The sequence below is a fragment of the Phascolarctos cinereus genome, unplaced genomic scaffold (assembly GCF_003287225.1).
Source record: "Phascolarctos cinereus isolate Bilbo 61053 unplaced genomic scaffold, phaCin_HiC Scaffold_7;HRSCAF=346, whole genome shotgun sequence".
Classification (NCBI taxonomy): domain Eukaryota; kingdom Metazoa; phylum Chordata; class Mammalia; order Diprotodontia; family Phascolarctidae; genus Phascolarctos; species Phascolarctos cinereus.
Window position 1 is genome coordinate 33550969 of NW_027556180.1, and position 58092 is coordinate 33609060.

The 58092-nt window shown below is 42.0% G+C and overlaps 1 protein-coding gene across 1 annotated transcript; it reads right to left on the reverse strand.

Moving 5' to 3' along the window:
- Window positions 1-7176: 7176 nt before the first annotated feature.
- Window positions 7177-57754, reverse strand: NCEH1 (neutral cholesterol ester hydrolase 1). The gene is made up of 5 exons (XM_020980471.2): window positions 57303-57754; window positions 23058-23286; window positions 18632-18701; window positions 10991-11162; window positions 7177-8726 (listed from the first exon to the last, which is right to left on the reverse strand). Exons 1-5 carry the CDS (start codon window positions 57462-57464, stop codon window positions 8109-8111), a joined length of 1251 nt encoding a protein of 416 aa, XP_020836130.1. The 5' UTR covers window positions 57465-57754; the 3' UTR covers window positions 7177-8108.
- Window positions 57755-58092: the final 338 nt, after the last annotated feature.

A 58092-nucleotide genomic window follows, 5' to 3' on the forward strand; every position in this document is an offset into this window, starting at 1 on the left:
TCTACCTCCCACCTCTCTTTCCTACTAGAAAAAGAAAAGAAAAAGAAAAACAAAACTCATAACAAATATTCATAAACAAACAAGTTCCTACATTGGCCATGGTGGAAAATATACATCCCATTCTGCACCCTCAGCTGATCACTAGTCTATGGGGAAACTGGTGACAGGCTTCATTACTAGTCCTCTGGAATTCTGATTGGTCATTGCATTGATGAGAGTTCCTAAGGCTTTTAAAGCTGTTTGTCTTTAAGAATATTGGTATTAAAAAGATGAGCCTCTTATTCAGGGAGAAGCTTGGGACCATTCAAAGAAAAATATGCAATTTCTCAGTCTCTTCTCCTCATCCTGTTCAATTCTGGGTTTGTGTAGGCAGCATTTACTTAGTGCTTTGAGGTTAACAAAGCACTCTAAAAATATTATCTGATTCTCACAACAACCCTGTAATATAGGTGCTATTATTATCTCAATTTACAGATGAGGACAGTAAGGCAGAGGTTAAGTGACTTTCCAGGGTCATACAGTTAGTAAGTATCTGAGGCTAGATTTGAACCTAGGACTTCCTGATTGTAGGTCTAGCACTCCATCCACTGTACCACTCAGCATTATATAAATGCTAGATATTAGTTCTGAGACCATTTCATTGTCCATTTGCAGAGTCTGTCAAAGACACTGATGGATGAGCTCTACAGGATGCTCAATCCAAAGTACATCAAGGTCTGAACAATAGGTATTCTTCATCCACTTGGTTTTTCCTGTGTGGATAGTAAGGCCAAACTCTTTTGAATGAGGTCTCTTTTAGGAGACTGTAATATTACGGGGATTGATTCTATTCAGACAATGTCCTCTACAAACAGGAGTATCTAGAAGGCCTCCAATTATAGGGAAATTTGAATGAAATTATATGGGAGAGGAAATGCAGTTCAGTGGATTGGGTCCAATTTGGGGACAGGAAGGCCTGGGTTCTAATTCTACCTCAGACACTAGGGTATGAGTAAGTTACCTAACCTACCTCAGTCTTTTCATCTGTAAAATTAAACAATCCCTAATGAATTCACCTTCCAGGATTTTCAGGAGACTTAAAGGACGTAATGGGATTAAAGTCTTTGGCAAACCTTGAAGCACTATATAGATGCCAGTTATGATTCAATTTATTGTTAAAAGATAAAAACTCCTGAAAAACCATGAGATACTGCTCCAGAGGGAGGTCATGCATATGTGCTTTTGCTTCTCAGGGAGCAGAGCAGTCAGTCTTTCTCACTGCTTTCCAAGACAGTCTCTCCATTTCTCCAAGGTCCTGATGTTGCATCTGTTTGCTGGGAGGTTAGTTTGAATGAAGCTCCGGCAGACAGATGTAAGCCCTCCATTTCCCATCTAAGTGGGACCTACTTAAATGCACAACATGGTTATTCTGAGTCATTTTCCAAATGGAGGATAAACAGCCATCCAGAATAAAAGCTTTAAACAAACAAGAAAACAAATAAGAGAGCTTGTTAGGCATACAGGTGAATCACAGTTTTGGTTTTTTAACAAAAACTCATTTTGTAAGAACTGGGCCCTTTTCTCTGGTATATTTGTAAGAGCCAAAAATACCTCTCAATTAAAAAAAAATCCAAGTCTTTTCATTTATTTTGGCCTGACATCCTTCAGGACTTAATGGATTTTTTTTTTTAAGAAAAAACCTCTCTCTCTCTCTCTCTCTCTCTCTCTCTCTCTCTCTCTCTCTCTCTCTCTCTCTCTCTCTCTCTCCCTCTCTCCAAATAGGAATCAGTATGAAAAAGTACAATACTCCAAGGACACCCTCTGCTCCATTCAAATTAATTTTTCTTTAAGTGTTGCCTAAACCCTGCCAACTGGTCGTTTGTAGTGTTATATACAGATGAGAGGCAGCAGCTAGGTAGAATGTACTGGCTGAAGTCAAAAATAAACTTCCTGAGTTCCAATCTGGCCTCAGACACTTACTGGCTGTGTGTGTACCCCTGAGAAAGCCATTTAACCATGTTTGCCTCAGTTTCCTCATCTGTAAAATGAGCTGGAGAAGGAAATGGCAAACCATTCCAGCATCTTTGCCAAGAAAACCCCAAGTGGGGTCAGGAAGAGTCAGGCATGACTGAAACTACTGAACAAGAACAAAGAGAAGAGAGACAGCACGAGGATCAGAAGATTGGAGTTCAAAGCCTACCTACGGGATCTAGGGTGAGTCACCTAACATGCCTCAATTTCCCTACAAGTTTGTTGTTTGTCCTTCATTCTAAGAGGACCAGTGACATCAGGAGGGTGATGTCTTGACTTGCAAGTGGATTGGATTTAAGTGAGGCAGGACTGTGCAAAGTCACCAGCTTCATTCTCTCCTCCAGAGTCATCTGAGTCCAGGGGCAAGACATAGGTCAGGATGATTGGTGGTGGGTCTGGATGCAGTGCCAGGCTTTGGCTTTTTTGAGCTAAGATCTTTCCCAGGTCTCAGTTTGTCTGAGGCAATTCTCATTCAGTAGTTGAAGGGTAAATAAGAATTAAAGCGAAGAATGGCCTAGTTTGCCTTCAGAAAAGAATCAGTCTGGGAGGGGAAGATCTCAGAGTTTTTGGCCAGAACAGAAACAATTGCTATTTACACTCACTCTAAGCTATCAAACCCAAACAAAGAGCCAGTGAAGCTTGGGCTGGGGAGAGCTAGACTGATTTGGGTTGAATGGGATGTCCCAGTGAAGACTTCTCAGTGTAATTAAGGTTTGGGATAAGACTATCCTAAATCTGGTAATAAGTTCAGTAGGTAAGATAGGGTTAAGTACAGATTTCTATAAGTTAAAATTTGTTCAGTTGTTAAGCCTTCACCTACCTTTTAATCTTATTCAGATGCACCTTTGCCCCTCACCCTAAAGGTATCTGGGGTTTGTCTACAGGCCCCAGAAAACCCTTACACTTTTAGGTTCTTCATCTACTCCCCTTATCTCCCTTTGAGAGGACCTTACTCAGATGCCTTCCAGTTTCCTCCATTATCTATTCGCATTGTCTGTTCAATCTCTCAGACCTCCCAATACATTTGTAAGCTATCTTTCTGTCATGGTGGCCTGGCTCCACAGTACATCATCTAGCTTCACTGCACATTTTTGATTGCTTCTTTGACATTATCTCCACAAACTAAGATGTATACTATTTCCTTTGTTCTATGGTAGAGTCTCGAGTTTGAGATTGTGAGCCGAGTAACCCAGTAATGGACAGCTGGGGAGAGGGGACTTTACCTGTTAGGGCTATTTAAATCTGGTTCTTTGTCTCTGTGTTAGTTTCCCCTCATCAACGCGTACTAGTGGAGGGACACCCAAATCTCAAGATTTGAAATAATAATGATAAATTAACTTTCTGTTTCTCCTTGGATACCTCTGTGTTTTTTGAGTGGCATCCCACACAGGGTTTATTGGCATAGTCAAGTAGCACCATTTGAATCATAATGGGCTTTATCAAAGCTTGGTTTTCCAGAGCTGTATTCAAGAGACCATAAATGAAAACTATATGAGACAAAAGAATTAATTGTACCAGTTTGGTTTTTTAGGGGTTTTTTTTGCATTTTTTGATGAGCAATCAGGGTTAAGTGACTTGCCCTGGATCACTCGGCTAGTGTCAAGTGTCTGAAGCCAGATTTGAACTCAGGTCCTCCTGACTCTGAGGCCAGAGCTCTATCCACTGCACCACCTAGCTGCGCCTTAGTTTTTTTTTTTAATGCTAGAATAGGGGAGAAAAAAAATCTAGTCCCTAATCTCCAAGATTCCTTGTGAAGAATAAGCAATCTAAATTTATATTCCTTTGGACAGAGCACCCACATGTAAGGGTATGACTCCCACATTGACAGAAGGAGAAGGGGAAGAGAGGGAGGAGGAAGAGCTCATCTGTAAAATGGGACTAATACTATCTCCAGTTCAAATCCTTGGATCAAATCAGTATCACTATGTAAAGTGTTATGTAAATACTATTATTGTATTCCAGATGGATTCATATACCAATGCTTCAGTTACTTGTAAGATGGTAGAGTAGCAACCTGTAGGATGTGGTGCCAAGTTATACAATTTTCTGAGATTTCTATGTATTCAATATATTTATAAGTCCCTGCCCAGGTAAGCCTACTAGCTTAATTACCAGCCCTGGAGACATAGGCTTTGGTTCACATCCAGATTTCGACACATACTAGCTTTGCAAACAAAGGCAAGTCCCTAAGACTTTAACATGGAATCAGGCCTCCAGGCCCATCTTGTGCTTCTCCAAACCTTGACACTGCTGCAAAGCATTATGGGCAAACTAGACATTTTGACCTAAAGGACTAGAAGAAAAGTACTTTCCAATGAGAAACCTTGCTGTCCTCAGTAGAACAATGAGAATGACCTTTCTGCAAATCTTATCTTTTTCTCCGAATGTTCTGCCCCCACAAAAAATCTCCCAGTCACTGTGCTTCTATTTTATACTAATCTTTCAACTTTGTATAGGCTTTATTATTCATCTCCTAATTTGTTCTGCCCTCATTTTGGGGGGGGGTCTTCTCAAGAAACTATAAAAATATTCATTCTTGTGAAATTGAATGAAGACTTTGGCTCAGCTCTTGAAGCTCATGGTCATGACATCCATTAGTGGCTCTTCCCTTACGAAGCTGAAGTAATAAAGAATGCTTTGGTCAAATAAGAAAGATGCTGAGTTCTGAATCTACCCTTCAATGCTAGGTGACTATGGAACTGCTGTTGCACCAGGGGAGGGAATTTTCCATGCCTTCCAGAACAATAAAAGCCATGCTATTATACATAAAATTATATAACAAAGCCATGGCTACTTTAAAAGTTTGCAAAGAACTTTATATACATCTTCTCAGAAATGATACTTCTGTAGCAAAAGGAGATGAACCCACCCATATTTTAAAGGAAACTGAATTACCCTAGTGGCCAAGACATTTGGATATGGCCTTGGTTTCTGTACAAAGCCAGTCTGCCTTTGTCAGAGTCCCGAAGAAGTCATGAGTTATCTTGAGTAACCTTGGGTATCTCAAGCTACCAACAATGCAGCCTTTTTGTTTTCAGATATTGTGCAAATGAAACAGTTGCTTCAGGATTAACTGAATATTCATTTTATAAACCACACACCACTCATTTTTGTTTTGTAATTCTTTTTTCTTTATTCCCTTTTCTAGGTTAGGAACTAAAAAAAAAAACAAACCAAAAAACACACACAAAAGGCCAAAGGTCATGCACAGCCCTCAAGCAAAGTGCATCAGCTGCTTGCTCTTCAATTCTTCACAAGCAAAAGTTAAAACATTAAAGCGAATTTATCGTTAACTTTTTTTTTCCAGTACTTATCTTCCTGAAGGTTTTTTTTCACACTTCACACACACACAACACTGATAACAGGAAAGAACAAATAATTTTTAAAAATAAAACATGTTTTTATGAAACAGGAAAAAAACCCCCACAAATAGAGCCTGTAGCATTGAAGCAATGTGCAAAACTTTAAAAATCTAAATAAAACTTCTTTAAAAAGAAAAAACAAATAGTGTCTAAAAATGACCAGTGGAGAACCCTCCTCATAAAAATTCCTCCAAGTTTTCAAGTTGATCTTACAGCTTTTAGTGTGTACATGATCACTAATTGTCATCATTCCAAGAATTATGTAACTTTAAGCAAATCACTTGAAAAAAAATCTCTGTGCTTCAGTTTCCTCATTCGTGAAACAGACCAGGTGATCTTTATGGTCTTTTCAATTCTAATTTTACAAGCCTATGAATTTCATTCCAGCAAGAGTTGTTGTGTGTATGTTGGGGTGTGTGCGGATTTAGAATAAGCCCAGCTTTCTCAGCCTAGTTAAAGTCCATAGTCTGTAGAAGATTGGCAACGCATACATTTTTAATCATCTAGTCTTAGTAAAATAAGAAAACTTCTGTGGGAGGCCTACTGTCTGAATCTGATCACTCAATCCCCCAGGGGAGTCTTCTTCACAATTCTAAAAGATGTGATTTTCAGAAGCTCTTGAGAAACGTGCTATCTTTTAAAGATATTTCTTACATTAGCAGCAAAAATCATGAAAAATGGGTATAACCCACAGCATGACTCTAACTTCGGTCTTTGAATCACAGTTTAAAAAACAAAGAACAGTTTTTATAAGGGGTGGCTTTTTATACGGGGCCAAAGTTAAAATTCCAAGTTTCTACAAAGCAAATCTTTGGTGGAACAGCAACAGCTTATATTTATGTCCAGTAATGCCCTGGGAAGAGCAGGAATGGGGAGGAACCGTGAAGGAATGGGCAAAGATCAACATCTGTCTGATAGATGTGTATCTGAAAGAGATACATATATGCGTGTATCTTTTATTTATTGTCACTCTTCTTTCCAATGAGAAATGCTTGTGGCCTCTGGCTCATCAAATGCAATAAAAATAAATGGATAATATTGCCTGTATCTATTATCCCAAGCTTCTATCCCACATCACTTTTGCAGTGGTCCTGACCTGTGACAGGGAGCTAGCTGTCACAAGTGAAGAAAGGGAAGGATATCTATTCCTTATCACTAGGGGAATACCATTTCTGCTCCTCAGATGTGTAAGCAGTGCCTTTATGCTTTCTTAGGTAAGTCCCCAGGTGGCTATGGGTATGGCCCACAGATAACAGAGGCTCATGGCTGCCACAGTAACCTGGAAGACAGTTCCACTGGACAGGATGGACTGTTAAAAGAAACTTTTCCAGAATGTTTTCTTTTGTGCTCAGGAGTGCTCCCTGGGACAGAGGAAAATATTGCAGGGAGAGAAGACGAATAAGATAGATTGTGCCCTTTGTGCCCAGAAGGGAATTTACCATCATCTTCTCCCATGCATCTAAGTCAGGATAATCCCAAATCACTAAGTGACAAAAATTTGAAAGTTCTGCAATGAGTGGATGCAGAAACTTTGGTCTGTAACTATTTAAACTCGCATGTATGCATTCATCAAAAACACCATGACAATTTCTCATGAGACTTGGATCTGCTGTGGTCAATTTCCTGACATTGTGCGCATTAATGGCCTGTGAACATGGCCCAGAAGAGGCTAGGGAAAGGGAACAGACTGAAATGACAGTGTATCACCTTGGAGAATGGCAAACTCACAAAAAAATCAACCAAACGCCTAAAGCATCAGAATGTTCCCAATCAAAAAATCTCAGTCACATCATAAATGGATGAGTTAAGAAGTTTTGAAACTAGATTTTAATTGCTCTCAGGGATTTTTGCCATAACTTTAGCCTGGTAGTAAATGTGCCCTGTTACCTGCTCACACATTATACATGTAAACGTCTTCTTGTAGGTCATTTATACTTACATATTAAAAATAATATTTCAGTGGATTGGGCCTTTTCCATTTATTATCTATAGAAAGTTCATTCTCAAATGAAATACATTTACCCCCAAATCCCTCTTCACCCCCCACCCCCAACCCACAGAGATTGCATGTACTCTAATGCCACATGAAAACAAAAATTCTTAACTATGTACAAAATCCAGTGTAAATCATACCAACACATTAGTAATTTTTTCTCTACTAACTGTGGTTAAAAGTCAACTTTAAAGAAAGAGTATAATCCCAAAGGATTAGTGGATTATCCAAGCTTGGCAGGAATGAAGCCTGTGTCCCTACCAGAAAGACCATCTGTGCAAAAGAGGAACAAAGGCATTTAATGAGTAGGGATGGGATGGAAGAGTGTATTTTAGACCTTTAAGTAATCAACTGATTTATAAATAAGTTACTTGCAAAAGGGAACCAGATTTACATAAAATTCATTAGAGGGGACTGTCAAGTTTTCCTTCATAAAAGGTCTTCTGGTATAAAGAGCCACTTCCAGAGGAAGATTATGCTTTCCCAGAATCCTTTGGTAGTTTGGGACCTTGGCAGCCATCTGGGTGGAACAGAAGGCTGGTTAGTCCAGTTTGGGAAACAGATTCATATCTCCTCTACTGATAGAGATTAGTCAAGCTCAACAAAATTCATTACTTGGCCTCTCCCGGGAAAGAAACACCATAGCCTGGTGATCACCTGGGGGAAGTCAGAAAGTGCTTAGCAATCCCTAGTGGTTGCAATTGGTCAAGAGGGGCTCACGTGCCCTCTCTGGGATGCATACTTCATAGGTTTTGCTTCAGCCACTTGATATAGCTGTCCCTAGTCCGAATTCCCACTGAAAAATTGGTGGGCCAGGAAGTGAAAATCATGCAGCCATGGAAGGCATCCTCAAAGTGGTCATGCGTCACCTCCACACCAGCATTCTCCAAGCGCTTGACATACATGATGCCATCATCCCTGAGGACATCATGTTCACAGGTCAAGATATAGGTCTTTGGCAAGTTCTGAAGGACTTCCTGGTCAGCGATCAGCGGGGCTGAACGCGCGTCCAGGAGCTGGGGGAGCTCTTGGACAATCTGAGCATTGCCCACTGTCTGCATGACGGGTTTGTAATCCTTGGTGATGGATGCAGGCAAGAGGGAAAGCCAGTTGAGCCGGGCCCGCAGAGTGGCTGCCTGCTCCACATCCAAGGCAGTGTGGTTGTTGACCACCATAGCCTGGACAAACTCCTGGCTCCCTCTTAAATAGTCGATCCAGTATCTGACCATGACGTGACGTGGCAGGATTGGGGAGTTCACATTCTGCTGGTAGGATGGGGTATTGAAGTCAAGAGCTTGGAGGACTGGGTAGATCAAAGCTTGGAGCTTGATTTTATTCCTGAAGGTGTCGTCTTTGCTAAACTGCGAGGGAAGAACAGAATGGTATTTTGTCTAACATCACTCACGTACATCATACCCTGATGATAATTTAAAATATAATTAAATATAATATAATATAATTTAAATATAATTTTAAAAGAAGTGCCTTGCAGAGGTGGGGGACTATGGGTACAGAATACTAAAGAGACTGACAGGTTCGCTTGATGAATTTGCTGAACTGCCTTTCCCCCCTCTTCCTTTTCCATATTCACCCTCACGAAGCATGAAAAAAGGAAGAGGAGGGGAAAGGTAATAAAGCAGAAAATTGTTCAGTACAATTCAATGTACTTACAGAGTCAGAGGATCCTAGTTCAAATCATGCTTCTTCAAATACTACCTAAGCATCCTTGGCCAAGACACTTAAATTTTGCTCATCTGTAAAATTAAGGGGATGGAACAGATAGCAACTGAAGTCCCTTCCAGCTCTGTAGCTATGATCTTTTTTTTAAATGTTCTAGTAGAAGACTTACAAGTGGCAATGTGCTAGAATTGGCTCATATTGGCTCGTGAGAGCCACTCATTAAATCTTCAGTGCAAGCACTCACACCCCAGAGACTGGCAAAAGCTACAAATGAGGCTTTGACTGATTGTTTTGCTGACTGTCTAGACTTAAGAAAGTGATGGAGAAAATATTAATAATGCAGCCTGACCTGAAAAGTATGGCGGGCATAATAGTTTCTCCCAGAGAGCCAGTTGTTAAAGATTTACAGCACACCCTTGCTTACAGGGTGGAGAAAGAAATAGACAGAAATGGAGACTGTGCGAAAACAAGATAGCCATAAGAATGTACATTTTTGAAAGACAGAAAAGGTAAAGGTGTTAGCCTGAATTGGACACTAAAACCCATTACATTTTAATAATATAAACATTTTACTTTGCTAAAAGCAATTTGCTTCAACAAAGTGGGGTAAGGGAAGGGAATAAGCTCTTACACACGAGGCTAAGCACTTTACAAATTTTATCTCATTTGTTCCTCACAACAACCCTATGAGGTAGTGACTGTAATTATCCCCATTTTACTGTTGAGAAAAGTGAAGCAGCTACAGGTTAAATGACTTGCCCAAGGTCACACAGTAAAAGCCTAAGTACACATTTGAACTCAGATCTTCCTGACTCCAGGCCCAGAACCCTATCTAGTTATTGTGAGGATCCATAAAGCATTGTATAAACCTTAAAGCATTATATAAATGTCTATTACTTGATAGAAATAATAATTTATTGTAATTTATTGCTAACATTTATATGCCACGTTAATGTTTGCAAAGCACTTTACAAATATTATCCCACTTTATCCTTATAACAATTCTTTAAGTGAGGTGAGCGCTATTTTTGTTGTTGTTCAGTCATTTCAGGCATGTCCAACTTTTCATGACCCCATTTGGGTGATCAAAGTGGTTTGCCAATCACTTCTCCACCTCATTTTACAGATGAGCAAACTAAGGCAAGCAGGTTTAAGTGACTTGCCCAGGGTCATACAGCTATTCAGTGTCTGAGCCCAGATTTGAACTCAGGAAGATGAGTTTTCCTAACTCCAGGCCCAGAGCTCTATCCACTGTGCCACCTAGCTGCCCACATATAAAGAAACTGAAGCAGACAGTTAAGTGACTTGGCCAGGATTATACAGCTAGTAAGAGTCTGAGACGGGATTTTAACTCAGCTCTTCCTGGTTCTCAGGTCAGCACTCTATTAGCTGTGCCACATAGCTATCTCTATTTAGAATTTCCTTTTTTAATTTCTTTTATTTTGGAGGCAATGGGGGTTGAGTGACTTGCCCAGGGTCACACAGCTAGCTAGTGAGTATCTGAGTCTTCATTTGAAATCAGGTGCTCCTGACTCCAGGGCTGGTGCTCTGACCACTGCACCACCTAGCTGCCCCAGACTGTTCTTTTTTTTTTTTTTAAACAAAGAAGTCATGGAATCTTAGACTTGGAGCTGGAGGTCATCTAGTTTGACCTCATTTTACAGATGAGGACATTAAGGCCCATAGGATAACTTGCCTAAGGGAATATAGAGAGTAAAAATCTGTGGTGGGATCTGACTACAGAGCTAGTGCTCCTGGGTTTGATCCACAGGGCCTCTTAAAAGAGTCTTTCTTCTAAAACTACTCTCTAGGTCATGGAGACAGCACCTTGGACAGATCCTTCCAACCCCACCAACTCCCAAGGAACCTGCTGTTGCCATGAAAGCCACAAAACAGAAGAGCAGAGCAAAATAAAAAAGCAGACGTTCCCTCTTGGCCACATTACCTGCTGACCCAGAGCTGCGGCCAAATTTCCGCCGGCACTGTCTCCAGAAATGGCTATTCTGGCTGGGTCGACAGAATACTTCTCCAGGACCTGAGGCTGCAGGAAGTACTTGGCAGCCCGTTCTAGATCGTAGAGTTGTTCAGGAAAATGAACCTGTGGGACCAGCCTGTATCTGTGGAGACAAAAGACCTATATATTTAAAGATCCTGGCAGCTCTGCTCCTGAAAGTGACTGACGTGCAGAGAGATGACAGGGAAGGCTCATTCTGAAACCAGTCGACGGCCAACTGGAGATGGGAAAGTTTGTAATCCAAAAAAAACTGCTTTGCTTGGTGAGAGGCTGCCTTCTCTTCTAGATACACTCACACACAACTTCCCCGACCTTTTCTAGAAATGACAATAATCTTTCCACCTAGAAACTTACATGGCCCATGCCCATCCTACTGGGGCTTCACTGACCAATTTCCACCATTTCCCTGCTTTTACTTTCAGCGATGGCAAACCAGACAGCCTCCACAAGACCCCTACTTTTCCCTATAAAACCCATAGCCCTGGCTGAAATTATTCAGAGGCTTTTGCCCAGCCTACATCATTAAGCTCCTCCGCTTGGATTGTCCAGGTATTACCCTTTCCAGGACTGATTTGAAGACACTGCCTGCTGCCCTCACATATATATTAATCTGCTTCTCAAGTCTTCCTTTGCGTAAATTCAAAGCGCCATAAGAAAGACCTAAGCTTTTAAGTTAGGGGTTCTTAAACTGGGATTCATGAACTTGTTTTTTAAATATGTTGATAACTATTTTAATAGAATTGGTCTCCTTTGTAATCTTATATATTTTATTTTATGCATTTAAAAGCATCATTCTGAGAAAGAGGTCCATAGGTTTCACCAGCCTGCAAAAGGAGTACATGATGCAAAAAATAAAGAGGTAAACTCCTGCTTTAACCATTTCCTGGCCAATCTGATTCATTTGGGAAATGTCCTCCAAATCTAGGATGATAATGAGTTATGACAAAAAGCATAAAACCATACAACTCCTTTTTCAGTACATCCAAACTTTGGGATCACAGATTGAAATCTGGAAGGGACAGACTTCGGAGATCATTTAGTCCTCTCCTCATTTTGTAGGCCAAGGAAACTGATACCCACAGATGGGAAGAGAGCTGCCCAATGGTCACACAGACAGGAAGACTTCCATTATTCATTAATGCATTATTCATTAATACATTAAGGCATTAATAAGTTGTTGGAATTAATTTTCAGAAACCAGTATTTATTTAGAGAATTTCTTGATTAAGTAATTTCTTAGCCATACTGACAACTTCATGCATTCTGAAACTATCAGAGAAAATAGTTGAATCACTCTGTTGTGTTTAGCCATTATTAGATCTTTTGGAAGTGATTTTTTTTATTAGAAAGCCTAATGACCTCGAATTACCATTGTTATTTTTCATAATTTCCTCTAACTAAATGTATCATATTTTAGTCTATCTAAATCGATCTCTGTTCTGTCCTGATCCTTAACCCAGAAAATCAGCAATTTCACTCTCAGACCAACTCATCAAGCTCAAGACACAACTGTCATACTGGTAAGTGGGATAAGAGAATCAGGATTCAAATCCATTTAGAGGGAGACTAACATTCCAGTAGCATTTTACCTTGGAGGTACTGATAAAATGTCACAGCTGGGAAGGACCTTACACATCATGAAATTCCGTTCCTTTCACTCTATAGACAAAGATGCTGGCACCATCCCCATAAATTTCACTGACTTGAAAAAACTACAAACTTGGGGGCAATAATGATAGGAAATCTGAGTCTTAGAAGAATTTTTAGATTGGAGAGAAAGCCCCACAAAACTTTTATTTTACCAAAGAAAAATTATAAATGGAAACTCACAGAGGTTGACTGACTCTACCAAGACCACACACACACACACACACACATATCCTCATGCATTACATCAGGGCTAAAATCCCAGAGATCTTCTGGTTACCAAAACAACCCAATCATTTCCACAATGATTATGAAAAATCATTATCCTCCATCCCTAGATCCAACATGCAAATCAGATATTTGCACTATGGATGTGCAACTAGAACACAATATGTGGAACTAGATGTAGATGTGGATGTGGAACTAGAACACAATCAAAGAAAACAAGCAATTGTTTGCTTAAGGGAATGGATAAAGGAAACAACATGGATGTGGCCACCTTTGAACTAGGGTGTTTTGGGAGAGAAAAGTCCAAAAGGAAACCCTTCCAATGACTGTTTTTCAAGTGTCCTGACCTTCTTTTTCTCTAGGTTTTTAGTGGCCACTTAACACTCATTAAAATACAATTAGGCACTCAGGGCTAAAGGAGTACTGATCCAGCCCAACTCATACTTGAATAGGAATGTCTTCTACACCATTCCTGACAACTGGTCATCCAGCCTTAGCTTGGAAACTGCCAATGCGAAGGGGATGAGGGTGGGATGTGGCCACTAGCTTTAGCCATGGCTGTTCCATTTGGGATCACTCTAAAAGCTGGGAAGTTTTCCCAACATCAAGCAACAAACTGCTTCTCAGGGTGTTTTAAACTGAAACATAAAACACTCAACACTAGATCTGGTGTCAGAGGACCTGGGTTCAAATCTCAATAATACCACTCATTTGACCATGGATAATTCTTTTAAATGTCTCTGGGACTCAGTTTCCTCATCTGTAAGATGAGGATAATAATAGCCTGTACTTCACGGAGTTGAAATAATATATGTGAAGCACTTTGTAAACCTCAAAGTCAGTCAACAAGTACTTACTAAGCACCTACTATGTGCCAGGCACTGTGTTAAGTGCTAGGGATACAAAGAAAGACAAAAACCAGTTCCTGTTCTCCAGCAGCTCACAGGGGAAGACAACACGCAAACAACTGTGGAAAGCACTTTATAAATGCTAGCTATTATTATCACATGAGTAGCAGGTGTTTGGGACGCCCTCACCCCCTTTTCACTTTCACTGGTGACCAATGTAACCTTCATCAAAATACACTCAGTTCAAATGGGAGGCAAGCAGTGTGAAATGGTGCATCACAGCCACTAGGTGGCGCCATTGTACACGATGTATTAGATTTGCCCCCAGTCCTTTGAAAGGCACGGAGCACTTCAGTGGTGAGGTCTCAGTCCTCCATCTGATAACCCGAAATAACCACCCAAGTCACCTCTAGGAAATAAATGCTTGTTGGATCATCAGAAATATTTATCAATAACTTTTTGTCTCCTGACTTAAACCCCCATGTTTCTCTCCTCCAGGAATGGCAAACCCAATCATCCTAAGGCTAAATGTTCTGGAAATAGGTCCAGTGGTTTTAAATTGTGGATGACAGAGGAATGAGAAGAAACAAAAGAACCCATTTACTTTCTCCGATTCCCTTCAACTCTTAATTACAGTCCAGGTTTCCTGAGAAAGGCCAACTTTAACTGGGAACAGTTTTGAAATCTAAGAAGCTTCCCGAGCTGTGTAGGGTCCACATCCTTCCCTTCTCATACCTTCTTTCAAACTCTACCCTTAGAGAGTTTACTAAGTGACAGGGCCTGTTCATTATCTTTCTGCTTAGGTGGTAGATGGGGGGAGCCAGTGAAACCAGGCACTTCTCAATTCCCAGGGACTGAAGAGAACCAAGTATCCAAAAGTGTCAGAAATGACTGGAGAGATAAGGCAACCTCATGTTGACAGTTGTAAGGAAGGATCTGAAGGCTGAGATGCCCAACAAGAAAATAACATGGAGACAGTATCAAAACAGAGCAGTCAAAGTGGCTGTTTTGTAATCTGTCCTGAGGGCTGTGCTCCTACAGGCAGCCAGGAGGATTCTGCCAGGCCATCCTCTAGAAATAAAGCTACAATCTGCTACAAGAAGTCACAGTTTGAGAGCTGGAAGGTACCCAACTGGCCATCTACTCCAGTCCCCACATTTTACGGAGTAGGCTAGTGAGGCCAAGAGAAGGGAAATAATTTTCCCAAGGTCACAAGGGCACCATGAATCCAGAAATTAACTGGCTCTCTGGACAGGGGATGAGGAAAAGACTTATTTGGAAATCAAGGTAATGGAAAAAACACAAATTATTGATAAAAACTGAAAATAAAGCTACTGTGAGAAGAGAGAAACAATCCTGCTGTTCTAGTCTGCCTTTAACTATTGGGCATGCTTCCTTCCAAACAAGAAAAATAATGTCTAAAACTAATGCAAAATCCTCAGCCACATCTCCAGCCCACCGGAGTCTGCCTCCTGCTGGCCTTCACACTTCTTCACACATTCTCTGTCCCAGTTAAAGTGGTCTGCTAGCCACTTGCTAGACATGCATTCTATTTTCTGCCTGTGCCTTTGCCTAAAAGCCAGCTATTATAATGATCATAGCTAGCATTTATATAGTACTCTGATTTACAGAAACCCTAGTGGCTTCCTTCAAATATATAAGTAGTGAGGTATGTATATGTGTGTGTATTTCTTTAAGGTTTGTACAACATTTTATAAATATTATTTCATTTTATCTTTACAACAAATGGGAAGGGAGAGGTAGATGCCATTATCCCCATTTTTACAGATGAGAACGCTGAAGTAAACAGGGTTAAGTGACTTGCCCAGGGTGACATAGCTAGTGTAAAGCTGGATTTGAACTCAGCTCTTCCTGACTCCAGGCCCAGAGCTCTAGCCACTGTGCCACCTAGCTGCCCCACTTCCAGGATGCCCCCTTCTCACTTCTGATTTACAGAAACCCTAGTAGCTTTCTTCAATCACACCTCCGATGCCACCTCCCCCATAATACCTATCCTGACTCCCCTAGTTATCAATACCATCTGCCCCTTGAGGTTACTTTGCCTAACTCTGACTACATTTTGCACTTACTTTTTTGTAGTACACTTGGATCTCCTCAGTTGAATGTAAGCCTCTTAAGGGCAGGGCCTATTTTTTTCTTCTGTCTACCTAAAGAACCTAGTATAGCGGGGCTGGCTATATTATTTCATTGGTATAGGCACCTTCTCCACAACTCATTGGCTTATCATTGCCTAAAACAGCGGTTTTCTACATCTAGTCTGAGATCCCTAGAGGGCTCCCAGATCATTTCAGGGAGTCTGCAAGGTCAAAATTATTTTAACAATAATACTAAGATATTTTAATTTCTAATATGGCAAATATCAGTAGATGTCACGTAACCCACATAAACAAAAGCTCTTTGGGGAGCATGGAGTCTTCAATAATTTTTTAGAGAATAAAAGGGCTCTTGAAACCAAAAAGTTTGAGAACCATTGGTCTAGAGCACCAAGATATTAGGTGACTTGTCCAGGGTCACATAGTCAGTTTGCATCATAGGTGGGGTCTTCCTGGCTTGCAGGCTAGGACTCTAACACAATTCCACTCCTCTTGGAAAAAGTAGGTGCTCAGTAAATATTTTCTCAATTGAATTCTGTTAAAACCAAACCTAAGGCTTAGCCAGTGAAGCAGATTTGCATGCTCATAAACAGTAATTCCTGATTCAAATTATTGTCCACTAATTCTCAAAACTCTTAATTCATTGCAGATTGAGGCACACTTTTTATTTTCTTTATTTTTCTTGGGGATTTTTTGTCTGTGTTTTCTTTCACGACATGACTAACATGGAAATATGTTTTGCATGACTGCACATGTATAACCTACATCAAATTACTTGCTCTCTTAATGAGGGGAGAAGGAAGGGAGGGAGAAAATTTGGAACTCAAAAATTTTTAAAAACAAATGTCAAAAATTGTTTATACATATAATTGGGGAAAAAATAAAAATGTTAAAAAAAACCCTATTAAGTCATTTTATTTTTTTCAATATGTGTAATGCAACAGCTGTAGGTGAAGGAACAGGGAAAAGAGATATTGCTTTAAAATATCAGAAGAAAAGAAATGTGCACAAATTACATGCTTAAAAAAAATCCAGCCCAACCCACTGGCGAATAACAGATGTGAAATGTGGCTTGACAGGGAGAGGGTGGACAATTAAAGACACTAGACATTAAATTAGGCTGCAAAGCAGAGAACAAAAAAGCTTGAGAAAGAGATGAAGATGCCTGGGATAATGAAAAGAAAACTACCGCAGCAGAATGAGACAGTTTGCCACATCGTTTCTGCAGAATAAAGAGCTGGGATTTTCTAGACTGAGGCTCATTTTAAGAAAAAGGTCAGCACCACCCCCAAGATGACCAGAGCCTGGCTGCCTCCCTCTTTTCTTTACAAAAAATTTGTTACAAAGAGGCTCAGGAAAAAGAAAAAAGGAACAAACTAATAAGTTTTCTTCAAAGTTATTTTATCTATAACCTTGTGCAAAAATAACCAGAGCCTGAATCGTGAAATGGAACTAGGGAGGTGTAGGGTTTCCTAGCCCTTGTAGGTTCGGCCCTCCCCAGCCATTCTCATGGGAATCTGAAAAGGAATTATCATAGTGTGCAATGAATTTTGCAGTTCAAAATGCCTGCAATTTCAGGATCCTTCCCCAAAATCCCAGGGTCAGTCATTTTCCATTGGACCATTCCAATTTTTGAAAGAGGGGACCTCCAATGGCTCCCCCTTGCCTTTAGACCAGCCATTCTTAAAACTGGGGTCTGTGATCTAGTTTTATTGTTTCATGAACTACATTTCTATATAATTGGTTTCCTTAGTAATCCTATATATTTGTATTTATGCACTTAAAATTATCATTCTAAGAAGGAGTCTAGGGGGGCCCCCAGACTGCCAGCACTTAACACAGGGCCTGGCACATAGCAGACCCTTAATAAATGTTGGTTGATTGATTAAAGGGGCCTAGGACACAAAATAGGTTAAGAATCCTTGGATGAGGTTAAAAATACAGTTTGGCTTTTAAAATCCTTCTGAATATGGCTCTGGATTCTTCTTTGTTTTTTAACTTCGTTTTAAATTTCCTCACATGTGAAATAAGCAAGCTCTGCTTACTAAATTCCTTTGCAGCTCTAACCCTATGATAAGAAGAGAAATGTGAAGGTGTGTAAGAAGCAACATGTTGCTTGTACTGTGGACTTCTCTTTGGGCCCTTTTTTCCTCATGACAAAAATTGTTAATACCAAATGTAATATGGCCTGCCACTCCCTTAAATAATCCTCGTAATGTCAGAATTTCAGTAACGTCTTTACCTTTCTGCTCTTAAGATATTTACTCTTGATTAGGTTGAGATGCAAGTCCCTCCACTCACAGATTTCACCTTGTAAAGGAACCTAGCTGAAGCTGGATCTCAGCTTCTAATAATCCATTAGGATTCATGGCATGAAGAGCAAAACAGCCAGAATGAAGTGAATTTCCTTGCCCAGATTGCCAAGGGCCACTAGGGTCCTGTGACCAGGCCTTGCTACCTCATATAGCTTCCTCCTCCTCTTCTCCTAAAGGTATGAGAAACTTTTGCATGAGTCTTGGAGTTGAGAGATCCATTGTGTTCTGTACTCCTGGAATTCCTTAGAGTGGCAGGTTTGCTACCATGTTATCTCAGTTAAAGACAATTTATTCCTGAATTCATAGCTCTATTTCAGGACTTGACACTCATGTAAGCTGATAGGGGGCAGTTGGACTGAATGATCTTTAAGAATCCTCCCCGCTCTAAAATGCCCCATTTATCCCATGAGAAGTACTTACTCAATTGAGATAATGACAGCATTCAGCTCCTCTGCCATAGTTGAACAGAGTTCATCGTAATAGCTAATTCCTGGAAGAGACAGAATGATTGATGTGAGATCTACCATATTTTAAGTCATCAACTGTTCTTACATCATAATAAGCATAGGTGCTTCTGGGACTGGCCTTGGACTTTTATCACCTCAACACAATCTCACGAAAATGCCAAGATTAAATCTTTTGCATAGTGCTTATTAGAACACAGTAAGTGCTTAATAAATGTTTGTTGGCTGACTAAATGTTGACCTAAATATCTGAAATGAAAGAAATCATCCCAAGCAAGATGTAAAATCCAGTGGTTCAATTCTTCTTTTAGTAGAAATAGAAGTCAGTAGGAGGAAGTCAAGTATTTCTTTTAAGAGGCTGGGAAGGAGGACAGCTTAACCAGCTACAGATCTTCACTCAGCTCCGCCCCAAGCTTTGTCCCTCACACATCTGGCCTTTGTCAGAGCCAAGGAGTCTGTTTTGGGTTTTTTGGTACACGGTTTGCTTTGTGTTCCACCTCCCACATAGTTCGACCTTCTGGCTAGCTGCCTTTGCACTGGCCGTCCACCGTGCCTGGAATGCATCTTCATCTTCATCACTCACATTTATATGGAACTCACCATGTGCTAGGACTAGGCACTATGTTAAGATGCAGACTACAAGAAGCCTTCTCTGATCCATCCCTCCCCTTCCACACTACTTTATGGTGAACTGTTTTCTACATGTTGAAATTGATTCACTTTTTTTTTGAAGGGCAATCAGGGTTAAGTGACTTGTCCAGGGTCACACAGCTAGTAAGTATCTGAAACCAGATTTGAACTCAGGTCCTCCTGACTCCAGGGCTGGCGCTGCATCATCTAGCTTCCCCTTCATTCACTTTTCATTGATTCTGTATTTATTTATGTGGATACTTATTATCTTGCCCAATAGAATGCAAACTCCTTTCAAGTAGGGATCATTTCATTCTTTGTACTTGTATTCCCAGCACCTCGAACAGTGCTTGCACAAAGTTAGAGCTCAACAAATACTTGATTACTTAGCCCCACAAATGCAAGGTCACATCCAGTCCTACTCTAGCCAAATGATCCTCATACTTAAGACCTTTTGCTCTCATTATTTCCTCCCCATTAAAACTTGCTATTTCTGCATTGTTCCCACAAAGCCCTGCTCCCTGCTAGCTAATCAAGTAAAATAACAAGTACAAATTTGATATCTCTACCAGGTAACACATACAAGGTGTATGTGTTTCTGAGACTGCCAGGGTGGTACTATGGGGAGAAGGAGAGACAGCTTTCGTTTAACCAACATGTACTTTGCACCTACTATGTATATGCTTTTGCATGACAATGGCCACGGAATAAGATGTTGTGGAGATGGATGAAGACAGTGTGGTCTTCAAGATCACACTCCTTGGGCAGCCAGCTTGTCATAAGACTTGTCTCAGCTCTGAGCCAGGCAGAAATCCAACCCCATTCAGGACAAAACCCAGCTTCTATTCACCAGAGGAAGGGACTGGAATCTTCCATTGTCTCCACCTTTTCCTTCCTGATCTAGGCAGCTATTTTAACTAAAAAAACATGTGTGTGTGTGTGTGTGTGTGTGTGTGTGTGTGTGTGTGTGTAAACACCTCGTATGTATGTATGTATGTTATAAGGGCAGCTAGATGGTGCAGTAGATAGAACACCAGCCCTAGAGTCAGGAAGATCTGAGTTCAAATCCAACCTCAGACATTTTCTAGCTGTATGACCCTGGGTAAGTCACTTAACCCTGGTTGCTTCCCCCCCACCAAAAAAAAACTAAATAAATTTTTATCACTTATACATTTCCCAATGTATCTCATCCCCATACACCTCCCACCAGAAGGCCATCGTTTATGACAAAGTTTTCTTTTAAGAGGAGAAAAAAGTTCTGCAAAACGAACATATTTTAAAAAAAAGCCTGGTAGTACATACAGTATTCCATACCCATAATCCCTTACCTCTATGAAGGAGAAGGGAAAGGCTAGCAGGCATTTTAAACTATGACAAGGGGGATGGGAAGTAAACAAGTCTCAGTAACCCAACCTCTCACCACTTCTGAATATTATTCTTTTCCTTGACTACTTAAGTAAAGGGAGAAAAGAAAAGGACAGAGGAATGAAAGCTGAGAGTTTTTGTTTGTGTATTCCCAGTACAGTATGTTATACTCTTTTCTTTTGGTGAGGGGATGGGACTGGATATCACCAGTACAGGGATTTCCCAGACCAATTCAGATCTGCAGCTGCTCTACAGCTCATCCTTCCAGGGAGATCTCCTTGTCCAGGGTCACATGTAGCCAACATGTGTCAGAAATGGGACCTGAAACCTGGACGATATGACTCCAAGGGCAGCTCTCTGTAACAATGCTGTATGAACACCAGATGCCTAATAATGAGTGTTGACTTACATAGACCACCCAACAACTTTTAATACCAGAGCAAAACAGCTGCAAATTTTTCAAAGTTCATTTGTGCTTCAAGATCGAGATTCACAAAAATCCTGTTGAGATTTTGGTAGGACAGATATCTATCTCTGTTTTATAGATGAGGAATCTGAGGGATTTGTCCAAGAGAACAGTTACAGTGGCAGAGGAGGATTTAACTAGCACTCTTCAGCTGCCTGTGATTTTCTATTCTCTATATTCTCATCTAGGCAGGGGCTGAACAGCAGAACTGAGAGACAGCCAACCTCCAGACTGAGAAGACCTGGGTTCAGGTCCTGCCTTGGACACATCCTGTAGTGGTGACTGTGAGTAAGTCCTTTAACTAACCTCTCTTGGCAACTCCCTAAGATTCCATGGTGCAACAAAGATGTTAAGTAGCATTGGTAAGGAAATTTTCCCCACCTGAGAGTACCTTATGCCAATGAAATCCCAGGTCCAGACCCCCTCCCTATTGCCTTCTATGAGCAACAGGGAGCCCCTGCAAGATTTTAAGAAAGGGAATGAGGTGGTCAGATCTAAACATTAGGGAGACCATGGCCTTGTGAGTTTCTGTGGTTTTCTGACTTCACTGTCCTCCCCCCCAACCCAGCTGCCCCTCTTCTTTTTTCTTCCAGATATAGGGACAGACATAAAAATCCAGCTGGAGAAGAACAGAGTTGGAAGTAACAGGCAGCCCCATATCTTTTTTCAGAGACTGATGCCTTTGGCCCCGAGAGAGAGAGAGAGAGAGAGAGAGAGAGAGAGAGAGAGAGAGAGAGAGAGAGAGAGAGGAAATTAAGGAGGAGGACACATACCCTGATTTTACAGAAGAAGTTAGGGAGATGAAATCATTCACAGCAGAGTGTGAGACCTGAAATCATAGGACCTCAGTTCAAATCGTACCCCTGAAAGCCCCCTTCCATCTCTGAGGGTTAGACTGCTCCCCCACCAAAGTGCTGTGAGCCCCTTGTGAGCAGGGATCCTCTCTCTGTACCTCTAAAGCCTCTGTCCTGAACAGGCATTTGGACAATGTTTGTGGAGCCATACTGAATGAAAGACAACCAGAAGCCCAGGTTAGATTGGTATGATCCCAGGTTTTTGCTGCTTAATGGACAGGTAAGTTCTTGTATAACCTGAAGTGTAACTGGGAGGTGCTTAAAATCAGTCTGCCAATACCCAATTGCCATTTTAATGTACTTACTGTAATTCGCACCTGATGCTGTGGACCTCAGGGTGCAGTCTATAGCTTAGCTTGGAGCTTAGAGTAGGTGGCGGCTCAGGGACAAGGCAGCTTTCCTAAGATCCATGGAGCAGATGGAGTCCCATGAGGCACTCCAGGAAAGGCTGTCCTAGCAGCCCTCCTCCACCCCCATGGCTACTGGGCTGAGTCTGGGGCTATAGGTCATAGATATAGAGTTGGAAGGGACCTGAGAAGCCATCTGGTCCAAGCTCTTTGCAAAAGGAAGGATAGAAAGGAATGAATCACAGACTGAAAACTAGAAGGGACTTAGAATTCAACCCCCTCATTTTACATATAAGAAAACTGAGACCCAGAGAAGCCAAGTGACTTGTCCAAGGTCACATAGATTAATTAGTGGCAGGGCCAGGATTTAAGTCCCACTGAGTCCAAATCCAGGAGTATTTCTCCTGTACCATGATACCCTCAAGGTTTAGGGCAGTTTTTTGGGGGGGAGAGGGGGTGGTCTTTGGAGGGAGGCATGGGGGTAAATGTGGTTGTTAGATTTTTGTTTATTATAATTGGTTTTATTTGGGGCAAATGGTTTTTAGATACTATCAATAGGTTCACAATTATTATGTTCAATGTATGGAAAAAACTTTGACACAGCCTATAGACTCTAGTTAAAAAACAAAAAACAAAAAACCAAAAACCCCACTCAGACTAACAAAACATCACCCTTGGACAAACTCCATCCAAAGCCATTAGGGGTTTTCCAAAACCTACTTGCACTTGCCAGGGCCCATCCTCCTCCATGGATGTAAATAACTCCACTCTTCAGTGGTTCTTTGGCCTTTGGGAAACCTTCAAAAACTCTAACTTCAACACCACCAAACTGGGTATCAGTGATCTGAACATTCGGAGAGGACCAAGCACTTTTCCTGCCGAAAGAAACGATGATGAAATTCAGGGCGATGAGATGATGGCTGAGGCCCACATACTGGATCAGATGACTCTGAAAAACAAGGCAGAAGATTAAGGAGAAGTGCTCGTGTCTACTTCATCAGAAGCTCACCAACACTGGTGCTCACTGAATCTATACTGAGCTAGTGCCTATGGGAAGAAGCAACTGGGCTTGACATATGGGAATGAATAATGAGGACAACAACTAGCATTTACATAGTGCTTTGAAGTTTGCAAAGAACTTTACATATGTCATTTCATTTGGTCATTACAATAACCTTGTGAAGTGGATGCTATTATTATCCCAATTTTACAGAGAGGGATATGGAGGCTGAGGGTTAAGTGACTTGCCCATGGTCACACAACTAAATAAGTGTATGAGGCAGGATTTGAACTCATAATCTATCCACTAACTTTAGGCAGACAGCATCTACAAAGTGTACCCAAGTCTCTCTCTCTCTCTCTCTCTCTCTCTCTCTCTCTCTCTCTCTCTCTCACACACACACACACACACACACACACACACACACACACAATCTGATGCTCATAGCAAAAGGTATAGATAATAATAGCTTCCATTTATGAGGTGTGTTTCCATGCAGTATCTTATTTGAGGCTCACAACAATCCTGTGGGATGGGAGCTATTATTATCTTCTTTTTATGAGGTTCTGAGAAGGTAATTGACTCATTGAGGGCTAGGCAGGTAGTGAGTGTCTGAGGGAGGATTCAGACTCAGGTCTTCTTGACTCCGAAGTCCAAGGGTCAATCCACAAGAGCATACTGCCCGAGATGACACATACCCACCAACCAAAGAAACGAAGGTAGGCAAAAAAATATATATCTTTACATTGTAATGTCAGTCACTACCTAATTGTATAATATCAAACTTTTGTCTTTCACAAGAATACAATTCTTATAAGCAAAAACTTAGTAAACAAACAGTATTAAATTGCGTGCTATGCTGGCCATGGGCTAAGTGCCTGGAATACAAAGATTTTTTTTAAATGACAAACACATCTTTGCCCTTACAGAGCCTATAGTTGAATGGGGAAGGGGAGTGGTGGGGAGATGGGGAGGGGGAAAACTGGAGAGGAAGGTATGGAAGCATGCACAAATCAGTATGATACAATCAGTCTTTCAGTCAATAAGCATTTACTAAGCACCTACTAAGTGCCAGGCACTGTGCTAAGCACTGGCGATACAAAGAAAGACAAAAGATGGCCCTTGCCCTCAAAGAATTCTCAGTCTAATGGGGGAGACAAGAAGCAAATATGTACAAAGAAGCTATACACAGGATAAATAGGAATTAACTAACAGAAGGAAGGCAGTGGGATTAAGAGGGATTAAGAAAGGCTTCCTGTAGAAAGAGGGATACAAGAAAGAGGTATACAAGGGGTACAAGATCCAGATAAGGGGCTATAGGAATCAGGGCATGGAAAGGTCCCTTCCACTTGGGGAGGTCAGAGAGGACTTCTGGCCAGAAGTGACATCTCAGGTGGAGATGGAAGGAAAGAATTGACTTCAGAAAGAGATGAGGGAGGAGTCTGTCCTCTGGGGGCTAATCTAAGCAAAGTTGTCCAGACAGAAGAGGGTAGGACAAAAAGGAAGGATGGAAAATAATCCAGCTTGGCCAGGATGGAGAAAGCGTAACAAGGCCGAATCCACAGAAGTTTGGAACCGGAAAGAGGACAGAATTTGCTTTTGCAACTTTTGGCCATGATTCTATTGGCAAAACTGTTGTTCAGAAATAGTGCACTACTGCATTAATGGGCATGTCTGTGAAGTGAAGAAGGTCCTGTCAAAGCAAGAGATAGTCTGCTTATACACAAAGGGACTGTGGAGAGGGCTCCAGCAATTTCACGTATGGGTGGTAGAAGATGCTTTGGAAGAGATGGAAAAAATTTTGGCTGTAGTGGAAACTCTGGTGGAAGAGGTGGTTACTGTGGTGCAAGCAGAGGCAGTTATGGAGGTGGAGATGGTGGACTTAATGGTCCAAATGGAGAAGGTGGTAACCATGGAGATGTTGCTGGTTCCAAGAGTAGAGGGAGGTACGGTGTTAGATGAGGATGTGGAAACCAAGGAGGTAGACATGTGTGGTGGTGGTGGAGGATGCAAAGATTACCATACAGGAAGATATTTCATAACTATGGTGACATTGGAAGCTAGTGGCAGCAGCAATGAAATTATGGCCCCATGAAAGGAGCTTGTTGGGGTAGAAGGAGCTCAGACAGTCCCCATCATTGTGGTTACTCATCTGGTGGAGAAAGCATGGCTGTGGGTAGCAGAAGTCTCTAAAAATTCACTCTTCTTTCACTACATGACTAATGAGGAAATCTGTTTAACATGATTATACATGTATAACCTATATCAGATTGCCTGCTGCCTTGGGGAACGGGGCAGGGGAGAAAGGGAGGGAGAAAAACTTGGAACTCAAAATTCTACAAAAATGAATGTTGAAAACTATCTTTATGTGTAATTGGAAAAAAAATAGTATTAAGGGAAAAAACTCATCCCCAAAGGGCCACAGTTCTTTGAAAAAGAGTGGGTAAGGAGTCACAAGGAAGGTTACTGAGTCCTTTGAGCCAGTCATCCCAATGCATTAGAGGAACTATAAAAATCGACCACAAAAGGAGCAAGAATCTCTGGTCACAAAAGTTACTGCTCAACCCCAACAACTCTGCTTAAACAAGCAAGAGCTTAAAGCTTTAAACTGCAGCTTAATTAGGAAATCCTTCTTGTTCACGACTGTCACTGCAACTGTTTGCAAAAAAGGCAACGAAGTCGCCTCACGGAGATGTGCGCTCCCACTGTAGCTTCGTCTGCTCTTCTCTTTCCAACAGACTGTACCTAGAGTCCTGGAAACTGAGGTGGTGGCACCAACAATAAACAGCAGGCAGGAAGTTTTTACTTTTCCATATTTCTGCAGTTCAGTTTTTCTGCACTCTAGTAGAGAAATTTTAACAAAATGTGGTTTTGAAGGACTGTCAACGAATAGTTCATATGCTGGGAGGCAGTGAGATGGAATAGGTACAGAGCTCATCTTGATATCAGGCAGACCAGGACCCCAGACCCGTCCCAGACACACACTGGCTGTGAGACCCTGGCCAAGGGTCCCAGACAGCTCTCTAAGGTGGGAAGCTGCAGAGAAGGAGCTGATCTGTAATGGAAGGAGTTCCCCACCAGGTCTGTTGAAAAAAAATCATCAGTTGAAAATCAGAACTAAGAAAGGAAAGTCTGAGCTACTTTGGATACTCCACCGCAGGCAAGGAGGCCTCACTGCTAGCTGTGTGACCCTGCTGGCTTTTCAGTTTCCCCATTTTTTTAAATAAGAGGATTGAATTTGTTGATCCCTCAGGGCCCTCCCCCACTTTAAACTCTACGGCTTTTCCCCCATATATATCCTCCACCAAAGAGGAAAGGACTGTGTGGTTTGCCTGTTTGGGCACCCCCAGCACTCAGCACCATGTCAGGCATATACACAGATAAAGCATTTATTAAGGCCTTACTATCTATCATCGTGTGTTCAGTCAATTGAGACCACATTTAACACTCCTGAGAATGCTTACTTAATTATCGACTAAAACTGATGATGGGAGGTTGGTGGTTTCCAAGTCTGGTTTTGCAATCAATCCCCTTGGGTGTGGACCAAAATCCATCAAAGCAAAGCCTTTAGTTCCCTTCATGAAGTGACTAGCTTGATTATTTTTTTAAAAATGCAATGTCTGGCACTTTTAGGGGAGGAAGAATTTTTTTTAAAAATCAAAGGATAATGAATTGAAACTTCACAAAGGCTTTGAACTATTCTTACCTTTCCCAGTTAAAAAAAAAAGTTCATGAGAAAAGCTGCAGCAATAGCGGGTGGGAGGGAGAAGGAAAAGAGGAAAGAGAAGGTATAAATAATCAACAGAAGATCTACAAAAAGGAATTGATTCCCTTCTCTTCTCTCTGGGTCCCATGTTAAGATCAGGCAGCTCCTTCCACTTTCTAAAGGCAGAATGTCAAACAGAAAAAAGACTATGGCCAAGTAAACCAGGGGACTAAGATCTTCATTCTAGACTTCCCAGGGGTAGAGGAAATAAAGAGATCAAAGAGACCGACGGTCCTATGTACTCATACAGTCCTCTTCCTCCCCGTCCTGGCTCTATCCCCTGCAAGAATTAGATCTGATGGGGGAAGGGTGTGTGACTGATGGATAAGAGGAGTTTGCAGGGGTGTCCTAGGAGAGAGTTGTAAAAAGAAGCCTACACTAAAGGTTCCCAAGGCTAGGATGAAACTGCCACTTCTCAGGGCAAGATGACCATGAGGCAGTAACCATTTGGATGAGGTCATACTTAAGAAATGCTGAAGATCTACCTTCAAATCCTGCCATTCATCCATTCATCCATTCATCCATTCATTCAGTTACTGGATATTGACGGAATACAAAGAGAGCTCTGCACTGGGGAAGACAAGCTTAGATAGGACACGTCCTCAGTAATTCCCAAATCTGGTTTTGGAATCAATATCCCCAAGGGACCTCCAGTGAACCAAGAGCTTTCCAAAATCCTGGAGAGAAAAACCCCTTTATGAAGTACCCTTTATGAAGCAACTGGCTCAGTGATTTTTTTTTTTAAAATGCAACATTCAATAATTATAAGGGGAAAGTCCTCATTGGGTATAGTATAATAGGGAGATTAGACACAAATACAATTGCAAATAATGTGAATTATCATACGACGAGTGGCCTGACATCTCAATGCTTGTAGATTTGCATGCACATGTGTGTATTTCAAGACTAAGAGTTCCAGGGAAGGTGCAGGCCTGCCTTTGCAAAGGGTGTTTTCTCATCTGGGAGTTCCCGATACCAATGGAATCACAGGACTAGAGGACAGCAAAGCTTCTTTCCATTACTAAAACACTAATTCAACGAAATCTGAAGTTGTCACCAACTGGCAGAATCTCAGGTAGTATAACACAGATCTTTTCAAGAAGAAGGGGAATTCCTAGAACCTCAGTCTGAGCAGAACTATTGAGGGTTCTTTTTTCCCTCAGAAGTGTCTCATGTGACCGCAGTGTCCTATCCAGTTCCTGAAACCAAGGCCATTCCCTATTTGTGCTTCTCCCTGAAACCCCCAGAGGGTGGAGAGTTTTCCTGGCCTGAGTCAAGCTTAGCCCCATGACCTCAAGATCTGCCCTGCTGACCTGTCCCTACCTCCCCAGGCATGGCCCCACCCTAACCTTAGCCCATTATTCTCCCCACTAAAGCTACCAGATCTTGGTCGCAGATCTCTACAGCACCAGACTCCCTATTCCCCAGGAAGAAGCACTCAAGCCTGGGAAAACCACATGTAACCCAAAGGCCTAGGAAGATCCCAACTGAAGGAGGAAGTTTGTCAAGTGGGAATTAGACACCCAGCTGACACCCTCTCCCCATCTCAAGCTTCAAGTCCATCTTTACAATGTTTCTCATGGTCATCTGATATATACACATATACATGGATATACATGCACATACATATATACATTTGTCTATGCTTATAGATATGCATGTGTACATACATAGAGGTTCATATATGTACACACACACACACACACACACACATATATATATATATGAGAAAACACTAGATACCAACACAGCACATTCTCAAATAAAAGTCACATTTACCTTATTAAAAAATAAGGGAGACAAACCTTTTGTTACTGTAAATTACTTTATAAATTATGGTGTATAAAAGGGATTCCTAGTTTCATACATATTCTTCCCTCGTCTCATTCTGTTATACCATGTAGATGAACATACTCATTTTATTTGATGTTAAATTTAGAATTTTTTAAAACTGAAAGAAAATTAAGATGAAGCTAATGATTTTTTTAAATGACAACGTGCCATCTTGGTTAGACAACGGTCATTCACAGAGTTGCTTTTAGCTCAGTCTACCAGGTACACTCCCCCACATTCCCATGGTTTCTAAAAAGCCATGCCCACCAAGGCCCCTAGAACTGGAACCTCATTTAGGGCATTATCCATCCTTAACATTGTCCCTCCATGCTAACTGATCCCAATACCAGTTTCCTCTGCCTTGCTTTACAGAACCCTTTCAGGAGGTTAACAGGTCACACACAAGACTTACAACAAAAACAAAAGCCTTGGTTATTATCTGGTCACTTCACAATAAAAATCCTCCATATGAGGCCAAGAAGGGGAAGAAGGCTGGTCATTTTTGTTTCTTCCCCTGCCTCCTAGAGAGTCCAAAAACTCAGGGAAAGGGTTACAAAAGCAGTAAGCCGGTGGGAGTTTTACAAGGTAGGAATCACAGGATTGTTGATTTAACGCTGGACAGAACCCAAGAAGTCATGGTGGCCAAAGCCTTCATTTCGGAGGAAAACCCGTTCCAGGGAGGGGAAGTAATTTGCGCAAAACCACCCAGGGAGCAATCCATTGAACAAACACTTGAACTCTGATCCACCTTTCCAACCATGTGGCACTCCCCTCTACAAACACTCTGATCCAGCCAAACTGGCTTTTTTCTTGGCTGTCTTTCATATAAAACATTCCATCACTCATATTTTAAAAAATTAATTAATTTTTAGTGTTTAATATTTGCTTTTGAGTTCTAAATTGAGTTTTAAAATTTGAATTCTAAATTTTTCCTCCCTCCCTCCACTCCTTCCTCCCCAAGACAGCGTGCAATCTGATATAGGCTGCACATGTATGATCATATTAAACACATTTCTACATTAGTCATGTTGTGAAAGAATATCAGAACAAAAGGGGAAAATCATGAGAAAGAAAACAACAACAACAACAGAAAGAGAAAATAGCCTGCTTCGATCTGCATTCAGACTCCGAAGTTCTCTCTCTGGATGTGGACAGCATTTTCCGTCATGAGTCTTTTGGAACTGTCTTAGATCAATCAGAAGAGCTAAGTCTAACAAAGTCACATCACACAATGTTACAGCATCACTCATATTTTAAAAAAAAACACCTTTTTTTTCTTTTTAAGATTTTTTTTTAATGATATCTTTTGGGGGGGTTTTCTCATCACAATTTCCCCCTTCCCAAAGAGTCATTCTATATTACAAATAATATTTTTAAAGACAAAAAAAAAGGAAAAAGGAAATCAACATTTAATAATTCAAAAACTTAGGGGCAGCTAGATGGTGCAGTAGATAGATAGAGCACCAGCCCTGAAGTCAGGAGGACCTGAGTTCAAATGCGACCTCAGACCAAAACACTTCACACTAGCGGTGGGACCCTGGGCAAGTCACTTAACCCCAATTGCCTAAAAAAAAAAAAAAGGAATAATTCAAAAACTTCTGGTGCAATATGCCACCCTTGGGAGTGTGCAGTGGAAGTCTTTTCACATCTGTCCTTTTAAGCCTTGTTTGTTCTTTGTCATTTCACAACATTCACTTTTGATTTGGGGGTGGCAATTCTTTGCATTTACATTGTTGCGTAGTCATACTGCATATTGTTTTCTTGGCTCTGCTCACTTATTCTTTATTATGTAAATCATTCCAAGATTCTCTGTATTCATCATAATAATTCTTTTTTCTTAAAGCATAGTGACATTTCATTTCTTCCACATGCCACAACTTATTTGCCAACTGAGGGGCACCTCTGTTCCCTATGCCTGGAATGCACTCCTCTCCTCACCTCCATCTCTCAGAAGGCTCAGCTTTCTTGATGTCCCCATCTACTAATGCTCTCCCTCCACAATTATCTTGTATCTATTCTACATATCCCTACTTCAGGACACATCTCTCTGATCATTATTAGCAAAGTGCAGAACAGAATCCATTAGTCTAACCAGCTAGCATGTGTGATCAGCTCACTGTTCCGCCCAGATCACAGAACCTCAGAGTTGGACAGGACGCTAGAGGCCATCTGGTTCAATCCTGCAGGAATGCCCTTGACGAGTTACCCAGCAAATGTTTATATTGTCTTTGCTTGAACACCTCCCATGAGGGAGAGCTCACTACATCCCATTAGGAATGGCACCTATTTGTTAGAAAGATGTTTCCTTCATACCCTGGTCCCTTCCTGCCTTTCCAGCCTTTTTACATCTTACTCTCTTCAACATACAGTAACTCTGGCCTCTTTGCTGTTCCTTGTACAAAACCCTCCATTCTCCTGACTCCCAACATTGCCACTGACTGTCCCCCCTTGCCTGGTAATCTCTCCCTCCTTACCATCACCTCCCTGGATTCCTTCAATTCTCAACTAAAATCCCATCTTCTGCAAAAAGCCTTTCCTGTCCCTCCTTAACATTAGTGCCTTCCCTCTGTTTGTTACCTCTCATTTATCCTGTATATATCTTGTTCATATGTGGTTATTTGCATGTCTCCCTCATTAAATTGTGAGCTCCTTCAGGCTAGGGACTCTTTTTGCCATTCTTTTTATCCATAGAATTTAGCACAGTGCCTGGCACATAGTAGGTGGTTAATAATGCTTGTTTATATGTGATTTGACTGTATCAAGCCAAAATGTGTCCCCTGTGCAAATCCTGACTGTTTCTCTTAACTCTGCCCTCTGTTGCCAACCTTACCATAGTTCATCCTCCATTTACATCCAGTTTAAAGAATTTAGGTTTGGGAGGCAACTAGGTGGCGCAGTGGATAGAGCTTCAGCTTTGGAGTCAGGAGTACCTGAGTTCAAATCAGACCTCAGGCACTTGACACTTACTAACAGTATGATCCTAGGCAAGTCACTTAACCCCAATTGCCTTACCAAGAATAAAAAAAAAAGTTTAGATTTGTAATCTACAGGTTCTTCTGCAGGGATTCATCCTTAGGGATGGAAAAAAAAAGGAACACATCATTTTCCCTTTCCTGTTTCTATACTCTACATACCCAGTAAAGAATCCCTAAGAACTATAGTATTTGTGTGCACTCCCAGAGGAGGACCAAAGCTGCCTTTGACTAGGGATGATGGCTTCAAAGCTCCCTTCTAGATCGAAATCCCAACATTCTGTGATCCTATATGGGCACCATCAGCTGACTTAGAGTTGGAAGCGACCTTAGAGTCTATTGAGCCCAACTCAATCATTTTACAAATGAGAGAACTAAGGTCCAGAGAAATTAAATGACTTGCCCATTGTCACACAGCTAGTAAATGTCTGGGCTGACTGACAGGGCCCCCTGAGGCAGGGACTAATAGGGGTTTTATGAATTCTAGTCAAAGGTGATGTATAAGTACTAAACTAAAAAAAAAACGAAACTCCCTCCCAGCTTCAGCAAGCAGAAAGGGAGGGTGTTTTTTTTTTCCTGCCCTTCATTTGACTTCTGAAATGCATTATGCAAGACTGCTTCTGAATCAGGAGTTAATCTTCCACCGCTGAAGGCTGGTGGGGAGCAAATCTAACTCTGACTTTTCTAAATATTAATGCAATGACATGTAATGTAGGCAATATGGCCAAGTTTCAGTTTGCCAACACCTCAAGTTGCTACAATTTCATCAGAGTGGGATAGCCTGAAGATCCCAACCTACCTAGCACCTATCAGATAGATGGTCTTGGAGAGTTGCTAGAGTAAAAAAACACGTCCTCCCCCTGCAGCAGGTGATGAAACTTTCTATAACTAGGTTGGTCCTCAGACAGCATATACACAGCCCACTAGGCCTGTAACTGTAACACTAATAGTTAAATATCTAATCTCCTAGCATTAAATCAGAAAGAACCTCATCCCAAGCCTAGAAGTGATCTCTACTCTAGATAACAAACCCTACAGATGAAAGATAAAACATTTAATATCAGTTACTACAAAAGCTACTTCCCACATTAACTATGTTTATGCAGCACTTTCTTACAGAATATTTTCCTCTATTACATAAGGTGCTGTTAATTATTCCCATTTTATAGATAAGGAAAAAGAGTCTAGAGAGATGAAACAGTCTAACGGCTAGCAAGATCGGGACCTGAAAAATATCTTCAGAAATTTCTAGTTCCAACACCTTCATTTTATACAAGAGAAATAATAGGACTTAGAAAGGGGTTGTTAGCTGGACCTGCAACGGCTTAAACCCCACTGGTATAATCTTCAACATCCCAAGGTCATCTCCATATGACAATGAGAAACCAGCATAGGGCTTCAGGCAGCTGGACTAGAGTCGAGATGATCTGAGTTCAAATCCTGCCTCAGACACTTACTGGCTTTGTGACCCTCAGCAACCTCTCCTGGCCTCATTTTCCTCATCTATAAAGTGGGGATAGTAATAGCACCTACCTCCCAGGACAAAATGGGATAAAGTTTGGAAAGGACTTTGAAAATCTTAAAAGCACTATATGCATATTCATGTCAGTTACTCTTATTTTTGTCATTCAGAGAAGGATATATAAAAAATACAGGTTTTACTACTCCATCAGATCCATGACCTCCCCAATATAAATAATCCTCTCAATGATGTAGATTGCAATCCATCCATAGCTGCCTGCCCATCCTGCCACCCTCCTCCAGGTCCTCCTAGAAATCCACTTGAGTCATGTGGATTACCCTTCACTCAAGGGGGTGGGTTGGGGAATCATCTGATGGGCTTGTATAGATTCCTCCAAGAGCACAAAGACAGACTCATCTTGTTCTGATCAATGATCAGCTCACAAGCATTAATCAACCACTTTCTCTGTGTTCAGCATAGTGTTGTACCCCGGGGAATACAAAATCCCAAAATGAAATGGTTCCTGTCCTCCAGGAACTTACATTCCAAAGGGAGAAACATGTACTTATATGTCAACGAATCAGCGTACATTCATTTGGTTCCTGTGCATCAGACACTTCAAGTACAAAGACAAAAACCTAAACAGTCCCTGTCCTCAAGTAACTTGCAATCTATCAAGATAAATCACATCAGTGTCTCTCAGATGAAACTCTCTTTCCAAATCACCCTCTAAAACTGGGCAACCAGGATCACACGTCATAGTACTTTATATTTTAGAACTGGAAGGGGTCTTAGAAGCCAGTGAGTCCAACAGCCTTATTTTAAGGTAAAGAAGATGGCTCAGTGGACAGAGTGCTGGGCCTGGAGTCAGGAAGACTCCTCTTCCTGAGTTCAAATCTGGCCTCAGACACTAACTGTATGACCCTGGGCAAGTCCCTTAACCCTGTTTACTCCAGTTTCCTTATCTGTAAAATGAGCTGGGGAAGGAATGGCAAACCACTTCAGGATCTTTGCCAAGAAAACCTCAAATGGGGTCACAAAGAGTTGGACACAATCGAAAAAAAAAAAGAGTAAATAACAAAAAGAGACTGAGGAAGAGAATGCTGCTGGTGAGGGTCTGAGGTGTGTTGGAAGCCAATTCTTTCCGATTCTAAAACCAATTTTCTAGCCACTATACCATGCTGCTAAATTTATAAGAATTCCAAAGACCTGCCATACTGGTGTTGAGGCCACCACACCCCCTTTTTTTTTTTTACAGGCAAAATGATAGGGGTGTGGGACATATGCCCAAAGAGAAGGAAAAGGGAGATTAACTGCTTACTCTTAATGGCATAAACAAAGCTCCCTTGGTCTGCAAATCTAAGACTCAATGATGGGAGTGGTTGCCATACATACCCAATGTCCAGAAAGATCACTTTCTACAAGAATGAAGATGCTTTTGCTTCAATTAGTGTGTATTTGCACACCGAACAATCTAATCTAACACATTCATTCAAAACCTCAAGTTAACTTCTGGGCATATGACCTTACTAGCTTGTCAAAAATTTCATGTCCATGACTACACATGTATAACCTATATTGAATTGCTTGCCTTCTCAATGAGGGAGTGTGGGGAAGGAGGAAGGGAGAGAATTTGGAACTCAAAGTTTTAAAAATGAATGTTAAAAATTGTTTTTACATGCAACAGGGAAATAAGATATACAGGCAAAGGGATATAGAAATCTATCCTTCCCTACAGGAAAATAGAAGGGGAAGGGGATAACAGAAGAGTGATAGAAGGGAGGACAGATTGGGGGAAGGGGTATTCAGAATGCATGCTGTCTTGGAGTGAGGGAAAAGGAGAGATGGGGAGAAAATTTGGAACTCAAAATCTTGTGGAAATGAATGTTGAAAACTAAAAATAAGCAAATTAATAAAAACAATTTCATGCCCATCTCTTATCCTATTCTACATTATAATTATTCATCCATGGGTCCTTCCCACAGCAGACAGACTGTAAGCTAAAGAAGAGCCCCGAACATGCTTTTGTTTCTTTTATCTTCTCCAGTATGTTACAGTGTTGAGGACACAGTACATGCTTTACAAATGCATGCGTTGCATGATGGCACAAAGAACACTTAGAAGCAAGGACAGCCTGGATGTCTGCGCTTGCTACTTTAAAAGATGCAGGTTTGCAAGGCTGATTCCAGCCCAGGTCCTCAGTACTATACAGAGCAAGATTTAGAGTCAAAGAACCTGGGTTCTAATCCTGACCCTGCCAGTTGGGCAAGTCACTTCTCTCCAAGTGTCAGCTGCTTCATGTGTGAAGCAAAGAGGTGGAAGGCAGACTAGAGGGCCTCAGAGACCCCTTTCAGCTCTGCAACTATAATCGGATCCAAGAAAACTCAAGAGCTGAGAGGTTACTCACTAGTTCTGAGAGACGGTTGATTATCCAGAGAGTCAACACCTCTCATTTCCTACAGGAAACCTGTATGCATAGAAGGTTTCTTTGGAGAATGGATTGCAATCCAATTCCCTATAAGAAGTCCCACCCATCAGAATTCAGGATGACTGTTATGCTCCCCCTTATTCAAACTCTTATCTGTCTGCTGCCTATGAATCAGTTATCCCTTCCACTCTGTTCATCTCCCTTTGTTCTCAGGCATCACGATGAGGCAGCTAGGTGGCACAGTGGATAGAGCCTTGGGCCAGCAGTCAGGAAGACCTGAGTTCAAATTTGGCCTCAGATTCTGACTAGCTGTTAGAAGCAGATTTACAGTTTGATATCAGGGGGAAAAATTATATTTGAACCATCCCAAAGTGAAACGAGCTGCCTTAAGATGTAATAGGTTCCCTTTACATTGCAGGCAGCTAGGTGGCACAGTGGATAGAGTGCTGTACTTAAAATCAGCTATACTTTACTGCCAGGCACTGGGCTAAGCACTTTACAAATAGCTCATCTGAGACTCATAGCAACCCTGGGAGGTAGGCGCTATTATTATCCTCATTTTTACAGTTGAGGAAACTGAGGCAGAGGTGACGTGACTTGTCAGGGCCACACAGCTAGTGTCTGAGGCCAGACTTGAACTCAGGTCTTTTTGATTCTACACCCAGTGCTCTGTCCTCTGAGCCACCTAGCTGCCTCTTCAAATACATAATGAAAAACCCCACTACTATTTATTTGTATTCAGAATGGATCTGTGATCTCATTCAACAGGATGTCATCCGGGGGTCCACCCAATGTGCTGGAGGCCTCTTCACTTCCTCCCAACATTATAAGAATGCCAGTGAGTGTCTGGCGGTCCACCTGTCCTCATTAGCCCTCAGCATATGACTGGCCCGTCTTCTCTTCCTAACTGATGACATCTATTACTCCTATATTTTTTCAAAGCTCCTCATTATTAGATGACGAATTTTACCCAGGAATTTGCCTTCAGGAAATTGCAAAGGAGCTTTCCTGCTGCTAGGCCTCCCCTAGAAACAAAATGTCATCCTTTGATACTAACATTCTACTGCTTACTACCTATGTGACTCCAAGCAATTAGAGAGTTGGACTCAATGATGTCTGAAGTCCCCTCCAGAAATAAAGCCAATGAACTCTACTCTTCCTCTACTAGTTTTTCCCAAACCCAGTTCACACACACACACAGACACACACACACACACACACAGAATCATGTCACCTACCCCAAGAACCAACCTTCCTATAATTAATCATTAATTCCATATCCCAACAGTAGGCTATAGCCATCAGCCATACCCCAGAGAACTAATCTCATTCCTGTCCCATCCCAGCCTGCAGCCCCAGTTCAAAAAAAGCAAACCCGCATTTTCCAATTCCTCCCCAGTTCTGGACTTTGGCTTAGGGTACCCATTCTTTAAATCCCTTCAGGGAAAAAATCCACAAGTTCAGACCACCTCTTCCTAACTTTGCCATCCCTCACCAAAAGCAAGTGCCTGGACTTAACTTCTCAGGGATCTAGTCTAGGCAAGTCTCTCTAAGGCTATAAGGTGCAAAGAAGTCACTAATCTGCATTGGTGAGTGAGCTTCTTCCTTGGGAGCTCCCAATACCAATAAACTACAGCTCAGGTTTAAAAAAAATGTGTAAAAGGGAGAAGGAAAAAAAAGGAGGAAGAAGAAAAGGAGAGAGAAAAGATGGGACATCTGTATGTCCAGAGGACAAGAAAGGAGGTGGTAGGGCCAGAGAACAGAGTCAAGGTAATGGCGGGGGCAGAGTGGAGAAGAGGAGGTACATGCCAGAACTTCGCTGGCAGAATCATTGAGCTAGTACTAGAAGGCCTCTCAAGGCCCATTTAGTGTAACTGCTTTATGCTAGAGATGAGGAAACAGAGGCCAGACAAAGTAAAGGGACTCGCCCAAAGGTACACACTAAACCCAAGCCCTTGGACTCCAGAGCCAGCCCTCTTTCTACTGTACAATGCTGCCTCCCTTAATGTGATCATATGCAATCATAATCATATTCAGATTCTCTTCTATGGTTCATAAATCAGCCCTAAAAGGGACAATTCTAAAACTTTTCCCCCTCCACTGGTCCCATATAACCTCCTAATAAGGTAGGGCAACCCTTACTTGAATGTCAAGGCAGTCCCGGTTTTGGGAGCCTTCCGATTCACTACACTCAAGTTAAGAGTATAGTTCTCTTCCCAAGTACCTCCTTTTCCTTTTTTCTATTTCAACATTTTCCCAGGGCAAACAGAGACCTTTAGACTTACCCCACCCCCCAATTTATTCATTCATTCCTTGGTTTCTCCAGCAGGGTCCCAGTGGGCAGCTATTCAGAGAACCAACCTTTCTACCCTGTTGGGATTAACAGAAAGTCCAGAGGCAGATATATCTGGGAGCAACCCCAGGTTCCATCACCCAAGCAAAAGAAAGTGATTGTCTGTCTTCCCCTCCTCTCCCTAACACATTCCACTCAAAGTCTTTGATATGGCCCAGCAGGGGAGAGGTAGTATAACAAAGGAAAGAAGAAAGATCAGATTCTGGAGATTCCAGCCCTTCCTTTAACAAGCCTCTCTTTACCCTAGGAAAATTTAGAAAAAGGTCAGTTCAAATCTATAGGGAAATTTATGATCAAACAAGAGACAGAGAAGATTATGGGATGCAAAATGTATAATTTTGATTACATCAAATTAAAAAGGTTTTGTATAATAAAACCAAATGCAGCCAAGATTAGAAGGAAAGTGGGAAATTGGGGAGAAAAATATTTAAAGCAAGTTTCTCTGATAATGGACTCATTTCTCAAATAAAGAACTGAGTCAAATTTTTAAGTCATTCAAAACAAGAAAACGATAAATGTTGGAGAGGATGTGGGAAAATTGGAACGCTAATACATTGTTGGTGGAGTTGTGAAATGATCCAACCATTTTGGAGAACAATTTGGAACTATGCCCAAAGGGCTACAAAAATGTGCATACCCTTTGATCCAGCAATAGCACTTCTAGGGCTGTATCCCAAAGAGATCAAACACATGGGAAAAGGACCCATATGTACAAAAATATACATAGCAGCTCTTTTTGTGGTGGCAAAGAATTGGAAATTGAGAGGATGCCCATCAATTGGGGAATGGCTGAGCAAGTTGTGGCATATGAATGTAATGGAATACTATTGTGCTATAAGAAATGATGAACAGGCTGACTTCAGAAAAACCTGGGAAGACTTACATGGCTTGATGCTGAGTGAAGTGAGCAGAACCAAGAGGACTTTGTACACAATAGCAGCCACATTATGCAATGACTAAGATTGTTAAACTGAACCTTTCTCAGCATTACGAGGATCTAAGACGTCTCCAGAGGCCTCAGGATGGAAAATGCTGTCCACATCCAGAGAAAGAACTATGGAAGTCGAATCGCTCTCACTTATCTTTACCTTCTGTTGAGTTTTGTTTCATCTTTCTGATGGTTCCTCCTATTGGTTTTAATTTTTACTTACAACTTCACTAATGTGAAAATATGTTTAATTGGTATGTAAATGTAAAGCCTATGTCAGATTGTGCACCGTCTTGGGGAGGGGGGGGAGAAAAAGGGAGAAAAAATTTCAACTCAAAAGCATACGGAAAAAAAAATAAAAAATCAAAAAATTAAAAAAAAAAAAGAATGTGAGTCATTCCCTAATTGATAAATGGTCAAAGAATATAAATGCAGTTCTCAGAAGAAGAAATCAAAGCTGTCAATGGTCATGTGAAAAAATGCTCTAAATCACTATTGATTAGAGAAATGAAAATTAAAACCACTCTGAGGTTATCACTTTACACCTATCAGATTGGCTAATATGACAGAAAAGGAGAATGACAAAAGTTGGAGAAGATGTGAGAAAATTGGAACACTGCACTGTTGGTGGAGTTATAAACTGATCCAATCATTCAAAAGAGCAATTTGGACCTATGCCTAAAGGGCTATAAAAAGCATTGATCCAGCAATGCTACTATGAGGTCTGCATCCCAGAGATTAAAAAAAATATTTATAGCAGTTTTTTGTGGTGGCAAAGAATTGGAAATCAAGAGAATGTCCATCAATTGGGGAATGGCTGAACAAGTCGTGGTATATGATTGTGATGGAGTACTATTTGTGCCATAAAAAATTACAAGCAAGATGGTTTCCAAAAAACCTGGGAAGGCCTATGTGAACTGATGCAAAGTGAAGTGAGCAGAACCAGTAGAATATTGTACACAGTAACCGAAAATTGCCCCTTTGGATGAGACCTAGGACATCTCTCTTGGTTGAGCTGACTGTGAAGGGTTGGCTGAAAATGTCAACACAGAAGTGGAAACTGGGAATCATGGCAGAGGTCTAAAACAGCCCAAAGGTTCAAGGAAGGAGGCCCTACCAGGGCCTCTCTCTGCATTGACAAGTAGGGGATTTACTTGGTCATGGAACAAAATCAATGTGTTGACCTCTTGCTCCTCATTGCTTGTTTCCTAAGGTCGGGACGTACAGACCGTGATAACCACTCACTGAACTGTAATTTGTTCCACTTTTCTGACCAAACTCTGAACCTGTATTTTTTTTTCCACATTAAAAAAGTACAGTAATCCTGAAATAGCAAGAATTGAACATTTGGCTTGAAGTACTAAGAGCTAGATTTGGAGTCATTAGACCTGAGTTTGAGTTCTGCCTCTCACACCTACCAACTGTGTGATGCAGGGCAAGTCACTTCCTTCTCAAAGCCCCAGGCAACTCTCTGAAAACTAGAAATTAGAACAGATGTCTATCTGCATTAAGGAAGTTGGGTAGCACAGTGCATAGAATGCCAGGCCTAGACTAGTCAAGAAGACTCATCTTCCAGAGTTCAAATCTGGCCTCAGACAATGTGACCACGGGCAGTCACTTAACACTGTTTTCCTCAGTTTCTTCATCTGTAGAATGAGCTGGAGACGCAAATGGTAAACCATGCTAGTATCTTTGCCAAAGAAAGCCCCAAATGGAGTCATGAAGAGTCAGACATGACTGAACATCTGCATTGGCAGAGGAAATTTTTCACCAGAAACAACCTACGCTCATGAAATCACCAGTCTGGTCAAAATATATTAAATCTCACATTACTCATTATTATCAAAAAGAAGTAATTCCCAAACTAGTCAACAAACATGAAGCCTGATTGTTAATTTTAAAAGCTCAAAGGACACCAAAACTTCAGATTTAAATCAAAAGGCCAGAACTATTCAAAGGACAGAAAGAGGGCTTTGGAAGGAATTGCAGAATTGTAGTGAGTCATAGATAATGAATTTGTTGTTAAAGAAGCATACTCCACCCACTCTCTGAACATACACACACACACACACACACACACACACACACACTCCCTTCATATATTAACATCCCTGGATGCATTTCTTCCTAAAACATAACTTATACATATTCACAACCAGTTTTTGATCCCTGAATAAAATGTCCAAAACCCATACAAAATATACTTATTTCCCCTTCACAGATTATAGATTTAGTGGTAGAAGGGTCCTTAAAGATCATCTATTCCAATCCTTTCATTTTACTCAATTAGAAAACTGAGGCAAAGAGTAGAAATTTAAATGATCATAATTAAAATGAAATACATTTTTACAATGAATGAGCAAATTCTCTTCTGCCTACAGTTCAATTATGTAAACAAAGTGATTCAATCCTCTGGATTTTATAAGGCCAAGAGAATGTGAATGGAGCTTTAGAGAAAAAAAATTAGTCATTTTCAGAACCCAAAAGTAATAGTTTAACTAAAAATTTGAATCAGAGTAAAACTCAAATACTTTAACAACTTTGGTTAAAGAGCATGATGGTGGAGCTGGTTATGGTAGGCACATAGACAAAGCTAAAGTGGTTTCCTTGCCTTGAAGAGCTAGCAAATGATTTCTTCAAGGATAAGGAGTTTACAAATATTAAATGTTCTTTGATAATTGTTCGTATTTCCTTTGGTAACCCTTTTAAAAAGCCAGAGAGTTGGGGCTGGAGGCCAGAAATCGAGGGTAGAAATATTTCACCTTAGATAGCACCCAGTCAAAAGACAAGCCAGAAATAGGTGAAAGTTTAATGCTCTTATCTATTTCAGTGACAGTATCTCGTTTCAATCTTAACAGCATTCTGTGGCAAAATTGTTTAAATACTTCTAGAGGAACTAAAACTTAACTCAACTCTAAGCTAAATTTGGAAGGCAAAGATGCCAAATAACATAATTTAATCCTTTTCCCCCCTTTACCCACTCCTTTAGGCAAACAATAACTTTAAATTCATCCCCCAATTCCATTCACCTCCCACTTTCTCAGGACTCTTGAATGCTCAGCTGCTCTTCCCATCACTGATACTTCAAGGTTCAAGAGCATCAGCCATCAGACCAAGTGGTCCACTCCATTTTCTCATGCAGGGCAACAGGGAAACTCAAGTCAGAAAACCAATCAGCTGGAAAGTCTGTACAAGCTGGACAGCCACATTATGGCCTTCTGATGCTGCCCTCTTGAAGAAGCTTGAGTGGATATTCCTGTTCACAGCACTCTCATATCCAGGGTGCTCAGATCCCAGCACTATCACCACTACAAAAGCTGCCCATTAGGGATGTTTGCCCAGGCTCCACGTCCCAAATTCCAGAAGATACCAGAAAAAGAAGTGATCTGAATGGCTGACCAGAAACTATCCATCTCAGAGCTCTATCCTTTTTGACAAGGATACCAGGTCTTTTGGAGAAAACTGGTCAAAGTAATCTGAGAATTGGAATTACCAATGAATCCACTTTGGTGTGATGATTTCAGCAAAGAATAATTCAGCAAGAGAATTACATAATCCTAGACTCGGAAGAGATGTCACATCATCTAACCCAAATCTGAACGAGAATCTACACCAAATAGCAAGTCCCTTTGCCTCTCTGGGCCTCAGTTTCTTCATCTGTAAAATCTAGATTGTTGTTGTTAAGTTGTTTTTCAGTTGTTAGACTCTCTGTGACCCCACTTGGGGTTTTCTTGGCAGAAACACTGGAGTGGTTTGCCATTTTCTTCTTTAGATCATTTTACAGATGGGAAAACTGAGACAAACAGGATTAAGTGATTTGCCCAGGGTAATTGTTGTTGTTTGTCCTTTCTCGAAGAGGTCCAATGACGTCAGGAAGGTGATGACTTGCAAGTGAATTGGTTTTAAGTGAGGCAGGGCTGTGCAAAGTCACCAATCTCACTCCTCCAGGGCCATCTGAGTTTAGTGGCAAGACATAATTCAGGACAACTGGAGATGGTCTCAGATACAGTGGGAGACCTTGAGCTTTTTAAGCTAAGGTCTTTCCCAGGTCTCAGTTTGTCTGAGGCAATACCCATTCAGTGATTAGGCTAAGTGATTAGGTAAGAAATTAGTCAAAAGACAGCCGCTTTTACCTACTCACACACCTAATAAGTGTCTGAGGCCAGATTTGAACTCAGGAAGATGAGTCTTTCTGACTCCAGGCCCAGCACTGTGCCGTCTAGCTGCCCTCAAGACGTAGCAAGTAAGTTTTCCTTAAATTGTTTATGTTATAGATAATAGACTAGGCTACCTGTCATGGAGCTTACTGAAGGGTACCCACCTTGTCGAGAGGACACAATTCCTTACTGGTCATGGTGAAGGGATACTGAAAAGGTTCTGACTTGTCAGAGTATTTGCTTACTCTGTGGTCTACAAGAATAAAGAACAATGGTGTTAGGCCTCTTTTGGGTGTCTCATTTGGGGAGACTCTTCCGGAATTTGTTCTTCCTCATACTTCTAGTAAGGAAGAGGAGGGGATTTCCCCCAAGTGACAATGGAGGCTACAAGGATATGGCAGTGAGAATATGGGCTTGCCTAGCTGAGTGTGGGTCATTGGCTGCCACCTTCAGCTTTCTGTTTTCCTTATCTTGAGAAATGAAAATTTCTATTCCTGGAAGGAGCTGAGTTTCCAGGTCAAGAGTTCCTGAGGTTTGATGTGAGCTGCCCAGTGGGAAGTGATTTTCATAATAACACTGAATTCTCAGACAAGAGCATCACCACCAGGAGGATTCTGCCTCAGATTAACCAAAAAGAAAGCCCAAATTATGCCCTGGGTCCTAGGTAAGTACAAAATAGCCTAAATACCTGTTCAATCATTCCCAAAAGCTGTCTTGACAACAATCAACCAATCAATATTTATTAAGCACTTACTATGTGCCAGGCCAGTGCTTAGCGCTGAGTATGAGCAAGGTAGGTATTGTTCTATGCTTTTATGTATGCACGTCTTTGAGTTCCTTTGCATCTTAAGAGGTTTCTGTAATACAGGAAATAAACTACTCCCTTATAGCTGAGATTCATAATGCACTTTGAGAGCCTTTTTTCTTGAAGGAATTTGGTTAATCCAGGAAACTCCAGACATGAGCTTTAACTAAGCTCTTATTTCAAGGATTTCCTCAAAGTCACTCTGTTACATTTATAATTGGGTTTGTACACTTGGGGAGGAGGGGAGTGGAGAATGGGCAGGGAAGAAATGAGAGCAGAAAAATTTGACCTTGACAGTGCTCAGCTGAAATCCCAGTCAGAAGTGGGTGAAAGTTCAATGACCTTGTTTGAAAGGAGGTGATGTCAATAAAACAATCAGATAGAAAATTACTTTCAAAACAACTGAAAATCACTTTGCAAGCTGTGGTGGTGTGGTAGGCAAAACGTCAAAGTGAGACAGTTTTTTTTTCTCCCTCTTTAAGCAAACAGTGATAAGAGTCCCAGAATTATGCAATTGTGGCAGCAGGTACTAAAGGAAAGATGAGGTCACCTATTTCTTTAACCTGGACAAGCGCCCCAGACGACCTGGACAAGCACCCCAGACGACTTACACCAAGCTTAGGCTGTGCATGTGTGCTCTGAGGAGCAGAAAGTTCTCGCCAAAGAACACACACACACACACATACACACACACACACACACACACACACACACACACACAAACACACACATGCATGCACACAACACTCTCTACTTATATGCCAAGTTACTAACTATAGCAACAAATTTACACTAGCAAATCACATGGATATGGATTCTACAGCAGAGGAAACCTGACATGACTGATGAAAATTCAAACAGATGAGACAAGTTAAGAAATAAAGTTGTAGCTTCTAGGTTCCAGGTTTCTGAAGTGTCTGTCCCTTCATAGGGATGACCTAACAAAAAGGTTGTTCTTTTTTTTTTAAAGGGTGGACCCAATAATAACTTTTCTAAAACTTGACATTAATATCCAGAAATGTAGTAAATTCTGCTAAATAATTTGAGGAGGCCCCATCCAGAACACCCATATAAACTGTAAGATACATACTCTGATTTTAGATCCTCTGCTTCAGGAACTCTTCATTTGCTGTTTTATTGGGATGCGATGTAGCAACTGGGTGGAACAATGAGGTCATGAGTCACCCCTGGATCTTGAGAAAGTCACAATTTCCTTAATCCATATAATGCGGATAATAATGCCTACTGCACTGGCCTCACAGTCATGGTAGGATTGTAGGGTCATAGATTTAGAGCCAAAAGGGACCTTGGAGATCAAATTCTGCCATTTCAATTAGCAATCGATTAAATGAGTAAACGGAGGTACAGACAAGTTCCGAGGACCTAACACAGATTTAGAGCTGAAAGAGACTTCAGAAAGTCATAGAACAGAACCCTCTAATTTTTTTTCAGATGATTAAGCTGAAGCCAGAGAAATTCATAAGAATGTAGGATCATAATGTAGGAAGGAGCCTCAAGAGCTCAGTGAGGCTAACCACCTAATTTTATAGATTGGTCCAGAGATGTTCAAATAACAGAATAATAGAGTTTGAGCCAGCAGTGCCTCAACTGTCAAATCCAACTTCCTCTTTTTTACATAAAAGGAAACAGAGACGTAAGGAAGTGAAGTAACTAGCCCAGAAAGTGTCTGAGGCTGGATTCAAATACAGGTCTTCCAGATTCCTCTCTTCAATCAAAAAGCAAGCAATTTCATGAATAACCTATATCATGGGGGAGGAGGGAGGGGAAGGAGGGAGAAAAATCTAGAACTCAAAGTCCTATTAAAAAAACTGAATGTTGAAAATTATCTTTACATGTAATTGGAAAAAAATAAAATACTATTTACAAAAAAAAAAGCAAACAATAGACAAGAATATGAGGGCCTACTGAGGGCCAGGCATTATCCTAGTTTAAATTACTTTCCCAAGGTAGCAGAGACAGAATTTGAACCCAGATCTTCAACCATGCTACATCTCACAGAAGAAGATCAACTAGAGTAAAACGTGGAAAGTGCTTGGCAAACCTCAAGGCGCCATGTATACAAGTATCAGCTATTGTTCAAAGCGGATTTCATCATATTCTTTTTTTAAATAATGGCTCTGTTCTCCCCTGATTTTTCTGTGCTGAGGGGGATCATGTTTCACTATTTGCCTTGGTATCCATCCGATGTCATTGCCTCTGATAATATCTGGACAGGGTTTGGGGTTGGCCTGTCCTTACTGGATTCAAGCACAAGCAATCCTCATACAAAAGAGTTGTGCTGCAATCACTCGTTCTTAGATTGCAGGGTTTTAGACATGGAAAAGACCTCACCAACTGTCTAGTCCGATACCTAAAATACTGACTGTAGAGGCAGAAGGCTGAGGTTCAAATGCCAACTCTGGTGCTTCCAACTCTTATGATCTTGGACAAATCACTTCATTTCCCTGAAGTCTGTTTCCTCACTTATAAAATGGGGACAGTTGGATGTAATGACCTCTCAGGTCTGGTTTAGCTGTAGATCTATGATCATGATCCCTCCCTTTTCTTTTACAGAAGGGGAAATGGAAGTCCCCCCCTCCCCGAAGTTTGCCCACTCAAGTGTATGCAGTATATAAAACTGGGATTTAAATCCATGTCTTCTGACTCCAAATCCAACACTCCATTCCATTGTATTTGGAATTCAGAAGGCACTTTCTGATGGAAATGATGAAATAAATGAGACTTCTTGATTACCCACCATTTACCCATCTTCTCCCATCACTCCTCCCTGACATCCACAAATGACTTGCATAGAGTAGGTGTCTAAAAATATTTACTGAACAGAATTGGGTTTTTGCACTGGCTTACCCACTGAGAAGAATGCTACAGACATCCTAAGTGCATCTTGAGCTCACCAAAGGAATGGACAAAGTCTCAACGATTTCCTTATAGATAAGGTAGAGAAATGGAAGCTTGATGCTAGAGACAAACACACCCAAAGATTCTCCATTAATCAGAATCAATGTGGAAGCCCCTACAGGATTGGAGAAAGGTTCTTGAATTGGAAGCCAGAAGACATGGGCTCAAAGTCCAAGCTCTACAACTCCTAGTTATGTAAAGCCATGAATACAGCTGAAGGCAGTCTAGTGGTGTGGAGAAAGCCCTGGATTTGCAAACCGGCATGTTGCTGTTCTGTCATTTTGGTCTTTGTGACCCCACTTGGGGTTTTCCTGGCAAAGGTGCTGGAGTGGTTTGCTATTTCCTTCTCCATCTCATTTTATAGATAAGGAAACTGAGGCAGACAGGGTAAAGTGACTTGCTCAGGAACACACAGCTAGTAAGTGTCTGAAGTCATATTTGAATTCAGGTCTTCCTGATTTCAGGCCCAGGACTCTATCCATTGTGCCACTTAGCTGCCCTGGCATATCTGGGTTCAAACACTGCCTCAAATAAATGAATAAACCATTACCCCTGATTGAGTGACTTCAGGTCTCATGTTCCTCATCTATAAAACGAAGGAATTCAATTCAATGACCTTCAGGATCCCTTCTAGAGCTAAATCTATGAATCTATGATAAGTCATTTAACTTATCTGAGTCTCAGTTTCCTAATTTGCAAGATGGAGATAATACTGGTTGTTGTGAGCACCTCAATTAATGTTATGGGCTATATCAATGTCAGTTACCACCATTATGATCATGATGATCACCAAGGCAAGTTTCTGGGGCAAGGGTCCCCCAAGCATTTGAGATCAACCATCCAGAAGAAGACACAAGAGCATGCTTGTTGTATTAAAACTATATCTTGTTCTGGTCCCCCTGACAACCACCTCCTCCTTCTAGTCAGTATAGTAAGTTTCTGGGTAGCCAGTATAAAGGAACAATAGTAGGAAACAAGATGGCAAAGGGGAACCTAGAAGTCATGGGAAAACCGTCGCAAAGACCAAAGGGGCATAAGTTACAAGTTGTATTATTTTTAACTAAAATTCGCATCCAGGCAATATGTACCAAATCAGGGGACATCCCCTAGGCACTGCTCCTCAAGGCTCCTGGTCCTAGGAGATGCAGGCAGAATCCAGATGTCCACAATTCCAGACCAGAAGAACATCAAAAAGGTGCTGATAGCTTTGAAATGATGACTTTGAAGTTTCACTGTTAACTTTCAGATGATTTGGATAGGTTAATGAACTAACTCCCAAGTGGCACAGATAGGTGGTCTGTCTCTCTCCCAAAAATCTATAAAAACGAGGCCTCAAACTCCAGCCCCCCAACATTCTTCTACCTCCATTAGGTCTGTGCTGCCCAGGGCTCCCAACTCTAATCCATGGTTACTCGAGTGATATTCCCTGCCTCTTTCCCTCTCCAGACTCTTCTCCATACTGCTTCCTTTCACCATCCCATTCCCCTGCCCCTGAGCTGTGGCATCTGCCTCTGTATCCCTCCCCACTCTTCACCACTTGTCTCTGTCCTCTGTGCCTTATTAAAGTGTGATTGCTGCCCCACCCATTGAGTACCCAAAGAATAGGGTGTGCCTGAACCCATTTCATTATTTCATGAATGATCAATTTGCTTGTCAAATTTGAAAATGACTCTAAAACAAAAAGTAGGGCTAATGCACCAGATGACTTAGGATTCCAGATTCCAATACACTACACAAATAAGATGAAACCCAACTGGATCAGACTGATACTTCAATATATTAATATGGATAAATGTAAAGCCATAGGCATAGGTACCCAAAATGTGGAAAGACTTGTTCTGACTGAAAAGGACTTACAGATTTTAGCTGACAATTGGATTAGCATAAAAAACAGGAGCAAACATGGTCAGCAAAGATGAATGCATCCTGGTGACATCAATAGTGACTGTTTATATAAAATAGCATGTTAGGGTTACAAAAGGCTCAACTTCAATTATTCTAGTAAGCCAGCTTACCTGAAGCCAAGTGAGAGAGAGAGAGAGAGAGAGGAGAGAGAGAGAGAGAGAGAGAGAGAGAGAGAGGACAGACAAAGACAGAGAGACAGAGAGACAGAGGCAGAGACAGAGAGACAGACAGAGAGAGAATGCAGTGTGTGTGTTGCGATGGGCAGGTCAAACCAGCTTTAGCCCAATCTCACAATCTCCCTTCGGACTCTTCAGCCATGGACTCTGAACCTGGACCCTTGGAAATAGCAGTGCTCCCAGCTCCCAGCAGGCATCATCCTGGGCAGCAATTCCCTATGGAGTCACCACCTGGCAACAGCTCATGCAAGGAGCTATAGCCACAGCTATTCAAGTTCCCCCAAAAGAAAGCCCTTGCCACCAAAGTCAAAATGGTTCAATATCAGAAACTGATAAAATCTTGTCAGTGAAAATAAGAGTAAAGAGAAGGCATTACTATAGACTTTGCTGCTGCATCCTAAGGACTGGGTCTTTTCCATCTGACTTACAGCTGAAACCTACACAGTCTCTTTGTTTATGAGAGCTTCCAGAAAGTAGGGATTGTCTTTTCTATTGGTATCCCCAGCACTAAGCATAGTGCTTTGCATCTTCTAAGCATTTAAATGCTCATTCATTCATTATCTCATTTAATTCTCCTGATAATCCCCTGAAGTACACAAAATACAAGAACGTTTGGTTTGGTTTTGGGGCTTGTTTTGTTTTTTTTGGACTAGATCTGTGATTTCAAGGTTGTGGAGAACTCCCAAAAGGAAATTCCCTTTACCAATGCACCTTCTCTGCAACTTACTTAGAGCTGCCTGAGGCACCCTGTCTTGCCCAGGGAGATACAGCCAGGAGGCACATGGACCTAAGTCTTTATGATCCCAGGGCCATCCACTGAGCCACACCGCTTTTTCCCCTGCACAAATATCATCATCTTTTTTTTCTCCTCAGATGGACAAACCAAGGCTAGGAGAGTTTAGAAGGATCACCCAAGATTTTCAAGGTTTCAGTTAAGTGGTAAAAAGGGGACCCAAACCCAGGTCTTCCAGCTGCTGGTCCGACTACGCACAGTCTCCAGAAAAAGAGAGATGATAAACTCACCACCCCCATACTGGCCAAAGCCCAGCCAGAGCACTGTCTTCAGATCGGCAGAGTAGAAGCAGGAACCCAGCCAAGTTCTCTCAACATTCTCCTCCACACAACTTTAATGTAACACATCAGATTGGGAGAGACACTTTTCTAGTCCAAGCAGCTTAGGAAGTCAGCAGGAGAGGTGTGTGGACATCCCCCCTCCGCCCCCTCCCCCCCCCCCGGCCAGGGTGAGGGGAGCAACATCAGAGTGGGCCTTGGAGGTGACAATAGTGGCGGTGGCTGCAGCAGCGTCCAGAGCTCTCAGCCCAGACATGGTAAGGGAGGACAACTGGTCAGAAAGAGATCATAGCAGCCCTTTTGCTGGCACTGGGCATAGGAGTTGGCACTGTTTGGCAATTTTATTGACCATATGCAATTCTGAGTCACAGTTCTAAGGCCAAGAGGGGTGCTGGCTAACTCTTTAGGCTGCAGGGGAGCAAGGGATCTAGTCGAAGTTCGAGAGCAGAGAGGAATGTTTGGGTACCTCCAAGGGGAGCAGGTTGCAGGGCACTGAAAAGTGCTAATACTTGTGACTGAAAGAAAGCAGGGGCCCTTCTGGGAGTAAAGACCAGAGCACAGACCAGAAGAGCAGTAACTACACCTCTCCCCCAATCACCCCACACTGGAAGCACCAAAAACTTACAGACCCCCAGAACTAGCTCTGAAAATAGCAAAATAATAATAATCGTGATAATACCACAATTTCCTTTTAGGGTATGATTTTTAAATGTCTACCATGTGCCTGGCACTGTGGCACGTGTTAGAGATACAAAGACAAAAATGAAGCATTCCCTGCCCTCAAAAAGTTTACATTCTAACTAATGGCATGGACAGAATAAGAAAGGGTAGGGGTAAAGACTAGAGAGGGACTATATTTTCAATTGTTAAAATCTGCACTGTATTTTCCCAATTTAATATCTTTCAGACCTTTGAGTTTTGACCAAAAGTTCATGCAATTCAACCGTAAAAATTGCTTAAGCCAGACTATTGCTAGGCACCAGACAAAAGAGAGGGAAAAAAAAGACAAAGAGAAAACAGTTCCAGACTTTAAGAAACTTACATTCCATTGGGGGATAAAAACATTTCAAAGATAAGTAAACATGACTGTTTGAAAAAAGGGACAACAGAAACAGTTTGGGGGGAGGGGAATGAGAATCGGGCAACTTGGCCAAGTCAAGTCAAGGAGTGTTTAATAAGTCTTACTATTTGCCACCCCCTGGGCCAAGTGCTAGGAATGCAAACACAAACAAAAAGTAAGACAGTGCTTGCCTTCAAGGAGTTTACATTCTAACTGAGGAAGATGAGACATAAAAGGGAGCCCGACAAGTGTAAGTCAACACGAACTTCCAGAATTTTAATCTTGCCTTCCATACTTAATGTGTGACTTTGGGAAACCTCTCTTAAGGAGCTAAAAAAGAGGGTGGTACCTCTTAGCAGGGAAGAGAGATACTACAGGTTCAGAATGAAACATACATATTTTCAGAGATGTCAATGTGTGGATTTGTTTTGCCTAAATGTATTTCTTACAAGTGGGTAACTTTTATTATAAGGAGGGGATTTGGTGCAGTCGATAGAGCACCAGTTTGGAGTCAGGAAGATCTGAAGATCAGACACTTATTAGCTCTGTGACCCTGGCCAAGTCACTCAATCCTTATTTACCTCAGCTTCTCATCTGTAAAATGGGAACACACTGGAAAAGGAAATGGCAAACCACTCTATTATCTTTGCCAAGAAAACCCCACAGACAACATCCATGAGGTCACGTACAGTCAGACATGACTGAACAACAGGAAACTAGTAATAGTGATACCATTTTTTTTTATAAAAAGAAGAGCATCAAAAAGATATTTTTCAAACATTCAGAGAGATCCAAAGGAGGATTAAAAGAGACATGGATTAACAACATGGGGACCACCCTTGGCATAGCAGACAGAGAGTCTGGCCAGGAGTACCTGGCTAGATTTTAGTCCATCCTTTCACATGTACTGGCTGTGTGACCTTGGCTAGTCACACAACCATTCAGTGTACTAAGCCAGTGGGACCAAACTCAATTGGAAACAGGGCTGCATATTGACTTAGAGAAACAAATATATCTCCATTTTATCTTATTTTTATTTATTTTGTTAAATATTTCCCAATTACATTTTAATCTGGTTGGAGTCCCCCATGCAGTCTGTGGGTATCCTGTTTGATACCTTTGCTCTAAGCACCTCTAAGAATGTAGGTGGCATAGGAAGTACCAACTTGCATTGGTAGAGGCATCTCTCCTGCTAATGGGATCTCAAGACCTATGTCTGCCACTCCCCCTACCTTATTTTTAAAAAAAAAATCAAGCTGCTCATAATAGAAATTAGCACTACCTTATAAAATCCCCCTTTTTCAATTCTTTATAAAGAAAATTTTCATGTGTGCTGCTGTTGGTCAATTTTTCTAAAAGAGAAAAAATTGGAAAGGGAGTCTGGCAGAGTGGGTGACCTTGAAGGTCCCTTTCAGTTCTAAATTTGTGACTCTGTGAGGCTGGTCATAATAAAAAGAATAAGAACCATGGAAGTCATTGCACTGATGCACGTTCAGCTAGTAGAACTAAGACACTTTTTGCTCCTTGAAAATTCAAATGAAAAAATGAAAATGCATTTATTAAGCATGTACTACACATCAGGCAGCTAGATGGCACAGTGGATAGAATGCCAAGCCTGGAGTCAGGAAGATCTGAGTTGAAATCTGGTCTCAGACACTTACTAGACCCTGGACAAGTCACTTCACCCTGTGTACCTCAGTTTCCTTACCTGTAAAATGAGTTGGAGAAGAAAATGACAAACCACTCCAATATCTTTGTCAAGAAAATTCCACACAAATAGTTAGATATGACTGAAAAACAACAACAAAATGTGCTATGTATTGGCACCCACTCATTTATATCTTTTATAGGATGAAAGGGAACTAGAGACAGTCAGCTAGCTACTTTATAATTTTCTATTTGGCACAAAATATGTTTGTGAAATTGATTATCATAGATTGCTGACGATTCTCAAACCCACATTGCATGAAATTATGTCTGTATGTGCGTAAATGTGTCTTTATACATATAACAATAACATTTATGCAGCACTTTGATGTTTATAAAATGTTTTATAAATATGACCTCATTTTATCCTCACAACAATCTTGGTAGGAAGGTAGGTACTATTATTAACTCCATTTTATAGATGAAGAAACTGAGGCAGACAGAGCAACTTGCCCCCAGTCACACAGCTCATTAGTGTCTGAGGCTGGATTTGAACTCAGGTCTTCCTGACTCCAGGTCAAATGCTCTATGCACCGAGTCGAGTCACCATCTCATAACAGAGGTATAAACCGTGACACCTAGAAAGGTGTGAAGTGGGGTTCAGTTAAAGTAATCTGACTTTTCTTCATCTTCATTGTTTAACCACCTAATTTCAGCTCCCTGTTTCTCCAGAGGAAGTGGGGGTGGGGCAGGTCTCTCAGCCCTGGGCAACACTCTGAGGTCTGGGCTGCCTCTCTTAGGAGACTAGATTATCCTGCTGCCCAACCCAGAGGACATTCCCAGCCACTAATGCCATAACCTCCCTCTACCCCTCCTCCCCTTATTCCTTCCACCATTCAAGATTTACAAGATATCAGTAGTAGGTAAGGGCTACTTGTCTGGCCTAGCACTTTGGCAAAACTAAATAATCTGATAAACTAATGTGGGTTAACAGGAAATGACTAGAGGCCTAACTCCCAAAGTTCAACAATTCTGGTCTAGGCCCCTAATCCATATGTGTTAGTTTATCAGTTGACATCTTGATTGAGGGAATTTTTCCATCTGCAGGCCCAGAATCACAAAGGAACAACTTGAGGAAAGATTGCACGGATACATTCAACCTGGGTCACTTTAGGGACATTTCAGTACCTGCAGCTCTGCAGGGCTGGAAGTAGGGAGTAGATTGTCCCCCAAGATTTGTGAGATACATCATACTCTTCTCAAGAAAAGCACTATCAGGGGCAGCTAGGTGGTGGGGTGGATAGAGCACCAGCCCTGGAGTCAGGAGGACTTGAGTTCAAATCCAGCCTCAGACTCTATGTGACTCTGGGCAAGTCACTTAACCTCAACTGCCTCAAAAAAAAAAGTGCTATCATCTATCTGATCAGGAACAGTGAGAAGGAAGGCAGGGAGAAAGAAAAGAAGGAATCAACAGGCAGACTTAAGTGAGGGGCTGGCCACCTTCTCAAGATGCAGGGCAAACACTTGCTCCTTTTGCCCTTTATTTAAAAAATAATAATTACAGCCTGTCCACCATCCTTGAATATTCGAGTCACGGATCTTTCATCCCCCACCCCAGTAGCAGCCCCATAGGTTTCACGGACATAAAACACTGCAAACTGGTTGTACTTTTCTGTTTCCATACTCCACAAAATGTCATCTGTCTATGGCCCACAGGTGTCCCCCACCTAATGTCAGGTATGCACCTTGAGGAACAGCTATCAGATCATTTCATCATTTTTGATTCAGTATATATCATCTTTTGAAAATTACTATTCCGGGTAGAATTCTGCTTCCTGGGGTTTAAATCGCTTTTCTGATTTTCTTCAGAATTCAGATAGCCAGTAAGAGAAGAAAGGAACCATTCTTCACATAAGGCAGTCTTAGAACAGGGTGATAAGTGGAAGACCCATATTCTCCCTGGAGGGTCAGGAGGTAGAAAGAGGAACCCAAATCCTTTCTGAGTCATGGTGTTAGGAAATGACACCAGTTGCTTTATTTATTTTAGACCTTTGGCTTTCTTGTTGTTTAGTGGTTTTTCAGTCACATCTGATTCTTTGTGACACCATTTGGGGTTTTCTTAGCAAAGATACTGGAGTGGTTTGCCATTTCCCTTTCCAGCTCATTTTACAGATGAGAATATCGAGGCAAACAGAGTTAAATGACTTGCCCAGGGTCACACAGCTAATAAGTGTATGAGGCTGGATTTGAACTCACATAGATGAGTCTTCCTGATTCCAGGTCTGGGGTTTTATCCACTGAGTCACCTGAAGACCTATGGCCACTCAACTTCAACATCAACAAACATTTTTTCTAACAGGTACGGGTCACTAAACTTCACCATGGGATACAAAGACTGGGGTTTTGCCCTTGAGAGATTTATAACCTAAATAAGAAAAGAGGGATAACTTGACCAGAGTTTGGCTTCTCTCCATACTGCACTGTGCTACTGGAGAATATTTCTTTGGGGAAACTAGGAGCTGCTAACAAACATTACTGGCAACGTTTCCTAATTTGCTTCCCTCTCTCCCCCCTTCCCCCCACATACTTAGGGGTTTGGGGGGGGCAGAATTATTCAGTGTTGCTACAGTCATTTAGTGGGAAAAGCGCAGAAGCTGGGAGTCAGAGGTCCTAGTTCAAATCCTGCCTCTGACATTTCTCACCAGATTGATCTTACACCAGTTACTTTTAGTCTCTCTGGGTTTCAATTTCCTCAACCAGAAAATGAGGTGTTTGGACCTGACCGAATTGTATTTATCTGTTTACACACACCATCCCTCCCAGCAAGACGGTAACACCTTGAGGGCAGATTTCTTTTGTTTTTGTCTGTTTCACCAGGGTCTAGCACAGTGCCAGAGAGGAACTTCAACTTTTACTGAACTGAACACGCACCTGAGCATTCACTGAATGCCAGCAACACTTTGCTCAATGATTCTAACTCATCATTCCTGGCTTACTCAACTTCAGGACAGGAACAAGAAGGATCTTAAAATTCCTTTTGGCCAAATTGAAGCTTCCGGCCTGAAAATTACTTGGCTTGCAATCAGTGCAGAATCTCAAGATTTCCAGAGCTGGAAGTGATGTTAGCTGCCATCTAGGGAACCCTCCCCAAAGAGAGCTCCAATTCCTTCAGTAGCTTCTGACATAGGAGTCCTACAAATGGGGTCATTTGTTGCCATGCTAATGCCACAGAGATGGCAAGGAATGGATGGAAAGGACTGCAAGAGTGGGATGGAGAAGAGAGCCAAAACAACACAGGCCAGATAGGTGAAAAGAAAAATACATGGAGGACAGGAGGGCATTAAGTGGGAAGTCAGCACTTCATCAGTTCACTGGTTCATCTGATTTTGAGCGGGAAAGGCCCTTAATGGGCCGTTGGCAGTTGGAATTTTAAGGAATGAAGAGGCACGTGTTTATTTTTTTTTTCTTCCCTTCTATTTTAATTCGTGCAAAACCCGAGGACATGAAAGTCTAGAAGGTAGGAACAAAAGGAATGGAGGATGATTTGTTGCAGGTCGGAGACAGGAATACCCCGAAGGCTTGGACTGGGGGGGGCGGAGAGGGAGGGTAATGTAGCTCCTCATTTCGGCGCTGCACCTTCTACTATACCTTCCCTTATCTCAGGGTAAACCAGGGATAGCTACAGCCTCCCTCCCGTAGGTACAGGAAACACACCCAGAATGCATTAGCGAGATAAACCCTTCCAGGGCAATCCAGGCTGTGTAACAAGAGAGCCAGATTTTACCTTCTGATCAGACAAGCACATAAACGTCAGCTTAGGGCATGAATGCATACATTGACTATCTGCTCTCCCCACGGCCCTTAGGCCAGTGTCTGTGCTAAGAAGCCAGCATAGAAAACGTGGGATGATGCTCCGGCAAGGCCTTCCCTCCCATCCCTGACAGCGACTACCTGTGTGACCTTGTGTAACCCAAGTCACACGCAGCCTTCCCAAAGGCATAAGATGTTAGGAAGTTGCATTTAGACCCAGTTCCGTTTTAAGGAGGACAGAAGGCCCCAGAGCCCCGGCAGACGGGGACAAGCGATTTTGTGTGCCCCTTCTCCCTACCCACAAACATTTAGCAGCCAGGGTCTTAGGAAACAGAAGGAGGTGGGTTTATAGATTGCCAGGATGGGGACACACGGGGACCAACACCTCTATCTGTTGCTGAACCTCCATTAGGGAAATTCATCCTCTGTCAAGAGAAACTGCTTGGGAAACAGAAAATTAGCTGGCAGCTTTAAACACAAAAAACAAAAAAACAAAACCCTAGGAGGCGGCGCATCGGGTTACGGGGAGAGAACAAATGCGGCCGGGCCCCAGCCTCCTTAGCAGGCAGGCTAGTCAAAGCTTGGGTGCGCCCTAGGGAGGTGCCTCCAAGCTGAGGCTGAAAAGGAGCTACTAGGGCCGGGCCGGTGGGAGGGCGTGAGGTAGGGGGCTCACCAGCTGCTGCGCGCTCCTGAAGGTGGCATCCAGCAGCATCAGCTTCCAGGGATCGGAGATGTTGGCGGGCAGGGGGATGTACACGTAGTAGGCGAGCAGAGCGACCAGGGCGGTGGACACCACGCAGATGCACCGCAGCCTTGCCAGACTCAGCTGTCCCATCGCCGCGGCTGCGGAGACAGGAGGTGGGTGGGTGGGCAAAGGCGGGGAGGGGAAAAGCCGGGGCGCAGAGGGTAGAGCCCAGCAGCAGCAGCAGCAAGTTTCTGCAAGGTTACAGCGTTCTTCCCTGGGTTTCTTAAAACGTCCGGCAGCCAATCAGTGGCGGCGCCCGGAGGAAGTCCGAGAGCTGACGCGCCTCCTTTGGGGTGTCCTTGCAAACTGTCAGTGCGCGCCGCGGCTGGCAAGAGGGGTGCGCTAGCTCGGCTGGACGCAGCGGACTCTGGAGGACAGCGCCGGGTACTGCAGTTCCCAGTGCGGGCTGGGCCCCGGCCACCAGCCCTGCTCTCCGGCCCTGGGCGCCGAAGGCGGGGATGTGCCTCTTTCCTCCCGGGCAGGTGGCCCTGGCTTTGCTTTGGCTCCTGAGGCGAGGAAAAGAGAGACCTCGCGCGGGCTTCGCCAATCCAGAGGGCCCCACACAGAAAGAACATCAAATGGAAAGCTGCTCGTTACCGTTTGCCAACGGTAGCAGAGGAGAATTAGAATCCAAGCTTTTCTGTTGAAGTGGTTTTTAACAGATGGCTGGCGGAGTTTGCCTTGGGGCTGGGAAAAAGGATAAGGGCATTTCGGATGC

Coding starts and splice junctions, on each gene's coding strand:
- NCEH1 (XM_020980471.2), bottom strand. CDS start 57,464: ATGGGACAGCTGAGTCTGGCAAGGCTGCGGTGCATCTGCGTGGTGTCC. Junction 18,702..23,057: donor ATGGGCCCTGGCAAGTGCAA/GTAGGTTTTGGA, acceptor TGTCTCTTCCAG/GAATTAGCTATTACGATGAA. Junction 8,727..10,990: donor CCGCAGCTCTGGGTCAGCAG/GTAATGTGGCCA, acceptor CTTCCCTCGCAG/TTTAGCAAAGACGACACCTT.